Here is a 71,599-nt window from a genome sequence, read left to right as displayed (position 1 = left end):
AATTTAACGCGAGCAAAGCCGCGGGCAAAAGCTAGTTTAAGAATACTTTTCCAAAGAAAAGATTGACTCCACCTCTGAGAAAAAAAAAGACAAATATTTTTGGGTATTTTTTTTTATAAAATCTCTACGTAAATACCTAAGTCCTCAGTCTGTTTTTCAACGTTGCGAAACATTTGGGCGACGTGTTCAAGTGGGTGTGCGATATCGCTACGTGATTACATCCACGGCACGAGTCTACGGCTATTTGTGTGATAACACTGTTTAAGGACATTTTGACAGCAATTAGTAAACTGTTTGATGCAGATAGCGTATTAGTTTGGGAAATTTACTGGGACAACAGGAAAACACGCTTTGAGATTTGAGCAAGGACAGGCATTATCAAGCAAAATAGTAAGAAAGCTGCATCGGAAAGTACCAGTCATAGAAAATAATATATAAATATGTAATTATAATCATTCCCTGATAATATTTCTGCTATCGTGTTTAATTACCACGACACTTTTCATACTTTTTTAGGACAGCAGCAGTTATGCTACCACGCAATGCTGGAACAACATTCCTCCGCCAACAAGAAGCGTTGCTTCACTTTTTTAATTTGTTTTAATTTAATTTATTAGTCACAATTGTGTCGCTTAACTTCAAACTTAGGTAAATCCATTCTGCTTTAAGGTTGAATATATAAAAAATATAATATGATCTTAAAGATAATCAACCTTATAGCAGAATGGATTTACCCAATTTTGAAGTCAAGCGACACAATTATTACCACTTCTGTACATTTTCTCATAATTTGTTAGACCAAGTAGAAAGTGCTATAATATGTTAAGTATATATTTGTAAACTACTCGCAAAGCCCTTTCATTTCATATCACACACGGTATGATCGCGATTTCACTATTTTTCACATGAAAGCCCTCTTAATTATAGCCGTTGGTCAGTGTCACGTCTGTTTCCTATCTACTAGTAGAACATGATTTTCAAAAAATTCCAATTATTAAACTAATTTCGCCATTGCCTACAGGTAAATAAGAGAAAAGCCAAGTCCGTAACAGAAGTGCATCTATACGGAGCAATGACCATACATATCATAGACTTCACGCTTTTCAGCATAAACACTGTATGTCGTACTGTCCTGTCCCACTTTAAACTCTGACACTTAGGGCCACTTGCACCAACGAAAATGCAGGGTTAACCCGAGGGTTAACCCACCATTTTATATGGAATTTGACAGATGACAGCCCACTAACCCTGAGTTAAGTGGTTGGTGCAAGTGGGCCTTACATTATCTCGTAGGCAATTTGGTGTGCGTTGACGTCAAGTTATATTCCATGTTCAAAAGTAAACAAAGTAACGATAGTATCCGAACAAAGCGCAGGTCACGGTTTCATACATTTCATAACTAGCAAAGTATTAGAAAAACCTCTTCGTCTGCACGACTATTAGGGCCACTTGCACCAACCATATAAAAAGGTGGGTTAACCCGAGGGTATTTGACAGTTGACAGCCCACTAACCCTGAGTTAAGTGGTTGGTGGAAGTGGGTCTTATGAAATCTATTTGTAGGATATTTTGCGTTATGTTGCTATTAATAAGCATTGTGCCCCGTGTGGTGAAGTAATTTAAAAAAAACACAATAGGTACACGTATTGTCTTTATTGTTTTTGTTTTCATCGGAAAATCCCTCAATCTATCATCAATATCGTTATTCACGATCAAACTTCCTAGATATGTACCGACATTCGTCACATTTCACGTGTAGTTCATGCTTGAATACCTATCAGCTGTCTTAAATGTGTATACACATAAAGGTACTCCGTTTATTAAGATTGTAATGTTTCTAAACCCGTGGTTCTTATTATGTTAGTTAATATATGTCCAGCAGGTAGTTTTCAGTGTAGGAAGTTAAAAAAAGCAATTTTGGAACACTGAAACCAATAATAGTTTCTTCTAGACAATAATTTTGAACCAAACTGTCTCACACACTCAAAACTCCAAACTGTCTCATCACTGCAAGAGAGTTAATCCCTCTTGCAGGGACTGAGACAGTTTTGAGACAGATATTAAATATCTGTGATTGCCGCGATCTTCAATGGTAAATATACTAATATCTACAAATAAGTAACAGTCAAGGTTTTTCACCTCTGATAACAAGATATTGTTTATCGTCAATTTGACTCAGACGTAGACGTATGATAATTGATAAAATCATGATAAAATTAAGTCCCTTTTTGACTGAGTCAGTCTGATTAAAGTATATTTAAGTACCTATTTGTATAACGTAGTAAAAACACCGTAAAAACACTTATACTAAAACATACAAATAAAAAGATACCTAAATCCTCGCTGTTAGGTAAGGTGCCCAGAAGGCTGGATAACTAGCAATGCTGTGTGCATAGCCAAATGCACAAACGCTTCACGAAACGGTCACGATAATATTTATCTGTTTCGTAGCTATCAATCTCTGTCGCTCTCGTGTATTGGCCCGACAGAGCCAGACTAATTACGGAGTACGTTTCTGCGTTGATGCCATTCGGCTACGGGGCCCAGCCATTTCTCTATTCATGGTCTATTTCGTCTACACGATGGGAAACGCTACATATCAGCTACGAGCCTAGCTCTACGAAAACGGTGGCAGTGAATGTGTTAACAGTGTGCGTAGCCGAATGCCCAAACGGTTCACGATTCGCTCACGATTCGTTCACGATTCGTTCACGATTCGCTTAAGATTCGCTCACGATTCGTTCACGATTCGCTCACGATTCATTTACGATTCGTTTACGATTCGTTCACGATTCGTTCACGATTCGCTCACGATTCGTTCACGATTCGCTCACGATTCGCTCACGATTCGCTCACGATTCGTTCACGATTCGTTCACGATTCGCTCACGATTCGTGAGCGTTTCGTGAAGCGTTCGTGCATTCAGCTACGCACAAAGTCACAGTTTCGAGTCCCGATCCTAAATATATAGTACTTAGACTTAGGCACATTACGATGGTCCCGAAAAGGGGAAATCGAAACAAGTGACGATTACGAGATTTACGAGTTACTTCGCGAGTATCTTACAACGTTTTTCACTGCCTATTACATACTTCTGGCCCTTTAAAGTTTGGACCTGACAAGAAAATCTAGGTACTTACCACCTACTTTGCGAACTAGTTCGAGAAAAAATCACCATACCTTTTTGTTCTGAAAATGCAGTTTTAATGCAGGGTTAAGAATTTCACCACCCCCTCTCTTCCCGTGGGTGTCGTAGAAGTCGACTGTGGGATATGGGTTAAATTGTGGCGTAGGCGAGAGGCTGGTAACCCGTCACTGCAATGTCACAATTTTGATTCCTTTCAACCCCTTTTTGCCAAGAGTGGCACTGAAACTTGAGTAGTTTATGTGCTCTGCGTACCCCTATGGGATACAGGCGTGATTACATGTATGTATGTAAATCATCATCATCCTCCTTGCGTTATCCCGACATTTGCCACGGCTGATGGGAGCCTGGGGTCCGCTTTGACAACTAATCCCAAGATTTAGCGTAGGCACTAGTTTTTACGAAAGCGACTGCCATCTGACCTTCCAAACCGAAGGGTAAACCTCATTGGAATTAGTCCGGTTTCCTCACGATGTTTTCCTTCACCGAAAAGCGACTGGCAAATATCAAATCCAATACAAAAAGCGAAAGAAACAAGGGGCTAAATATATTCAAGTTTCCTAATTCGACTTAATTACGCTACTTGGTATTTGACGACAGTGTGTTTCACAATAAAACGTAGGAGCACATCAATTATCCATTGACCCCACAATGATGAAACAATTAGACATCCTTACAGCGCACGAGTTTACACACAATTGCGAGATAGCGCTTACCCTGATCGATGGAGAGGAGCTCCAGTTTTTGACCTGGATTTGTAGGATTGTTTTATATTTTATTTAATATAATGTGTAGAGATGCACCGAATATTCGGTTACTATTCGGTATCCGGCCTATTCGGCCCTTATTTTAATATTCGGCCGGATACCGTATAGTGACGTACTATCCGGCCGGATACCGGATGTGCTATTTTTGATTGAATGATTTTGGGGTAAACAAATTAAATGTAAAAAAAACAGTTATGGTTATAATACTTATAATCATAGCCCTTTATTATATATTAAAAAAAAAAAACAAAACCGGACTCCGCGCGAAGTTCACTACGAAACAAGTCAAATCAAAACCTGCACGACGCGCCCTCCCTGCTTAAATTGTAGGTATTGTAGGTAAAATTCTACTGTCCGGCCAAACAACTATGCGTTGCATCTCTAACAATGTGTGAAGCTAATACGGGCGAATTTTAAGGATGACATAAAAAAAAAATTTGATATTAACTTTTACTTTACAAACATATCCATGCATAATAATTCGGCCCGCAATGTACCTAATGCAAACACACTCCCGTAAACGCTCGTTGACAGTTGTCATTGAGTGTCATCGCAACGCAACCATGTTCAGAGTAGCTGCTGAGAAAATTTTCATAAATTAATTATGGGGTGAAAATTAAGAGTAATTCAAATACACCTCTTAATTAAAGATAACTGGTTTAATTTATCGCCCATATAAGGCCTATTTGGACGATAAATTAGACCACTCTGTATAAGTGTATATCGAAATATGTAATTACGAAAGTATTATATATTTCTATACTTTCGCGTTTATATAAGCTATTCTCAAAAATATCTCAAACTCGCTATAGTATACGTAGTACCTATAATACACAAACAAATCTATTTGACACATCGTGGTTTTCCTATTATAATTTAATTTTTCCTAGTAGGAATCCACTCCTCTGTGGCAGTGTGCCTACGTGCGCCGAATCATGCTCCAATCAGTTGTACCCAAAGCGTTATTCCTAAACATTTCACTGAACTCTGTCAATCCCTCGAAAATAGCTTGTTCTTAATATCAATTTCTTTCAGTTCATTTCGACATTTGTAGGTATTTGTTTTATCTTTCAAACACGGTTCAGCACAACTTGTGTTCTCACGCGCAAGACCATAAATCAAACGCGCCTTCAAGTATGGACTCGCGGCGTGAGCGCAAGTTGTGTTAGACCGTCTGATATATAATTTGCCAGAAACTTGCGAACTTTTTTTATTAAGGAGGAACACATGTATGCAATCTCTGAAATGGATGTCTTTGTTGTTGTTGTTTTTTTTTTTATGGGATAGGAGGTAAACGAGCAGACAGGTCGCCTGATGGAAAGCGATCACCGCCGCCCATGGACACCAGAAACACCAGAGGTGTTGGAGGTGCATTGCCAGCCTTGTTGATTAAACTACAATGAGTCTTATGAGTCACTGGTCAACTGAACATGCGACAAACGGCCCCTTTCTCCGTCCGTGGTACACAATTAAACTGACCCCGGTTGATTATTGTGAGAAAACAAACATTATCTGTTGACTAGTTATTTTTAACTCAACGACTTTGTTTTTTCCTTAACGTTGATGTACTAAAATGTCTTCATATTTAGTCTCCTTTTGTCTCTAACCTACAGCACAGTATAATAAAGAGTACTATCGTACAGTATGGCCACTCCCGCTCCCCTCTGAAAGTGCCGCCCACCCCCTCTCGGTTACCTCACAGTTACCGCCTGTCAAAAACGCGAAGAGTCGACCTGTCATATGTCACTCATACAAGCATAGTACGCGATTACCTACACGAGCTTAGACTGTGTGCTAGGAACGGTCCTCTTTCATATATTTGATCGCCAGTGTCCGAGGTGTGCCTACAGTCAGCATCAATAGTAGGTACCTACTGTGATACTGATAGCCATAACGCCAAATATAAGATGGCGTCTATCCAAGATGGCGCCTGCAATGTATGAGATATCGGTCCGACATCCGATATCGGATCGGATAATGTGAAAACGGACTTACGTAGAACATTATTTTATTACAGAGATTGACTAAGCTCCATGGTAAGCTTAAGAAGGCTTGTATTGGGTAATCAGACGATACATATAATACCTAGACAAATACTTAAATACATAGAAAACATCTGTCACGGCTGATCACGCAAATAGATAACCTTAAGTACCTTGACTCGAACCCAGGATCCACTAGGCCAGATCGGTCGTCAATCGTTTGGTTTGGTTACAATATATTTGTGAGCCTGTGTGGTGACGGGTTAAGAATTTCACCACCCCCTTTCTTCCCGTGGGTGTCGTAGAAGGCGACTATGGGATATGGGTTAAATTGTGGCGTAGGCGAGAGGCTGGCAACCTGTCACTGCAATGTCACAGTTTCGTTTTCTTTCAACCCCTTATTTGCCAAGAGTGGCATTGAAGCTTTAGTAGTTTCATGTGTTCTGCCTACCCCTTTATGGGATACAGGCGTGATTGTATGATTGATTGATTAAGAGTTTTGAATGATTCACGGTTATTTTCATTAGACTTATCCCGGCCTTTATATTATCGGCTTTTTATTATCGGTCTATATCCCGGTCAATATAAGTCTAATGATTGATTGATTGATATTTGTGAAATAAAATAAGCGTGTTACTACCAACCTATATACTTGGAGAGTTGGTTGTCACAAGAACAGAAAATAATACGGGCGCTAACGTCTACTTATGTAAGCCGTTTTGCATGTAGCAACTATTGAGTCACTTTTGGATGACAACAGTAAGCATTGCTATGATTCTATATGATAAGGTACAGCAGGGCAAATCTCGACTGGGGGGCAAATGTAACCAGTCCATTTTTTTCCATGTTTTACAATGTTTGCATTATTAAATACAGTGTCCATCGGCTACCATAAATGGTAGGCGTGTTCAGTGGATACATGTAGAACTCAACATCATAGTGTAATATTGGAGAAAAAGATCAGTTATAATTGCCCCCCAGTAGAGATTTACCCCGCTGTACCTTACAAAAAATAGTTCAATTTCTACCTACTCTTTTTGCTAAGCTGTATATTCGACGCTGAGTAGCTTCAATGAAGCTTTATTGAATTTAGTAGTCGTTCAGTTTCTGTTAAGGACGTCAATGAGATAAATCAGTCTGAATTGCTTGTTAACCCTTACTTTACTACTGAAACAACACAATTACAACAATCATTTAGATAGATTAGCAAGTAAACATTGAAGCAAAAAAAATGTTACAAAGTAATAAACATCAAACAGGAACCTATAAATGTATAAAATATATGAAATTCAAGAAATATACAGTAAAAGTAGATTCGAAAAAACAATACATACGCACAAGCAGGCACTTGTCTTCGAAGCGGTTATCCTCGAATATCATAATCCAGAGCTCCTCATCTTGAAATGATTCGAATGACACGTACTTAGGTAGGTGCCTACTAAGAAAATCTTACATAAGGTACTAGGACAGGTCTTTATAAGCTCATATCTTCAGTCCTATGTAGAGTTGTAGACGTAACAAGCCATTCTGGCAGGCAAGTATGGTCGCGCGATAAGTAAAGGATAAAACATCTGGATGTTTTATCATGTATCGCGCGACCATGCTTGCCTGGCTGAAGTTATTTAAACATAACGACAGCCAACATGTCAAGCTGATTACAAGCAAAACTTTTCCATTGCAATCAATTTCAATTACGATAAGTTATATCAGTGCGTTTGAACTGAGGTCAAAACGTTGATATTCACGAATTACATGTTTACAGTGTCTGTATCTTTAAACAGAAACTTGTCGGGATCAACAAGTTTACATAGAAACAACTACAAATGACAGAATAAATAATTTTAGAATCAACGTATAGAATATTCAAATAGGTACACATGAATACAACGAAGTTATCGTAGTTTGAATACAATGGGTTAATAGACTCCTGTTTAAAGTACTGAAAGAAATTAATGACTAATAAGTTAACAGCATTAAAAATAAGCACAGTAGGTACATGTATTTTTTAAATTACATAATTATGTAGTTTCAAAGTTAGAATCGGCCTCCGTGAAGGTTTGTATAGCTAAGAGTGAAAATCGTAATTCGAAAATTGCGGATATCTTTCTGTGGAGCCGTCATTCGAGTAAGTAAGTGCGTTTTCATATTATCCGAACCGATATCATACCTATCCGATATCTGACGTGGGAAAGATTCCTACATACGATATCGGATCGTATAATATGAAAAGTGTAAAAACGTATTAATGGAGACGGAGGATGAGGCGCGCTCAAATCCTTACATTACTTAGACGGTTTTCGATTTTCGCACGTGTGGGCATTTTCATAACTTGGGACCCCCCCTATTAGCGTAAGTTGTTAACAAGATTTAACTCACTGTCAGTTTTGTGACGATAATTAAGAATGAAATTTCAATGAAAATATTGTTTTTATGTTAATTACATAAACTTTAAGCGATAATCTATGTATTCAGAATGTGAAAAAAGTAAATTTTTTGACTTTAGATTTTATGTTTAATTTTTGTCACAAAACTGACAGCGAGTTCATTTTTGTTAACAAATTCTTCTAATTAAGGGAACCCCAATTCTGAAAATGCCCTTGTATGTCGGGCTTTGGAGGATAGGGAAGTAGATGTTAAAGAAGCCAAAGACACAAAGCTGAGCAAAAACAGATGAATGTGAAAAATATCCAGTTTGTGTGGATACTTTTTGTTCCAAAAAGCCGACACCAACTACTATATTTCTCTCTTACTCCTCAAGTACCTATAGGTATTATAATTACAGTAACAAAGGCGGATACCGTAATTAAATAAACAACACGAAATCGTCCCTGTCCTAGTAAAGTCCTACATAATATTCGTATCGATGTTTAGTCCTATTTTGGGATTATGAATGAGTGCTATTATTTCAAACTTAATCGCACTTTGTCATGTGACTTCAGTGAAGTATTAAAATAAACTTATCACTCTATATCTGTTCATGACTGGCGCTACACAGCGTTTCGTAATATCGGTGATGTCATGCTCTTCAGTACTCTAATAATAAGTTATTGATGCGTGGATTAAGCCTGAATGAATAGGTAGTGTGGTATTGAATGAGTCTATATTTAGTAGGTAGGTACCTAGTAATAAACTATGTAATTAATATTGTATCAATAGACTAGTGTCCTACTAGTCAAATCGGCTTCTTTTTAAGAACTGTCAAAACGATTTGCTAATATGAAATTACTATGAAATACTGAGGAGTGACGTCACGGTCAATTCATTTACTTTATATCTTTCTCTTTGACTTATTAAATATAAATTATGTTTAAACATAACTACTGTCCATATTTTTCTTCCAATTATATGGTGCTTTATTTCGAGCACTGCATAAAATATTTTATTTTAATTATAGGAAACTAGCCTATTATATTTAAGTACATAATATTATAGGAAACTAAGAGTATAAAAAATCAGAAATATTTATTGTTTAAACTGTGTAGATACAGGAAGTAACACTATAGGTAATCGTTAGTAACGAGCTAATATCTAAAATAGGCCCTTGAGGTATTGTACCAAGATACTGGCGACATTTCCTCGCTTGCTCGTGAATGTTTAGTATGAGATGCTACCTGCGTAGTAATCTGCGTAGTACACACTGCATGGCATCGACACCTCCAACAGGTAAAAGCGGGCACAGCGACGGAAAGTACCAAAATTATGAAACGTAGTACTTAAATATAACACCTCTGCAAGGACTAACCAAGGAGTACCATTTTGTACCATGTTGGCGTTGAAACTGTAGGTGCATGGGGCCTCAGCAGTCTCAGCACTCAGCGCACCGAGCAACATTTTAGACGTAACTGGCTGGTGACCGAAGACACAGTATAATGTGCCGAAGAGCTGGCGACGTATCAGCAATAACGCCTGTCCTTTTTATTTAGCAATGAGGCTAGTTTACTACTAGTCAAATCAGCTTGGTGCCACCGTCGCGCTTTTATCACCGCACCTCCCGCCAAAGAAACAAAGTTCATCCTCACTTTCTCGACACGTGGCAAACCAAGAACAAACGGGCCTCCCGCTCGTTTTTGCCCAGAACGTGTAAGTTGTGGAATGAGCTACCTTCTGAGGTGTTTCCCTTGCGCTATGACATGGGGTTCTTCAAGAAGCAGGTATTTAGGGTTCTCAAAGGTCGGCAACGCATAAGTGGCTCCCCTGTTGTTGCTTATGTCCATGGGCGGCGATGACTGCTTACCATCAGGCGGCTCGTCTGCTCGTTTGCTGCCTATTTCATAAAAAAAAAAAAGCTTCTTTTTATGAACTGTCAAAACGATTTGCTAATATGGAATTAGGTACTATGAAATACTGAGGAGTGACGTCACGGTCAATTCATTTACTTTATATGTTTCTCTTTGACTTATTAAATAGAAATTATGTTTAAAAATAACTACTGTCCATATTTTTCTTCTAATTATGTGGTGCTTTTTTTCGTGCACTGCCTAAAATATTTTATTTTAAGTATAGGAAACTAGCCTATTGTCCACATCAAGTTAGAAATTCAAACGTTACTTACATCCGTTTTACCACATCTACAACTTACGGTCGACTATCGCACTCAAAACAGCCGTAACTTTACGCCTTTTCGCGCTCAACTCTCCAACTTGTTTGTCGTGGAATCATCCCGCGGTGATAAGGATAACCCAGGGTTATCTGGTGGGCACGAGACCCTGTCCGTGTTATTTATAACCAACGTCTCGGCCTAGAACACGTGTCCTAAAAGCAACGCTTTACTAACCAAGAAGAGACTTTATTTCCAAACTATATGGTTTACGAAAGAACAGTGTAAGATATAGTTAGTACTTATGTGGACATTGGCACGGTCTTATCAGTGGAAATGTCCATGCAGGTATGCGGTAAGGGCGTGAGCACATTTATAAGGTGTGCGTGCAGAGCATTCGATCAGGGTCTAGTGCATGCTAAAGCTCTGATAGCGAGGTGAGGTGTGATTCTAAACCGGGAGTCGTGCTTTAGATTAGATGCAAAGTTAGCTTTTCATATAATAGTAGGTATTAGGTATACATTGTTAAGGCAATTACCTAGGTACAAAAGATACCTATGACTGCCAACAGATTCAAAGGTTGGTTGGTAGAATCATTAGGAAAATTGCAGGATACTTCTGAATGAGATTAACCCAGGGCCGGATTAAATGTCGTAATTACATGAAGAGATCCTCCTTAGTAAAGGCCAAAGACTTATATAACTCCGTATAGACCGATAAAGTCTAAGAAAAAAACGTACCTCAAAACCATACAGAAATTATAGATGGCGATACACCTTTGGGGTACGCTCGGCTAGATGGCGCTAATATTAATACTTGACATTTTAACACACATCAAGCTAAGAATATGGGCCAAATTGTCAAAACGGCGGTTTAAAAGTTTTAAGCCTGTGTCGAGAGATGGCAGTCTATGCACTGTGATTACACGTTTTACTTTGACAGTAATTCTCTATAATACTCGATCCTCTTTGGTAAAGGCTAAATTAGTGAGAGGAACCTCAAGCACGTTAGCAATAGGTAACTAACCGTTGGTGGAACGCCGTTTTCTTTTCTCTCACGAGGCTTAATTTTTGCAACGGAGGCGCCATGGGACGGTATGGTCTTAGCTTAGTTGAGTCCAATGAAATTACCGCTTTCACGATCAAGACTTCTCTAGGAGTAGGAAGTAGAGCTTTCAGATGATACTCCTTACAGTCCTACCACATAGGCATATCTGCAATGTTAACAAATTAACTGAGCCACAATTCAGTAGAAATAATATAGATCAAGCAAATTTTGTCAGGAAAAAAGGCGCTAATTTCAATTTTTCTATGGACAATAAACCTTCGCCTCTACATTTTCAATATTTTTATGGCTCGGCGATGATTTCTCCGACGTCAAGGTTTAGCAAGGCACGCGCTCTGTATAGATCACGGAGGTTGAAGTGAATGACACACAGCTAAATGAAGATTAGTACTGATTGCAAAAAAATGAATGAATGAAATGAGTGAGTGAATGTAAAAAAACTATCAATATATTTTTGAAAAACATTATTATTTATTGATAGACTTATCATTAATGGTATTAAAAGCAGTAATGGTATTATCCGGTGAACTTTATAGCTCATATGAAATTTCACTTCCAAATAATTATTCAGCTATCGATATATTTTGTATCGGAAGGATGTCCCTATGTTAATTGACGTTATTGCTACTGCGACTTCTATGTCTGCTAATAACTAATGAAAAAATAGGAGTAACACCATTTTAACAGCTACGATGATAATAAGGCAATCTAATAAAATATCTTTGATTTCTACGATTAATATTACAATCATAATCTGACAATTAATTAATCACACACGAGATATTTTATTTTGTTTTGTTTGAAAATTATTCTATAGACGTAATTCTTAACAAAATAGTTAATATAAACTTTTTGGTCTTTCTTGCAATTCACTGTTGAATCTGCAGTCGGTACACGGTAAGAACACTAATTTCAAAATCTCGTTGTCTTTACATGACAGTGTTATAGTGTGCGTGGCCTCAACTGAGTTGAAACTACCTATACATAAGTATTGCGTACCTAAGACAGCGTAGGCTATATGAACGTACCTAATAAGAGTAATAAGTTTTTGACTGTTAACATTCCTTGGCTGGACTGGGAACTCCTTGTTAAAGAAAATGTGTAACAGACACAGAATAGGTACCTAGTACAAAGCTAACAGTATAACATTTTTGTTTACACTTACCTTATACATTACCTGTACCAAGGATTTTTATATAGGATTTACAATCATCATACTAAGAATCGTATATACCTCGATTTCTAGCTCCACCTATGAAATACTATCATAAACTACACTGATGAGGCCTACAAATTGATTTTGACGTGATATAATGATATTAAAATAAAGAAATATATAATTTGTTCTTATAAAAAATAAAAACACGCAAAAATATTTAGGGAAAATATGATTTTGGCGAAACAGCGCCATCTAGTTTTAAGCCTAAAACTAAAAATTAAAAAATAATTAAATTAATAGTTAAATTAATTAATTTAAAAATTTAAATATTAGTTTAAATGTACTTTTTTTCACCTTTTGTGTGTCCCACACCACTACTGGGTTTACTCCTTTACCCTTTAGCGAAAAAAAGTACATTTTGCTATCAACTCTATCTGCATATTACACGTTTTGCGTATTGTACCTACGTAGTGCGCATTTTCAGATTTGTACAATGTGCTTTTGTACGTTCCGCTTATTGTACGTTTTATCTTCTGCACATTTTGCGTATTTAGCATTTTGCCTGTTGTTACATTTTGCGCGTTGTGTACATTTTGCGGCAGAGGGCTTCGGAGGCTTCGGAGTTTTAAAAGTTTATTAGTGAAAAATATGATTCAGTTTTAAGGCGTCATCCATATATTACGTCACAGTGTAAGGGGGGGGGGGGTCATACTAAATGTGACAATCCCTGTTAAAGGGATACAAAAAAGCGTGACATAGGGGGGGGGAGGGGTCCAAAAACCTGAAATTTGGTGTGACGTAATATGTGGATGATCCCTAATTCGTATTGTCCTTTACGTGGTAGACAGGAGTGTTATTTTATATCTACAGTTATACATTTATGTTGTAACAAATATGGGTATGGTTGGGTATGAAATAAAAAAACCAATTACAACCAATCTTATATTCCCTACAAAACTTTATATCTAGCCTTATTGACCATGTGATGGGCCGAAGTCTGCAGTTTAAGCAGTTCCTCCTTGATCAGGCGAGTGATCTCAGACTTCGCCTTGGCGACGGCCAGCTCTTGCGAGCTCTCGATGGCAAGGTACAGCTTGCGCTCGCCTTCGGGTGGATTCTTACCGGGAGGCACGTAGGTGCCTCGGACGGTGATGCCGGCTTCGGAGTACTCGCTGATGAGGGCCAGGGCTTCCTGTTGGGAAAAATGAAGTTTAGTTACGTGAATAAACAGTTTATTGTAGGACCAAAACAAAAACATACAACAGAAAGAACAAATTAAGCAGTAGGTACAAAGGCGTATCCAAAGATAACTTGAGGGATGATTGAGCGAGGGTCCAAGGTGGTCAACCGATGGTTAGGTATTTCTTAGCACACAAAACTTGGAAGTATTTGTGGAGTACCGAAAAGAGAGTTATGATGACGTGTCAAATTGACTAACCCGGGATAAACCGGCGGCTGTGCAGCACCTACACATTTTCAAACATTACTAAATGGAGGGCAACTAAAAAAAATTAAATTTCAAACCGTGTTTCACTGATAATGAGTATAGTTTTTTTTTTACTAACATTATAATGTCTCAGCTGCACAAATCATTATCACAAGAAAATTAAGTATTTTAAACTTATGTCAAAATACCCAACAAGAAAAGGGTTCATCGCAAAATTCGCAAGATTATTAGATTTCGTAGATTTAGAATGTTTAATTATGTTTAAGCCCTTATTCTACTTTGGTCAATATAAACAGAAAACTAACCTTTAATGACATTTAGCAACACAACAACGACTCCTGTTGTTCTTCAGTAACTTAATACAGAAGAACACCAAAGCACCGATGAGAGCCAGTTTCAGCAACATCTTGCACGATTGCTCAATACGAACTGAGATTGTATCAACGGAAGGGGCGTATAAGTACTAAGGCTTAGGTTATCTGAGCAGACGGGATGTAAACAGGTCTAGAAGTAATCGAACTTACGTCTAGGATGTTTACCGGTGTTTAATCATAAAAAGCGTATGTTAATAAGAAAATAAGCATCTTATGAAACGTTGTTGATTAACTTATAACGTTTTAAAAATACAACACATTTATGATCTTGTATATATTATATGCAAGATAAAATTGCTGCATGCCATGTATGAAATTATGTTGCAAGACTTCTAAAGAGACCTTATGGAGTCTGTCAGGTGACGTAATTTTTGTGTGCTTTTAATACACAATACCGACTTACTAATATGATCAATACGGTAATAATTCATTTGTAACAAAATATATCGCAGCGCGCCTCTATAAGCGTCTACACAACGAAGGAGCTAATGGAATGATTGAACGGGACATCAATTTTCAATACGAAGCAAGAGCGGCATCTTCTGGCGATGATGATGAAACTGGTAACTTAAAACTTGGCATTCACGAACTATCAATATAAGATTGCCTAGTGCCTACATACACTGGCCATATCCATACTATTATTATAAATGGGAAAGTGTGTGCGTCTGTTTGTTTGTCCGTCTTTCAAGGCAAAACGGAGCGACGAATCGACGTGATTTTTTTAGGTGGAGATAGTTGAAGGGATGGAGAGTGACATAGGCTACTTTTTGTCTCTTTCTAACGCGAGCGAAGCCGCGGGCAAAAGCTAGTATGTATATACGTATTGAAAATGATCAATAAACAATGTCTGACCTTGCTAGTGACCCGCCAGCGTGCCTGCTGCGGGAAATCATTGATCTCCAACTCCGTCTCATATTTCCTGAACACCTCTTCGGCGGGTTCGTTGGCGCTCTCATCCCGCGGCTGGTAGTTCAGCCGGGTGTTCAGTTTAGCCGCCAGCTGTTCAGCTACCGTCTTAGCCTGGAAGTAGAAGAGAATGCTTAATAGTAATATGGTTAATGTTATTGAGAAGGAGATGCAGTATTGGCGATGAGTAGGCATATTTTGAATAAAATATGCGTATAAAAGTTGATATCGGATATCTATTGTTTGCAATTAAGTGCGCGTACTTGGAAGTAAACAAGGTACTAGTAAGTGTAATGTAAGATTTTTCCAAGGAGGATGGAATGTACTCGTTAATTGATAAGTTCATATACAATAATAGGGTCACTATCAAGTTTACCTTATCGCTAAACGACTATTTCGGCTAGATGTCAGAAAATTTAAATATACAATCAGTATAAAGTCAATTCAGCTGGGATGACATGAAAGTATAATACTCAATCAGCAAAAAGTAAATTTAACTGGATGGCTAAGACAACTAGGAAACAAATCAAATTATTTTATTGAATTTTTTTTTGATTTGTTTCATTTTTCATGGATGGCTAAGACTTAGAATGAATGAGTAGCCAAATGTCTGGAAATATACATAGTCTGTATGATTAGCATATCTAAAAAGCCAAAAGTGTAGTTAGTTAATTGACGTCAACACAGAACTATTCAGTAGCAAAACGTCCGGAAATATAATGTGTCATCGCCATGGTTTATAAATATGTAACAGAACAGTTCTTATTAACAGTGCGAGAAGGTTTGAATTCTCAAGACACTTAAGCATTTTAAAACCAGACGTTTTGCTAACGGGTCGTTTGGCGTTTATTCTATTTAGCAATAAAAACATTAAACAATCCAGATTTTTTTGCTCCTTGACTGTTTAGCGTTCATGTCTGTTTTGTAATACAGACATTCGAAGATGAAGATGTTTTGCAGTTAGATCATTTTAAATTGTTACGTTTTAAGATCCAGACGTTTTGCTAAAGACACATTTAGCATTCATGTCTACGTAGCCACAAAGACATAACACGTGTCCAGACGTGTCAGCTATATAGTCTTTTAGCGATAAGATAAATTTGATAGTGACCCCAATAATAAGACCGCCTGTTGTCTGCCTCTATTTATAATCATTTGTTTTGTCTAAAGAGTATTCTATCTATCTATCTAATAATGTATAGTAGGTATGTATCTCGATCTTCAGAACATCAGCAACCCGGCGCTAGTGTAGTGTATGGTAAAATGAAAAGAGCGCCCAACGACCCGTCCCTTCTATTATTTACTGTGCTAAAAGGGACAGAAGACAGAAGACACTGCTTAGTGACTAGAGGAATCGGTACCGTAATAATCGTGTGCGAGTTGCCTTGGCCAAATTAATGCAAGACGCCAGTCTCCGAGCTAACTATAGCTTGTTCCTTCTATTCTATACAGTAGGTACAAGAGGGACGAAAGATGATTTTACCGTGATGAGTGTGTGTGCAGAAGGCGCGCCCTTTAGGATGGCCTCAGCAGCCTGTAGCGTGGCTCCCTTGTGCTCAGCCAGGGTTCGAGGATATATATCAATGGATATATATCAAGATATATATCCGATATATATCGGATATATATCCAGCGGCGTTCGACGATATATATCAATGGATATAAATATCCGATATTTTATCATTTCTTTATAAATATTGCAATACAAAAATGGTTTTAAAAAATGCAACATCATTAAAAATATAGTTTTTTCTGTGTTTGTTACTGTTTTTTTTACTAAATGTTATCATTTTTAGTAAAATTTTCCTTATCTAAAGTTGTATTCATAAATAGTGCAACAAAATGATAATATGCCTTCCATACAAAATGGATATATATCCGATATATATCATAAATATCCGATATTTTGATATTTATTATAAATATCGGATATTTTCGAACCCTCTGCTCAGCTCCCAATCCCTTAGCCAGGTTGATACGAGACGCCAGTCTTCTAGGTTGCTCCTTCTATTGTTTATTGTATAAGAGGGATGGAACATTGTCTTACCGTGATGAGTGTGTGTGCAGAAGGCGCGCCCTTGAGGATGGCCTCAGCAGCCTGGTGCGTGGCTCCCTTATGCTCAGCTCCCAATCCCTTGGCCAGGTTGATACGAGACGCCAATATTCTAGCTTGCTCCTTATTGTTTATTGTATAAGAGGGATGGAAGATAGTCTTACCGTGATGAGTGTGTGTGCAGAAGGCGCGCCCTTGAGGATGGCCTCAGCAGCCTGCTGCGTGGCTCCCTTATGCTCAGCTCCCAATCCCTTGGCCAGGTTGATACGAGACGCCAATATTCTAGCTTGCTCCTTATTGTTTATTGTATAAGAGGGATGGAAGATAGTCTTACCGTGATGAGTGTGTGTGCAGAAGGCGCGCCCTTGAGGATGGCCTCAGCAGCCTGCTGCGTGGCTCCCTTATGCTCAGCTCCCAATCCCTTGGCCAGGTTGATACGAGACGCCAATATTCTAGCTTGCTCCTTATTGTTTATTGTATAAGAGGGATGGAAGATAGTCTTACCGTGATGAGTGTGTGTGCAGAAGGCGCGCCCTTGAGGATGGCCTCAGCAGCCTGCTGCGTGGCTCCCTTATGCTCAGCTCCCAATCCCTTGGCCAGGTTGATACGAGACGCCAATATTCTAGCTTGCTCCTTATTGTTTATTGTATAAGAGGGATGGAAGATAGTCTTACCGTGATGAGTGTGTGTGCAGAAGGCGCGCCCTTGAGGATGGCCTCAGCAGCCTGCTGCGTGGCTCCCTTATGCTCAGCTCCCAATCCCTTGGCCAGGTTGATACGAGACGCCAATATTCTAGCTTGCTCCTTATTGTTTATTGTATAAGAGGGATGGAAGATAGTCTTACCGTGATGAGTGTGTGTGCAGAAGGCGCGCCCTTGAGGATGGCCTCAGCAGCCTGCTGCGTGGCTCCCTTATGCTCAGCTCCCAATCCCTTGGCCAGGTTGATACGAGACGCCAATATTCTAGCTTGCTCCTTATTGTTTATTGTATAAGAGGGATGGAAGATAGTCTTACCGTGATGAGTGTGTGTGCAGAAGGCGCGCCCTTGAGGATGGCCTCAGCAGCCTGCTGCGTGGCTCCCTTATGCTCAGCTCCCAATCCCTTGGCCAGGTTGATACGAGACGCCAGTCTTCGAGCTAACTCCAGCTTGCCGTCGGCCCCGGCCGCGGCCGCTGCGCCGGCAGGCACGCCGGGAGTCGCTACGCCCGGCTGTGAACAATACAAGACAATACATACATACATCATACATACATATAATCACGCCTGTATCCCATAAAGGGGTAGGCAGAGCACATGAACTACCAAGTTTCAGTGCCACTCTTGGAAAAAAGGGGTTGAAAGAAATCGAAATTGTGACATTGCAGTGACAGGTTGCCAGCCTCTCGCCTACGCCACAATTTAACCCATATCCCACAGTCGACTTCTACGACACCCACGGGAAGAAAGGGGGTGGTGAAATTCTTAACCTGTCACCAAACGGTACAAGACAATACGTATAAAAACCGTAGCCCCAAATGTATATCGTGCCTTAAAAAATTGAGTTCTCATAGTGAGGTGGACCGTGTTTTTCAATATTTAAATATATTTTTTTAATTAGCCTTTTTCAGTGTCCCACTGCAGGGCAAAGGCCTGCCCTCGTTTTTTCCACTTGACCCTGTTGTCGGCGTATTCCCAACATTTTAAGAAGAATGCGTCCAGGTCATCCCGCCATCTCCTTTTTGGTCTGCCCGAACCCGGGCCTGCTCCGTCTATAGCGTATTTAATAAATGCCTCACGAAATTTTAATGTTTTTTCTTTCGTACCTTGATCTCCTTGACAATCTTCTTAGCAGCCAGCATGGTTTCGATCTGCTGGTCCAGGTCTCCTTCCACATCCTCGTCATCAGAATCCTGAAGACCGAGCGCCGCTTTCTGGTACTTCTTCTTTTCTGTCGCCGCCATTGCTTCGGATTCGTCGAATTTGAACCCTAAAAATAACAAACCAGGTTTTGGTTAAAAAAACTTTTTTTTAAAGCGCAAATAAATCCAGTCAATCTTATAGTTTGGGAAAAAGGAGTAGAAATGAAACTTTTTTTTTATGATAGCAACACATACTGTTCTCATACAAAAGTGTCACAATAGTTGCCACGTGCAAAACGGTTTACATACTTAGACAGTGGTGTTGTCGGCGTATTATTTTCTACCCTTTTTTGCCAGGCTGTATCTGTAGAACTATAGAAGTATTTCATACATTTTAGCGCGCTTCGATGCGATAAAATATAAACCTTAATATAAAATAGTTAATATTATTAAATTATTCTAAGTAAAACAGTTTCATGTGGTATCGCTCACCCTTTCCACTGAATCCTCCTCCAGTATGCACCTTCTTGCCGTCCTTTTCTTGCGCTTCTTTGTACGTTTCCCACAATTGCCTTAGAGCTGGAGGTACGGGCGCCCCGCTAAGTTCTAACGCTCGTAGCACATCGCCCGCGTATCTCCCTTGTTCTGGTGTGAGGAATGTCCAGGCGAAACCTTTGTTGCCTGCCCGTCCGGTGCGTCCGCATCTGTACATTAAATTTGTATCATTATAAAACATATAATAGTATGGTAGTCCCCCATCTGGTGACGGGTTAAGTATTTAACCAGCGTCTTTCCTCTCGTGGATGTCGCAGAAGTCGGGATATGAGTTTCATTGCGATGTGGGCAACCTGTCACTTCAATATCACAATTTCGTTTTCTTTCAACACCTTAATGGCCAAGAGTGGCACTGAAACTTGAGCTCTGCCTACGCTGTTTGGGAATACAGGCGTAAGTTTATGTATGTATCATAGTAAATTATTAACAAAGGGTGGAAGTTGGACCATTCGAGACATTTTGGCACAGGAACAAATTATTGTGATATTGAATCAGTTTTCTTCAGCTATGTTGCGTCTTAATGATGGAACATTTTTCCGCCGCCTAGTTCACTGTAAGTCCCTGGCACTTTAGAAACAAGATTAAAAGTCACCTGTGCACGTAACCTCATAATGGTTCGGACAGCCATAATTAACCACAAGCACTACCTGTTTCATATCGAGCCCTCGAGCAGCCACGCTTATAGCGACAAGTAGCTTCACCTTCCCGTGATCAAAGATATTTTGGCACACAAAGTGAGAATTATAAAAATTGAGGCAGCGTTCACTATGTTGCGTCTAAATGCTGGAACAATTTGCCGCCGCTAGTACCTAGTTAACTAGCACTTTAGAAACAAGATAAAAATGTCACCTGTGCACGTAATCCTCATAATGGTTCGGACAGTCGTAATTAACTACAAGCACCAGCTGTTTCACATCGAGCCCTCGCGCAGCCACGCTGGTAGCCACAAGAAGCTTCACCTTCCCGTTCTTGAAGTCCACAATGGTGGAGTCCCTGTCGAATTGATCAATCCCTGTAACAGGCACGCGTTAATATATTCCATAGTCAATATTATTTGTGTAAAAAGATACTTTCACTATTGCGAAAGTATTTTTCTACAGACAAGTGTGAAAAAGGAGATGAAATTATGTCAACTGTAGTACGAGCTGCATTTTATTTAATAGTTCAAAATATCTATTTTGAAAACAGAAATCTTTAGCCATGTTTCTTTGTTAAGAAGGGTGAGAAGTTCGCGTTATTTAGTCAATCATCGGTCACGGTAAATGGAAAATTATGAGAAATCTCCAACGGATTACTGCTGTTTACTATAAAATAAACAACGTTGTTTTAGGAATAGCCAAAAACCAAGACGGGTAAGAAGAGAAACAATTTGGATCAAGTTGAAAGTAAAAGAGGCAACAAATAAATGACGAAGTCGCACAGCAACCTGTAAAGAAATATGAAAACCTGTAGTCTGTTCTGTGGTAAACTTAATACATATTAAGAAAAGCACGAGTCCGCTAACAAGTTAATAATATTTAATAAAAAAATAAATTTATTCGTATAAAAAACTATGAAACTACATATTCCATTCACATACATGTCGAAAATTATAATGGAATTTGCATTATAAATCAAAGTAATATTAAAGTACGGTCAAAGGACTTTAGCGTAAGTATTAAACACGAATTTTATATAGAAATAGCAATTAAAAAAAAAACGATTTTATGCCCAAGGGAGTTGAACAGTTTTGCTGATCATTCTTGGTACAAAAGATGCTGAACAGGGCTTTTATTTGCAAGAATTTACAAACATAAAGTTAATCACAAAAGATTATATATTCCTCAACATACCTCCATGTAAACTCATGCAGGAGTACGACGCCTTCATCAGGTCCTTGAGCAGACTGTCGGCATTCTCCTGCTTGTCCACGAAGACTATGATGCTGCCCATCTGACTGTACAGCCCGAGCAACTCCAGCAGTTTGAAGAACTTGGCATCGTCTTCTAGAACGGCCACGTGCTGTTCCACCTCTTTGCAGACGACACTGCGGCCGCCGACCTGGGAGAGAAAATTTGTTACATTCCTTATAGATTGTTTTTGATATTATACGCTGTTTTCAGTCACTGAGAATGTCTAGGTACCTAAGCAGGGCTAGCGAAACGAAACGCATCTTAGAACGTTATCGACAATCGTCTAAATTTACTCAAACAAATGAGACGAGCGTAAGTTTCGTGGCCCGTCAGATAAGGTAAAAAAAGTTGATTGCAAACAAAACTAAACTTTACAATCCTCATCAAATTATAGATGGTCAAGCAAATCCTGTCACTAAAAAAGGCAGCAAATTTAAAAAAATGTAGGGCTGAAGTGAAGGTTTATCATCCCATAGAAAATTTGAATCCCGCGTATTTTATTAGTGACAAGTTATGCTCGACTGTCCATGTTTCTCTGTGCTGAGAGATAAACTGTAAGTAACGATACGAACGCATACCCTATCAATACGGGATGAGAATTTTCCTACGAATATTAATGAAAGGGGCTAGAAATATACATTATTTAGATTGTTACCTGAATTTCAATAGGTTTTTGCAGGATGCGCCTGGCAAGCGCCTCCATCTGGCGCGGAAACGTTGCACTAAACATCACCGTCTGCCGGTCCGGACGGATGTTGTCGATTATCTTCATCACCTAGACAATATCAAACATTGTTAATAAGCAAAAAGTACCGTAAAACCCCATATCTTCGACTATAACCGCAATACAAAATTTAAATTTTGAAAAAACCCAGACATGTGTACCGATTTCCATTAAACATGGCTAAGAACACTCCCGACTAACTCAGCTTTCAAACAAAACAAGCTAAATCTAAATCAGTTCATCCGTTCGGGAGCTACGATGCAACAGACAAACTTATAACACCCCGTCGTGTTTGCGTCGAGGGTTAAAAATATATTTGATCGCCTGGCTTTATACAAGTAAAACGACCGCCTAGTTTTTGCAGGTTTGGCAAGAAACTACTTATTAGATTTGTTTAATTTATTAAATTCTAATTAATTTATTCAGTTTAATTTTGAATAGAGTCTACTAATCAACGACCTATAACAAACTAAACTGAATAATAATTTAGGTATAACTTTTTCTAACCTGCGGCTCAAAGCCCATGTCAAACATGCGGTCAGCTTCATCCAACACAATGTAGGAGACTCTTCGCAGATTAGTAACGCGGCCAGAGTTGGCAGCTAACATGTCAATCATTCGGCCCGGAGTGCAAACTATGATCTCTGCACCTCGCTTTAATTCGGCAATCTGAAATAAAAAAGATCAAGTGAGTGCTTCGGCTCAAGAAAATCTACTGTCTGCAGTGAGAGGCTTAGATTTCTTTATTTGCTTCTCTCTGCTACAATGAATGGTTATAATGCAAGTAATGCAACTACTCGCATTGAGCATATAGTTGTCGCTGTATTCGTGCGTGGATACGACTCGCTGGTCGTTCGCAAGTACACATACACTACGCAACTCTCTAGTTGGTGTCATGATGCGTGAAATAGATCCATCTGTTTCTAAAGACTTGGTCTAATACTTCAAAAAACTACCCTGTTCAGATATTCCAGTGCCTCCATAAACACACACGACTGTCAAACCCAGATTTAGCAAACTTCCTTATATCCTTCCCAATCTGCATACATAACTCTCTAGTAGGTGTCATGATAAGCGATATAGGTCCGTATGTGTCTTCTAAAGACACTTGGTCTAATATGTCAAATGATTTTCCAGAATATGGTAGCATATTTATATGTATCCTATCCTAAATATCCTGTATGAAGCGCTGGTGGCCTAGCGGTAAGAGCGTGCGACTTTCGATCCGGAGGTCGCGGGTTCGAACCCGGCTCGTACCAATGAGTTTTTCTGAACTTATATACGAAATGTCATTTGATATTTGCCAGTCGCTTTTCGGTGAAGGAAAACATCGTGAGGAAACCGGACTAATTCCAATAAGGCCTAGTTACCCTTCGGGTTGGAAGGTCAGATGGCAGTCGCTTTCGTAAAACTAGTGCCTACGCCAAATCTTGGGATTAGTTGTCAAAGCGGACCCAGGCTCCCATGAGCCGTGGCAAATGCCGGGACAACGCAAGGAGGATGATGATGATAAATATCCTGTATGTAACCCAAAAATTGGATAAAAAAACTAACCTGTTCCGATATTCCAGTGCCTCCATAAACACAGACAACCGTTAAACCCAAAGACTTGGCGAATTTCCTTATATCTTTCCCAATCTGCATACACAACTCCCTAGTAGGCGTCATGATAAGCGATATAGGTCCGTCTGTGTCTTCCAAAGAAGGCTGGTCTAAGACATGTCGAAACATGGGCAGGATGAAGGCAAGTGTCTTGCCGGAACCGGTCTTCGCTATGCCTATTAAGTCCCTGAAAATAAAAACATTATATCAGGCAGGTACAAAGAAACAAGAAGTTATTTTTTTTTGTAATAGAAGATAAATATTAGTTTTGAATATTTTTTTAGAGGACCAGAGAAATTTTTATTCAAAATATTCGGGTAACCGTGTGCGCCCACGGGCGATTTTTCGATGCGACTTTTTTGTCGCGACCATGGGCTAGTATGAAAGTGCGCTCACGAAGCGACGCAACTTTTCATACAAATACGTCCATGCGACAAAAAAGTTGCAGCGAAAAATCGCCTGTGTGCGCGCCTCTAAGGAATTAGATCGATTTTTTCCCCAGAAAAATAAGGTATATTACTTTACGAGTTGTTTCATTGCAATTAAGTAGTTTTATTTTTATTGCATGTTTTGTTTTTGCATGACAAGTGACAACTTTTAAAAGAATGTGTACTAAAAAATCTAATTAACCAATTCTCCTTCAATTTTAGTTTTAAAATATGTAACACACACGATGACCATTTTCTAGAATTCTCGTGATATACTCCGTCAAACTCACTGCGTCAGAAAAAAAACACCAAATCAAATTGTCTATGGGAAGAATCATTACGATTTGCATTTTAAAATTTTGCCTCCCTTTTCTACTTACAAAGCTGGTGTGACGGAGTATACCTATGTGTAATCATTTATAACTCACCTTCCCGACATGATAGCTGGAATAGCCTGGGCCTGTATAGGGGTAGGTTTCTCAAAGTTGAGCTTCTTCAGTATATCCATCTCTTTCTTGCTCACGCCACAGTGCGCCCAGGTTCTGATGGGTTTGGGGCAGCCTTTGCCCTTTACGCGGATACCTTCAAGTTCGGTGCGGTATGCTTCTACTTCTTCAGATGTCATTCGGGCTAACTCGCTGACCTGATGATAGATAAATAAATATTTCAGGACAGAAATAGTTTTAACCTTTTATCACATTTTAAGAAGCTTTATTTTTCGGTTATGATTTTCAACCCGCAAATTTAATGGCTCAATAAGGCGGCATTGTACTGTGTTATAATTTTATTTGACAGCCTTAATTACACAAAAGGCAATTCAACACTATAAACAGCACTTTATCTGACAAATATACACAAAAAATGCAAAACTTTCACTGTATGCCTAACCTGGTATTTTCAAAGTCAATTTGCCTGCCAGTTGAATTCGATTTCATTTTCTATAAACCCCTTAAATGCTAAGAGTGTGCTCTGCCTACCTCTTTATGGAATACAAGCGTGAGTTTATGTTTGTTGTTGAATGTCCTAAGGCACCCCATAGATGCATAGGGCCTCCACAAGATCCTTCCACGCATTTTGAGCCACCGCCTTGGCCTCGTTCCAGCTCAGTCCATATTCCCTCAGCTCGTTCTCAACGCTCCGCCTCCAGGTGTGTACGGGGCGTTTGCGGGCTCGCTTCCCTCCTTGAGGCCGCCACTCAAACGCGATACTGGCGCTGTTGGTAGCTCCTCTTCGAAGGGTATGGTGAGTTTATGTTTGCATGTATAAAAATGTATTTACCTCAGTATAGAAGGCTTTCCTAAACGGCATATAGTCCAAAGCGGCATGGTCCACTTTAGCCAACTCCTTCCTTTGCTTGGACGCGAGGTTCGCCGCTGTGTCCTTGATGTCCTCGTTTTCCTCTTCCGAGGAATATTCTAGACCGTCCTGGTTTTGTTCTATTAGCTCTCCTGCAAATATAAACAAGGGCTTGTAAAGGGTAATCTAAAAAGTGACTGTTGATGAGACCACTGTTAAAAATTACATTTCTTAGATGTCAGGGTAAAATTTATTCATAATATATACATACATACATACAATCACGCCTGTATCCCATGAAGGGGTAGGCAGAGCACATGAACTACTTAAGTTTCAGTGCCACTCTTGGTAAAGAAGGGGTTGAAAGAAAACGAAACTGTGACAGGTTGCCAGCCTCTCGCCGACGCCACAATTTAACCCATATCCCACAGTCGCCTTCTACGACACCCACGGGAAGAAAGGGAGTGGTGAAATTCTTAACCCGTCACCACACGACACACATTCATAATAGAGATCAGAAATACCCACATCGGCACTGTGTATTAGGTATTAATATCTGGGCAACCGAGCTTCGCTCGGTTCTGTTTCGTATCCTTGACATGTGTCGCCATCTAGTTCAAAAATGAATAGTACCTACATCGAGCGAAAGAATTCTCAGCCTTAACAACACAACTACTCCACACGAGATGGCGCGCATTTCGCCACAAAAACTCAAATAGTGTATTTTCTATTCGTTTTAGCCTTGACCTGTGTCGCCATCTAGTGTTTGCAATAAATAGTACTTACATCGACCGAAAGAATTCTGTCTTAACAGTACAACTACTGCACACGAGATGGCGCGCGAAGAAAAACGCATGAAAACTCGAAAATTCGCGTTTTCCGGGACCTAAGGATAAGTTAGACCGATTTTTCACCCCAAAAACCTCCACATAACAAATTTCTGCGAAATCGTTAGAGCGGTTTCCGAGATCGTCAGTGTAAATAAATATATATATAAATAAATAAATAAATAAATATACAAGAATTGCTCGTTTAAAAGTATAAGATTACCACAGGCTAGGGACATGGGATGTTCAATTCAACCAAGCCTCGCACTTAAAACCGACTTCGAAAACATTCGTCACACTAGGAATTAGGTTTGAATTCTGTAATAGAGCCAGCGTGCAAAAAACGATCTCTTCACTCTTCTACAATACTTTTTCCGCGCAGAAGACAGAGAAGAAGTTAAAGTTACCTTTATTTTTCTGTTCTGTGACCTTTTTCTTGGCAGTGCCCGTCAGAATAACAACGCCCGTGCCCCCGTTCGTTGGCACAGTCATTCCCCTCTGCTGGTCCATTTGGTTCACTTTACGCACCTCCTAAAACATAAATACACATATGAGATGACGAGCGCAAAAATGGAGGTGGGAGAGGTCATTGATATCAAATTGGTTGTACGAAAAATTACCTAAAACATGTTTTAGTTGACCAACAGTCACTTTTTTTTTTTAAATAGGCAGCAAACGAGCCGCCTGAGCCTGATGGAAAGCAGTCATCGCCGCCCATAGAAATAAGCAACACCAGGGAAGAACCAGCGTTGTCGACCTTTGAGAACCCTAAATACCTACATCTTGAAGAACCCCATGTCATAGCGCAAGGGAAAGACTTCAGAAGTTAGCTCATTCCACAACTTGATTATTTGTTGTATGTGGTATTTTGTGTACATTTTCCTATTCTTGTAAAGCCTTAGTTCGCAACAAAGCAACTTAGTTCGCAGCCGAGAATCTCGGTCGGACTTTACCCAATAGTCATATAAGTTGTAGTAGTAGAAGTAAACACTTTATTGTACAGAACAAATTACATGTACAGAGAATAATTATAACGGTTATGTACAAAGGCGAGTTTATTTATTTATTTATTTATTTAAACTTTATTGCACAGTAAAAAAAAATTACAAAAGGCGATGGAGTTTATCCCTTTAAGGGATCTCTTCCAGCTAACCTTAGAATAACCTTAGTATGAAGAATCAAGTTGTGGAATGAGCTAGCTTCTGAGGTGTTTCCCTTGCGCTATGACATGGGGTTCTTCAAGAAGTAGGTATTTAGAGTTGTATGAAATGAAGTCCGGGCCGACTAGTCTCAGCCGGCCGTAGTCTCGGTCGGACCTTATTGGGCGCTGTTATTCTAATAATGTATGAAGTGACGATAGGAAGACGTGGCGCGAGCTTGTGAAGGCCCTTTGCACCTCTGGGGTGCCTTAGGACTACAACAAATGAGGTGACAGTTCAGTATAGTATGAAAAAAATAGTTCTAATTATCGAAAATCCGCAACATGGCGCAAAGTCATATCTTACAGTGTTCCTCAAAGTTAAAACGTAGTAAGTCTATATGCATCCCATACATACTTACTACTTTTTTTCTTCATTGACAGAAGAAGATAAAAGTTTTTTTCAAAGTAGTAACGATATTTATTTTTCAAGTAGGCATGTTACAATGCGCATACGAACGTCAACATTTTTAGTATAGTATTGTGAATGTTTACCTGTTGGACCTCTTGCATGTAAGCATCTAGTGGGTCGATCTCATCCTCTGTCTCCATTTTCTCTTCAACTGCGGCTTTTTCTTTACTCTCGCTATCCTCACCTAAGGCATAACAAATCTTGTGTATACCTAATTATCATCATAAGGAACAAAATAGTAAATATACATAAAAAGTAAAATAACATAAGGTCAAATTGATTTCTTCTGTACAAATGTAAGGGAAAAAAGTTTGTATTTTAAGCCTGGCCAGAAATATAAATGACTAGCTCTTGCCCGCGGCTTCGCTCGCGTTAGAAAGAGACAAAAAGTAGCCTATGCCACTCTCCATCACTTCAAATATCTCCACTTTAAATATCACGTCAATTTATCGCTCCGTTTTGCCGTGAAAGACGGACAAACAAACAGACACACACACTTTCCCATTTATAATATTAGTATGGACTATTGTCAGGAGGGCGCTGTTATTCTGATGTATGGGGTGACAGTTCAGTTTAGTATGAAGAAATAGTTCTAATGAAATTCCGCAAGATGGCGCGTAGTCATATATTTCTGCTCAGGCTTTATGACAAATTATGATAAGAAAAATGAACCAAATTATTCACCACCAAAAATATGTAAGAAATAGTTTACGAAGATTAAATCATATTGACCAACAATTAAAACAAAAATACAAGGTTTAAAAAAATAAAAGCTAAGGTAGCTGTCCAAGAAGTGAAACATGAAAGGCAATCAATGTTTTCTAGATGAAGAAATATATACATATTGTGTATGTGTGATATAATATAAAACCCATTGCATAATGGCAATGCAAATTATTTGTCAATAAATGAAGTATTGACAAATAATTAGTTTGTAGACACAGAACTTAATTTAGATAGAAGAAACAAATTCATATATTTGTATAGGGGCCGAGCGTGTCAAATTTTGTACTGAAGTTGATTCTTGCCTGTAATTTTAAATATGTCTCAGGCTCTTGATTGTTCATAATTTTTGTGTTGTTGCAATTGAATATCACGTAACGAGGCATTTTTTATGTTTTGGTTGACTTCAACTTACAAAAATTGACGCCCGAAAGCTGCAAGCTGCGAGTAAAGACGGACAACTCAGTGGATTTCACTGAGTTCATTTGACACGCTAAGTAGATACGTTTGCTTGATCTATGGTATATATGACATCTGTGTTTGTAGAGTTATATTATAGTATATTAGTTTGTATTGTAGTAGTAAGCAATTTTGTATTGTTATTAGAAATAAATTTAAAAAAAAACCTAACTTTTTAATCATCACAAGTTAAACAGCTCCCTAAAGAAAAAAATAAAAATATGTAATAAATACCATTGCGAGCCATTTCACCTTCATCGCCAGAGTCATCCTCCAGAGACCACTTCTTGGCAGGTATCTGAATGTTGCTGACTATGCTGCCCTTCTGGACCTCCTTCTTGGCTGATTCAAGCTCTTTTCGCTTGCGTTCAGCCCGCCAACGCTCAATCCGGTCGCGCCGCTTTTGCATTTCTGCCTCTAAGCGCACTTGCTCTTCTTCCTGAACAACATTCAATACAAAACATTCATAAATAATTAATCATCATTGTTAGATGACAGATTGGGCATGTAAATAATAGGAAGGATAAAAGATTAGCCCACAAGGATAAATGGGACCACAAATAACTAAAAGACAAATTAAATGAAAAGTAAAGAAGAAAAATAAAAAATGTGGAAAGAAGGATAAATGTAAATGTAAAAAGATTGGCCGGGTCCACAATAGCTGCACGCCTCGCGAGGAAAATGTCCGTGCTCATGCGAACATGTTTGCCTCGCCCAAGCAAATTTGTACAGCAAGATACCCTCGGTCAGCTGTTCAAAACAGTTATATGTAAAAAGTGTGGAAGGAGCAGGTGAAGGGGGCAAGACCTTGGCGAACTTTACTAAATTTTAACTTCTGATTAGCAGAAACGTCTGCAATCGATGCCGTTAGGCTTAGAATAAATTTAAAAGTGGAAAATGTCTGCCTTGGGTGAGACTTGAACTCACGGCCTCTGGATCGATACTCCAGCGCTCTGCCAACTGAGCCACCAAGACTTCAACCAAGCCAGCGAAATTTTCCACTACTAAGGTCAATGGGACCCGTAGCGACATCTACCGTAAATTTATTCTGAACTTTACTAAATTGAGGAAATATTGCAGAAAGGCCAGGCCTCGTAGCCGAATGGCATTTCTGCGAAACGAAACGCCATCGAAACGCCGAAGAAATGTAGTCTGTATCTGTCGCGCCAATAGGCAAGAGCGATAGACATAGATAGCGTTTGTGCATTCGGCTATGAATACAAGTCAGAAGTTCATTCGGCTACAAATACAAGTCAGAATCTGTCGCGCCAATAGGCAAGAGCGATAGACATAGATAGCGTTTGTGAATTCGGCTACGAATACAAGTCAGAAGTTCATTCCGCTACAAATACAAGTCAGAATTTTCCAAAAGTGTATAGGCATAGTGGTGGCTGGTGAAAAATTCTGCTAGGCAACACTGAGCACAAAAGAAACCTACCTTGACATTAGGTACTTTACTGGTAATCAATTTTAGGCAAGCCGGTGGGAATTGGCTTGTATGAACCAGCCGCTGCTGATAGGCAATGTTATGAAAGTAGAGAAAGTGGTTAGTAAGGCTCATACCAAAGGGAAACCCGTGATCTCTTCATACCCCTCCAGGAAATAGCATAAATATACAAAATACATACAATACTTCTGTTTCCCAGGGGTAGGAAGAGATCAATAAAAATATGGACTGGTAAAAATGTGGGGAACTTCGAATTTTTTTCAAGTTCTTTTTTTATTGATTTATTAATCAGGTAGGCAGTTGTAGCAACTGATAGTTGCCTGTATCCAACTATTCTTTCTTAGGATGTGTTCTTTAAATTCGTTAAATAGTTATCTAGTCGGTTCTTAAACTTGCACAGCAAAGAGGAGGGCCTTGCTTTGGTTAAATTGGTATTAATTCAAGTTGGTTGTATTTACTTAAAACTCATTAGTGTGTACATAACCCATAACTCTTATCTATGCTATAACACATTACTTAACTACCATACCTTGTCCACAGAGCCAGGGTCATATTCTGTTGACTCCTGTTTGATAGATTTCTCTTTGGATTTTGATCTGTCTCTATCCTTATCAGGAGACTTTTTCCTTGATGACTTACTGCTTGCGCCATTGCGTTTGTCATCGCGTTTGTCACTGAAATGTAACAGGGTAAGATAAGTTGCCAGTTCCTGTACAAAACTGTACAGTCAACCAATTGGAACCCTAGGCCACTGTAGAACTATGTCACAGTGACGTTATAGATCAGATTGTATGAAATCTCTTACTGCTTGTCATTTTGACATGGTTGTAGAGTGGCCTAGGGTTCCAATTGGTCGACTGTACCTTGACTTACACCAAAACATACTCCGACTCGAGTGGTGTTTTAGAGATCAGTAGTCTGTAGTAAAGTTATAAATGACAAAGACATATGTAACTCCGTATAGACAGCTACAGTCTAAGAAACAAACCTCAGAACCATATAGAAAAAGGTATGGTGGCCTAGATGGTGTTACACCTTTGGGGGACGCTCGGCTAGATGGCGCTAATATTAATATTTGACATATTAACACATATCAAGCTAAGAATATGGGCCAAATTGACAAAACTGAGGTTTAAAAGTTTTAAGCTCGTGTCGAGAGATGGCAGTATATGCACTGTGATTACATATTTTACTTTGACAGTAACTCTCTATAATACTTGATACTCTTTGTAAATTAGGTACTAGGATGTGTTGTTATCCCGGGATTTATTTTCTACGTAGAACAGCCTCAGAATTAGAAATTAGCAGTTCTTATAATGAGAGCCACAAACCCACAGACAGGTCCAGAGTTCAAAAAGAGACTTATTTTTACATAATATTGTGAAATGGAGTCAATTCAAATCAATTTGTGGAGCTACTTCTCATAACTAATTATTCAAGGAGTTATATTGAAATTGTAAATAAACAACTGTTATTATTTGGGTCTTTACCTTTTCCTGTCCCTATCTCTTTCCCTGCTGCGATCTCTCTTAGAATCCCTTTCTCTGCTGCGGCTACGCTTCCTCTTCGAAGATTTGGATGCTCGGTCTCTACTCCTTGACCTGGAGCGCCGTCTTTTGCGGTCAGGCGAAGCTGACCGACTGTGAGAGCGGCGACGTTCACGATCGCGTTCTCTATCACGCCTGGAAACAACCATATTTAAGAAAGATCCTAAAACTTTACTAACTAAAAAATAACTTGTTGGTACTTACCCGCTTCTGACCATGTTGATTAATTATAATTTAATAGCTATCCTATTGCATATTCAAGAAAATATTCTAAATAAAACAATGCAATGAATGATGATGCACGCACGCAATCAATCCTAAATTTTTGACACTTTGTAGTAACAGATAAAGCAATACTACTCATTCAAAAAATCTATGCATGCTAGCGGTTAAAATTATATCTCAAACAGATTAAAAAAAATTTGACACCTTCATCGGCTAGCGGCAATCGCTTTGCTCCACCTCCAGAAACGAATTATAACCAAGAAATTATACATTTTTGGAGATTAATTACTTCTCGAGTGCCTGTAATTGATTTTAACTCTAACAGCTTTGTTTCTGTACTTACTAAATTTTACAGAATCATCTTTAAATCATGGCAGATGATGGTGAAAATGTGAGTTGATGATTTGAACATAATTGTTTATTTTCAACAAATACAGCTCTCATTGTTTATTTGTTAGCTATACATGTCTTTAAGACAATTTATCATATTAATATACGATTTCATACTTTGTATACACAGTATTTTACGGTTTACTTAAAATATGTACCTTGTTTTCAGGTATCGGTAATGACTGTGAAGGAGCCTTTAGATCTCATACGGCTAAGCTTAGATGAAAGAATATATGTCAAAATGCGTAATGAACGAGAACTTCGTGGCAAATTGCATGTAAGTCTTGAAACTCTGAACACCACAGAATTTTATGCATCCAAAGTAGCTATTAGAACATGGATTGGCGTTTTTACTAGTTTCTCTAATCTGCATACACTGCAAAATCTAACTGCATTATACATTTCATATTTCTTATAATGATTGACATCAAAATTCAGCTCAGGATATTAAAGCATTTTAGTTTTTTTTTCCTGACTAAAAATCAGTCAATTTATTTTCTTTTCAAATGGTATTTTTTTATGTCAATGAGAAAACAGGATATCTAAAAATACAATGAAATTATCATGTATGTATATTAAATATTTATTTAAAACATTGTTTAATTTATATATGTATATGTCACAGGCTTATGATCAACATCTAAACATGGTCCTTGGGGATGCAGAAGAGACAATAACAACTGTGGAGATTGATGAAGAAACATATGAGGAAGTCTACAGAACAACAAAGCGGACCATCCCCATGTTATTTGTAAGAGGCGACGGTGTCATATTAGTCTCGCCACCAATCCGAGTTGGAGTATAAGTAAGAACAAATAAAACATAAATTAAGTAGATTAGTTTTATTTTTGGCCTAATAATTTCATAACTTTCTCATTTCTGAAATTCCGGTTTCTCTTTTGAAGCAATTCATCTTCGTCCATTGCCTCAATGATAGCACCAGCCTTAGTTATTACACTTGGTTTGATTAACTTCTTGTGTGCTTTTTCAGTGACGAAAGTATTACCAATAGGAGCTCTGATTGATGCTTCATAATCCTTGACACTCTTGAATGGGAATGGTACATTAGTTACTTTATGAACAGCAAGTTTAGGATCCTTAAATTCCTTAATGATGATATCACCTTTATTTTCATCTCGTCTTGGAAATTTCGGAACAGGTTTAGAGATAAATCTGTTCCTTCTCTTTTTCGGGGCTTTCACACCTTTCCCTCCCCAGCTGCCCCAGCCAGGAAGACTCAAATCAATGTCTTCGATTTTATCTTTGTTTATTTCATCTTCTTTTTCTTGCCTAAAACTGTCAACTACATCATCTTCCTCAAAGACTTCTTCAATATTTACTTTTGGAACAACTTGTTCATCATCATCATCCAACAAATCATGACCAGCTTCTCCTTCTGGTACAACAGAATTCAAATATTTAGGCTTAGCTTGTATGAATCTAGTTGGATCAATATTTGCATCAACATTTTCTTGGACAGGTAGATCACTTTGTGCTGTTTTTACTATATCAGAGATAGGTTTGTTGCTGCCCTGTACATCTTCAGGAGCTTTGGAAGCTGTTTCTATTAACTCTTCATCTATGACTGCTTTTACTTTTTGTTTCTTTAATTTCAAGTATTCTAGGTTATCTCTTTCTTCTTGTTTATTTTCAACTTTCTTTGACTCTTTTGTTGCCCTTTCTAAATTTTTAATATCTTTCTTAAGTTTGTTAATTTTACTTGCAACTTTATTTGCAATATTTTTTTCCAGAACTTCAAATGCCTCAGATACATCTGCCTTTGCTTTCTTTGTCTTTTTCTCTGGAACAACATTAACTGGTTCTACAGACCAATTAGAAGTTGCCACAGCTGTCTTGGTTTTCTTCGATGAAATTACATTATTGACTTCATTTTTTCTTTTCACTGGTTTAGCTTTCTTAAAATTTTCCCTTTAGTTTCTACTTCATCATTCTGTGTTGTACTTTTAAGTTTATTGGGAAGTTGTGGCTTATTTTTACCAATGTTCTTAGCTGTAGGATTTTGGGTTTTCTTCATCTCTGTTTGTATTTGAGTTTCTTCATCTGGATCATCACCGTCTTCCTGACCAATTCTATTTATACTATTTCCCAAAAGCAACATATCTAGTGCTTTACTATCTTTATCACCTCCAGGATGCTGTGTTTCATCATCATCTGAATCACTATCATCTTTCTTGTTTGTCTTTCCTTGAACATATTTCTTGTAACCAAAATCAAATTCAGCATCAACTTCAGATTTATCTGACCTTTTCATCATCCAGGGATTCATGGGGTCTTGAGATAGAGTGATATCTGGTATGTTTTCAGAGTCATCATTTTCTTCATCACTGCTGTCATTGGCTTGTGTTTTTTGAGTTAGACCTCTGCTTACTGCTAATTGCTCAGCAAGTTCTTGTCTGGTCTGTAACAGGATTAAATTAAAATAAAATAAACAGGTGTAAAGATATTGCAGATGATGAAAAAGCTTTACTAACAGTACCATGATTATTTCTTATTCTGACGGGTCACTATCAAGTTTACCTTATCGCTAAACAACTATTTCGGCTAGATGTCAGAAAATTTAAATATACAGTCAGTATAAAGTCAATTCAGCTGGGATGACATGAAAGTAGAATACTGAATCAGCAAAAAGTAAATTTAACTGGATGGCTAAGACTTAGAATGAATGAGTAGCCAAACGTCTGGAAATATACATAGTCCGTATGATTAGCATATCTAAAAAGCCAAAAGTGTAGTTAGTTAATTGACGTCAACACAGAACTATTCAGTAGCAAAACGTCCGGAAATATAATGTGTCATCGCCATGGTTTATAAATATGTAACAGAACAGTTCTTATTAACAGTGCGAGAAGGTTTGAATTCTCAAGACACTTAAGCATTTTAAAACCAGACGTTTTGCTAACGGGTCGTTTGGCGTTTATTCTATTTAGCAATAAAAACATTAAACAATCCAGATTTTTTGCTCCTTGACCGTTTAGCGTTCATGTCTGTTTTGTAATACAGACATTCGAAGATGAAGATGTTTTGCAGTTAGATCATTTTAAATTGTTACGTTTTAAGATCCAGACGTTTTGCTAAAGACACATTTAGCATTCATGTCTACGTAGCCACAAAGACATAACACAATCCAGACGTGTCAGCTATATAGTCTTTTAGCGATAAGGTAAATTTGATAGTGACCCATTCTGACAACATTCCAAATACAATGAAGAATTATTAGTTACGAACATTTTATAATTTGAAGATCCTCACTTGGTTGTAGCAAGCAAGCCAACAATAGTTATTTGTTATACAAGGGGGCAAAGTTGTATTTTAATGCAGAGTGTGGAATTGAAAAACGAGCAAGTGAAAGGATTCTATAGTTGAACCACGAGCGAAGCGAGTGGTTCGAGAATAGAATCCTGAACTTGCGAGTTTTTTAACACACGAGAAGTAAAATACATTTGCACCCGAGTGCAACACAAAACTTTTCCCCTCACTATAGCGAGGAAACTACAATGCAAAAAATGCGTTTATCAGTGCTTCCAGTAGTTCCACAGGTGGTAAATCATCTTTATTTCTAGATTCACCTACTTTTATCAATTTTAAAGCAGTTAATTTGACTTTATTCAAGGTCAAATTACTTTACCCACTAGTGGATAAAATGCGTTTTTACCCGCTGGTATTAAAGGACAAAACGCGTGTTTCCGAGCTAGTGAGGGGAAAAAGATCATCTTTATATACTTTTTTCTTAAACAATCTTTGATTACCTTGGAGATTTAAACTCGCAACATTCTGAGCTAAAATAAGATAGGAATAAAATGTAAAGTGTACCTCTTTATCATATTTAGCTCGAACTAATTTGCTTTTAGCCCATTTTCCAGTATTCTTGTGTCTCAGTGTATGTCTCTCCAAAGCCCTAGCTTTCTCCAGAGCCTCTAACTTCTTCAAAGCTTCTTCTGGGTCCTTCTTTTGTAGCTCTTCAAATTCTTTAAGCTGCAACTTTAGTCTTTCCTTCTTGAGGATTCTGAAAAAAATGAATTTATCAGTTAGGCATGCACTTAATAAAACAACACATTTACTGACTTTAGCAATGCCCATACCCTATACCTGTCTATACAAGATTCTACAATACAATACAATACAATACTCTTTATTGCACACCTTGATAAAATACAACAATACAAAACAAGGAAGAAACACGAACAAAGGTAAACAACAGGCGGTCTTATCGCTAAAGAGCGATTTCTTCCAGACAACCTTAAGGTAGGATTCTATGAAGAAATTTACTTACACAAAGTCAATATACAAATGATATAGAACATCACTAAATTACAATATAATTATTTACAATAAAAATAAAATAAAAACAAACCTGTGATATTTCTTGCTCTTTATTTTACCCTGCCTCTTAGCTTTAGCAGCTTTGTAAGATTGTTGTGCTCTCAATTTAGCCGAGTGCTGCCTGTGTTCCAACATTTCCTCGTATGTCATCGGGTACACTTTCTCCTCTTCATCGTCTTCAACTTGTATATTCGGCGGATCAATTTCCTCCAACTCTTTCTCAAGGTTCGATTTAAGTTCAAACTTAGCTAAGAACTCATGTGTTGGCTGCATTTTGGTCGAGACACCCTTTAGAGGAAACGAAACGAAGTCTACGGTACGGGCTCTTGCTACGACAGGGTCCCATCTGCCCACTTTTTCCTTCGTCTGCTCGTACCCTGTCGCTCGCTTGATGCGTTCAGCTTGTGGCTTTTCAAGCGGCTTCGTGAGTACTTGTTTATTGTCCTGACTCTTTTTAAGCTTCTTGCTAATCTGTACATGGTGAGACGTGTCTTCTAACACTTTCACAACATTTGTAAGATCGAGTTTTGGTTTAGTTTTGATCAAGTTGAACTCTGAATTGAGGTTAGTTGGTTCACTTCGCGTTGGCTCGGTAATAAACTGAGTTTTGTCTAGTTTCGATATGGCATGGACTAGCTTATCGTGCTCGGAAGCCACAAAATCGGACTCTTCGATGTCCTCCATTCTATTTAATTTTAGTAAAATGTAACACAACACGACTCTGCCTTACATATAACCTACAAATTTGACAGTAAGAACCTAAGAACTAAGAAGATGACAGCAAAATAAAAAAATATGAAATTGTTTGAGTCATAAATAAAAACGCGACCGGCTCTTGCACGCGGTGCTCACATTGTTTGGCGGTTTACAAGTTCAAAATAAGATAAAGTAAAAAAATTAGATAGTAAAAAAGTGAGAATCGTCCCGTTTCCTCGCAACTATTGATTTGAAAGGGACGACACTACAATGTTGCCACTGTTTAATTTCTGTTTTTTTTTGTTGTTACGTATACTACACAATTCTTGATGTACATTCACAACTTAGTAAATTTAACAGCGTTCGTTGTCTCCGGGTACCCAGATAGAAATGTTGACTGCTTTGCTGCATGATTTTCTAATGTTGTTACACGATGCAACTTTAAGAGGATACGATACCGAAGCACGAATTCAAATTTGAGATTTTTAGGTCTTTATCGCCGTCGCGCTGACGGGGGTGGAACCCACATGGAGGCCCTGTGTGCGTGCGCGTGGCGCACGCACACACCCGCGTCCGCCGCCGGTGCAAGTACTTACTCGCGCTCAAGCGCTCTCTATATTTCTCTAGTTTCGGACTTCTGATGCATAATGTTTTGGACTCCGTGAAGATACTAAGTGTACTGATTTGACTAAAATGCAAAGAGCGTAGCCGTGTTTGCATAGAAAATCGGCCCTTTCGCCAAATGTTCACTGTAATTTTTTTTTAAAGAGCTCTCATGACAAATATTATTTACTGTAAGTTTGAGGTTTCTATCTTTTTTATTTTCTGAGATATGATTTTTTTATTAATTTACATAATATCCATTTTTTTCAACATTGGCTAATGCGATTCACTTGAACTTTTGGGACAATAATATACATGTAATGACTCACATGTTCTAGCAATAATATTTAATAGTGCCGAAAAAATCTTGGCTTAAAGTAGGAAACAAAACTTCAGTATTTTTTTCTCGCTTTTTAGAAAAGCGACACCTACAGTTCTTTGTCAAGTAATTGCTTATATAAAGGCCTGCAACATATATTTTTTTTCAAAATAATCCAGTAGGTACTTCATACTAGAAAATGGAATAATAAAGGATACTACCCATACCGCAAACGCGCTACACAGTAAATAGGTGAATTTTAGTCGTAATACCTTTATGAATGCAATCTTCCAGTACCAATATTGTTAATATAATAAAGAGGTTTGCGACTAAAATTCACCTATTTACTGTGTAGCTCGTTTGCGGTATGGGTAGTATCCTTTATTATTCCATTTTCTAGTATGAAGTACCTCCTGGATTATTTTGAAAAAAAATATATATTGCGGGCCTTTATATAAGCAATTACTTGACAAAGAACTATAGGTGTCGCTTTTCTAAAAAGCGAGAAAAAAAATACTGAAGATTTGTTTCTTACTTTAAGCCAAGATTTTTTTCGGCACTATTAAATATTATTGCTAGAACATGTGAGTCATTACATGTATATTATTGTCCCAAAAGTTCAAGTGAATCGCATTAGCCAATGTTGAAAAAAATGGATATTATGTGAATTAATAAAAAAATCATATCTCAGAAAATAAAAAAGATAGAAACCTCAAACTTACAGTAAATAATATTTGTCACGAGAGCTCTTTAAAAAAAATTACAGTGAACATTTGGCGAAAGGGCCGATTTTCTATGCAAACACGGCTACGCTCTTTGTAATGTTTTAAGGAATGGTAGAAACAATTCCTTATCTTATACATAATGTGATTATCTTAAAAGATGATTTCTTTTAAGATAGTCACATTGTTAGCGAAATAAAGTTATTCGGTATGTAAAAAGCTAAAACCTTTTCGATTTCAAAGAGAAGCCATATTATAGGAGTAGGTACGTACAATCAACCAATCTGAATCCTAGGTCATAGGCCACTCTAGACCCTTTCACAGTAAAAGTAAAACTGACTTCTATAGCAAATAAAGCACGGTGTCAATACGACAGGGTTCTAGAGTGGCCTAGGATTCTACATAATTGGTTGACAGTATCTACCTTTTGGGGAGCTATGACGGGAAACCTAGAGTGCCAGGGTCTTTCTCCTCCTCTCTGATGCGGTTAATCCGGGGGGAAGGGAAGGACCTCTGGACGGTGCGCCCCGGGGGCAACAGTAAATAACCTTCAGTTCATCTGTTCTTTGTTTACTGTTGCTGCCGATGTCCTGTCTGAGGGGGGGTAGGGGGTTCCGCACAGGGAGGACTCCCTAGGGAGAACTCCTGAGTGTTGGCAGGGGGGATAGGGGAAGCCAATCCAAGGTGTGATACGGACCGTGCCGATGGATGCGTGGCTGGTGGCGTGACCAGTCGTGAACGGTGTCCCTACGAAACCGGGACGAATCGTAGCAGGTGTATCTAGTCCTTCACCGGCATGCGGGGCTCTGCCGTTCTTGTGACCAATCTTTCCCTAGCTACTCGTGGGACTTTTATGGATCTTAAAATTACAATTTCAAATGAAAAAGCCGTGTCTTCAGCCTCGGCTCAAACCCAGGCTGACGTTAGTATCGGAGCGAAGGAGGACTCTAGTGTGGACTCCCGTACGCCCGAGGTATGCTCTGAGGTAGTGGAGATGGAAACTGAGGTCGACAGAGACGTAGCTATCGTCTCTGGTACGCCTGAGACCAACTCTTCTACCAAGGAGAAGAAATGCAAGCGCCTGTCGGGAGCCGGTCGCAAAAGATTCCGCAGACTTATGACCGAAGGGATGGCGAGGGACCTAGCCCTCTCGCTGGCCCGGCAGTCTAACGCGGACACCCCTGTGGAGAAGCCGCCCTCAGCAAAAGGCCCTGTAAAAAGGGTCCGTTCTGAGGACGAATCTCCGCAGGGGCAGGCGAAAAAGGCCCTGAAAATCACTCCAGGGACATCAGGGGGGCCTCGCCCTCCCAGTTTCCGGGAGGTAGCTGGCTCCTCGCGAGTAGGGATCCGTAACTCGGAACCTATGAGCGAGGAACAGATAAAGTCGGTGCACAAATACCTGACCCTCGCCATTATGACCCAATGGTCGAGCGCAAAGGGTGGTGCACCGCAATTTGTGGGCTTCGTTCACAAGACAGGCTGGATCCTGGTTACATGTTACAACCAGGCGAGCAAGAACTGGCTTATGAACGAGGTGCCAAAGGCGAAGCCGTGGCCGGAGGCGACACTCTCTGTTATCCCAGAGGGAGAGCTGCCCAAACCAGCTACGGCGGTCACCTTTATTCCGGAGTCCGAGACGTCCTCAATAGAGGATGCCTTGGTGCTGCTCAGAGCCCAGAACTTTGGCCTGAACACGGAGCTCTGGAAGGTGCTAGGGGAGAAGGCTGAGCAGGGTGGCAGGTTCGCCGTCGCCACCTTTGCCCTGGATGAGCCTTCTGCCGAAGCTCTTAAAGCCAATGGCGGTGAGGTGGTAATTGGCTTTAAGAAGGTGCTGTTCCGGATGAAGGGGGGGCCAAATGCTCCCCCCAAAGAAACGGTCCAGCAAACCCAGCCCCCCGCTGAACCTACTCCAGGCCCCAGTACTGCGGTACCTGGCAGTCGACCGCAAATCCCCCAGGGCTCTCGTGGCCTGGGTGGTGGGCGTTCGGCAGCCAGAGGGACGGGAGGCAGGAAAGGAGGCACGTTACCCGGTCGTGGCAGGCCCCAGAACTCGGTGGTAAGAGGGTCCCTAAGGGGAACTCCGATCCAACGAGGCAGGGGAATGCCCAATCGGGTACGAAAGAACAACGCCTAAATGGGGGGCCCGCCGGGGCCCAACACGTGCGCACCTGCGAGGGTCCTGCAAGCAAATATACACCATGCGGCAGCCGCCACGGCCATTGTCGAGAGCCAGCTTGCAGGACACGTCGACCTCGCACTACTACAAGAACCCTGGGTGCGGAACTCAGATATACTAGGACTAAAATCGGTTGGTAAAGTTTTGTACAATACTAATGGAATAAAGCCTAGGGCATGCATTGTTTTTAGCAAGAACATTGACTTTCTACCTGTTCCAGAGTTATGCACAGACGACCTGGTAGCAGCGTATGTAAATCTAAAGGGATGGAGTGGGCGGAGGGTCATACTCTGCTCGGCATACCTCCCTGGTGAAAAGCAAGACCCCTCTGCGGATCTAAATGCAGTGGCGGAATACGCCCGCAGACACAGCGTAGAACTGCTGGTGGGATGCGATGCAAATGCTCACCACACCAACTGGGGGAGCACGGACATTAATGATAGAGGTGAGTTATTACACGACTTCCTTCTATGCTATAACTTCCAAATTCTAAACTTAGGGTGTGAACCAACCTTTGTCAATAGGGTCAGGAAGGAGGTTTTGGATCTGACTTTTGCATCCGTAAATCTAGCCAGGTACATTCAGAACTGGAGGGTAAGTGATGTGGAATCTCTGTCAGATCACAAACATATATGTTTCAACATATCTTTTTCTCTTAGCGTACAGACTTGCACCTTCAGAGATCCTCGGCGGACGGACTGGGAGGGCTACAACACAACAACAGCCTGGAGCGGAACCTGGACTCAGTAATGAAGGTAATCAAAACGAAAGAGAGTTTGGAGCTTGCGGTAGAGGTAATCTCAAATGGCATTGTTAGGGCCTTTGAAGATAACTGTGCTCCCAAGTTCAAATCAACCAAACGTCATGTCCCTTGGTGGAATTCCAAGCTGAAGAAACTCAGGGGCAAGACGCGGAAGTTATTCAATAGGGCTAAAAGAACGAACGACTGGGAGACTTATAGGAAAGCCCTAAATGAATACAGCAAAGAGATTAGGAAAGCCAAGAGAGCATCATGGAGGAGGTTCTGTGAGGAAATTGAAAATACACCTCAGGGAGCGAGACTTCATAGGCTACTCTCGAAGGCTAGGACTAGTCAGGTTGGCCTACTGAAAAGGCAGGATGGCTCCTACACTACAAATGAATTGGAGACGTTGGAGCTTTTAGTCGAAACTCACTTCCCAGGGGCAGCCTTGTCAAACAGTTCAAGGGTTAGCGAGAGCCTGCATAGGCCTCGTCCTGAAGACTGGAGGCAGGCTGCCACTGTTATAAGGCCTGTTCAAGTCTGTGCATACGCACGGGGCGAGGAGCGCGGGGCGCAGCGACACCGGGCAGTTCACGGCCGCGGGAGCCCGCGGCCGATCAGTCAGCGAGTCACCTCGGAAGCGCGCACACGCCGCTCGGGGCAATATCTTGTACATTTTCATATTATCGTGTTTAACCTCAAACGTAATAAATCCTTATTGTTAAAAGGTTGGAGTTTTTATTGTTCGCATGAACAATAGTGGCGACCGTGACAGGACACGAACCTGCAATCTTCGGATATATTCAATTTGTGTGACTGCTTTCTTGCATCTTGAGCGTTAGGTTTATTCCTAATCTAGCTTGCCTAAAAGACAAGACTATTAGCTGCACGCAAATGTGCTTATATTCTTATGTTCTTCTATTTCTATAAGATTTCGAAGTTATTTCAAAGCGTTACTTAGCCTGGTTTGCCTATTATTCGCACGAAGTTTGCGCTTTCGATTAAATAAGCATTGCACAATCAGCACATACTTATTATTGCATTAAATTTAGGTATAATTAAGCAATTAAAACTGCTGGTTTCAAAGCTGAATTAATTAACGTACATAAAAAAAAAACCGTTAGGGTTTAAATTTTGAATGGTCATTGTCAGTGTTTCATTGTGGTTTGCCGACTATTTCAGCGTTCGCTCGGGTTCAACGCGAGTGAAGCGTTTGCTGTGCGTGTTGCGCGGCATTATCAACGTCGTGCCTGCTGGTTAGCTGTGTGCGCGACCAGGGCAACCATCTACTTCGAGCCGTCACTGCTGGGACTGGACTTACTGGTTAGACTTTTCGCTTATTTATTGTTCGGTGTTTTTTAAATTTGACTTTGCAATTATGTCACCAACGGATGGAGTAGTAAAACCTGAGGTCGAATTAGCTAAATTAATTAAACAACGCGGAAGTATTAAAGGTCGGCTGACTAAGTTTAATGATTATTTAAATAATTTGTTGAAGTGTAAACCTGCCATTTCGACTTCAGCAAAGTATAAAGAGTTGGAGTTAAAGATAAATAAGTTGCAATCTGTGTTGACTGAGTTTGATGACATTCAAGGTCAAATTGATTTGCTGCATAGCGATCCTTCAGAGCAAGCGCAGGAGCGCGATGATATTGAGAACCAGTTTATGTCGTGTTTAGCGGTCGGTCAAGACATATTAGATAATTCGTCTTTCAATAACAATGCGCAAGCGGTTCGTGATGATCAGTCTATGGCCAGCTGTCATTCGAATTCGTTCACGGGCATTAAGTTACCTACCATTAAATTACCGGTTTTCGGAGGGAGTTATTTGCAGTGGCTTGAGTTTAAAGACAGTTTTGAGTCCATGATACATAATAACAATAGCATTCCATTGATAAATAAGTTTCATTACCTACGCTCTTCTTTGGAAGGGAGCGCGAGTACAGTAATAAAGTCGATCGAGTTCAGTGCAAATAACTACAACCTGGCGTGGGACCTTTTGTGCGAACGGTTCAATAACAAAAACATTTTAATTAATAACCATTTGAAGGCATTATTTAGCTTTGAATGTATATCAAAGGAGTCTTTCAAGGCTCTGAGGTTTGTTGTTGACCATTTTTCTAAACATTTGCGGGCTCTTGAAACACTAGGGCAACCTACGGACAAATGGGATGCGCTTATTATTTTTATGGTTTCTACCAAATTGGACGTAACAACAAGCAAGAAATGGGAAGAATTAAAATGTAGTTTCAAAGATTTGCCAACTTTAAATGAATTTTATTCATTTTTGCGCAGCCGCGCTGATGTTTTAGAAACATCCTATAGTAATCATTCCGAGAAGACTGGTCACCCTAAATTTGAGTCTCGGGAACAAAAACCTAAAGGTCAAACAACTCAATATAAAAGTTTTGCCACCACGGTTGATACGAAGTCAAGCATCACGTGTGATTTGTGCAGTCAAGGTCATCGTCTATATGAATGTCCCAAATTAAAAGAAATGAGTATTGAAGACCGATTTGACGAGGTATCTAAGCTTCGAGTGTGTAAAAATTGTTTTCATAAAGGTCACAATGCATTTAAATGTAATTTGCAAGGTTGTTGTCAAATTTGTAAAAAGAAACATAATACGCTGTTGCATAGACATGGCGATGAATCCGAAAAAACGTCCCCTAGTACTTCTTCAGCGCCGGTTGTCCTCTCTGTGGTATCTGAGGAATCTGACGGTCCGGGGTTGTTATGTACCGCTCTGGTAAAGGTAGCTTACAATGGGAAATCATATACAGCACGTGCGTTTCTGGATCCCGGAAGTCAATCTTCATTTATTACAAAGGCGTTTAAAAAAGGTTAGGCATAGCTACAAATACCGAGTCCATAAATATTACTGGAATAAATAAAAATGTTACTCATATTTCAGAAGCATGCAGGCTTCAGGTAGGTTCTCGGGTTCGACCGTACGATATGAACGTTAGGTTTTTGGTGATCCCGGATATTACAAGTGTTTTGCCTGAGTGTCCGATAGACACAACTTCATTTGAGATACCAGGTGACATAGAGCTTGCAGACCCGAGATTTGATTCTCCTTCTGAGGTAGACATTTTGTTGGGATTAAAAGTATACTGGAAGCTGGTCATACCTGAAATTAGGGAGTTAGGTGAGAATAAACCGGTGTTGCAAAATACTCAGTTAGGATGGCTAGTGGCAGGATCGGTACCCAGTAATAATTCAACAATGTCAACGTCCAACTTGGTTTGCAACTTTAGTCAGGAAATTCGCGATTCACTTGAAAGATTTTGGTTAATTGACGATTTACCTTCTGAAAAAACTTACTCTCCAGAGGAGCAGCTCTGTGAGCAGCATTTCGTAGAAACTTTTTCTCGATTGCCCAGTGGCAGGTTTTCTGTTCAAATTCCTCTAAAGGAAAAGCCTGAGGAGTCATTAGGGCATAATTTCAACACGGCAAAAAAGTGTTTAGAGAATTTAGAGAAGAAATTCGTTAGGTATCCTAACCTAAAGCAAAAATATAAGGAGTTTTTGCAAGAGTATAGCAACTTAGGACATTTAACGCAAATTGAGCGTCCCAAATTTGGCATATATCTGCCGCATCATGCTGTAATTCGTGAAAATCGCGAAACTACCAAATTAAGAGTCGTGTTCAATGGATCTTGCAAAACGTCATCTGGAAAGTCACTGAATGACATTCAGCGGGTAGGACCTGTCGTACAGAGTGATTTGATGTCTCTGCTATTGCGTTTTAGACAGCACAAGTTTGTTCTAGTAGCCGATATAGAGAAAATGTATCGTCAAATTGAAGTAGATCCATCTCAGCGTTATTTGCAGCTGATTTTATGGCGGGATAATGAAAATGTACCCATACAAGTTTTTCAACTTAACACAGTAACATATGGGACTTCTTCAGCCCCATTTTTAAGTACGCGTTGTCTTGTACAGTTGGCAAAAGAGTGCCCAGACGTGATTGTATCAAATGTGATAAAAAATGACTTCTATGTAGACGATCTAAATACAGGGGCCGATTCTGTAGAAGAATTGAAGCATATTACTCACGGTGTAGTAACAGCTTTAGATTCTGCCTGTTTGCCGTTGCGAAAATTCCGTACGAATTGCGTGGATTTATTCGAAGGCAACGAAAACACGACATCGCCTCTTGATTTATCTAAAGAGTCTAGTGTTCTGGGTCTTAACTATTCGCCAGTGTCAGACACATTGCAATTTTCAAGGGACCAAGAGCCTGCACGGGAATGCACAAAAAGGTCAGTCATTTCCACTACAAGCAAGGTCTTTGATCCGCTGGGACTAGTGTGTCCATGCATTGTAACTGCTAAGATTCTGCTTCAGCGCCTATGGAGTGTCAAACTTGATTGGGATCAGCCTGTTCCTGACGAGTTTGCAAAGAGTTGGTCTAAGCTGGTGAAAGATTTTGCACTTCTGTCACAAATAACGGTACCTAGGCGTGTGTTAGGTGATGATTATAAATATATCGAATTGCATTGCTGTGTTGATGCTTCTCAAAACGCGTACGCCGCTTGTGTCTATTTGCGTTCAGTGGCTCATAATAATGAAGTCACCGTTAATTTATTATGTGCAAAAACCCGTTTAGCCCCAATAAAACCGATCACAATTCCTCGGCTGGAGTTATGTGGAATGCTCTTAGGAGCGAGGCTGTGTGATAAGGTTTGTAAGTCACTACGTTGTGACATACAACATAAAACCATTTGGACCGATAGTACTGTCGTGTTAGGATGGCTTAAAGCTCAGCCTCAAGATTTAAAGGCTTTCGTGTGTAACCGCGTAAATGAAATACACGAGTTAACGCAGGGTTATACTTTTAATCATATACCTACTGACAAGAACTCTGCAGATATCGCGTCTAGAGGTACGGACCCCAAATCCTTACTTTCTTCTTCACTTTGGTGGACCGGGCCACCATTTCTCAAGTCTGAGCCTTGTGACTGGCCTATTCAAAATCATGCACAAATACCTACTGTTGATTTGCCTGAAACAAAACCTTTAAAAATAATGTGCCACGCAGTAGTCACAGATGATAATGTCGTGCAGTTTGACAAGTTTTCTGACTTTAGCAGAATGAAGCGAGTTTTCGCCTATGTCTTACGCTTCATTAATAATTGTAAGAGAAACAATCCCAAGTTATCGGGACAACTAGATGTTACTGAGTTAGATCATTCGTTGCAATGTCTTGTAAAGGCCTGTCAGTCTGAATGCTTTGATGCTGACATTAAAGATATTTCACAAAATAAGCCTATTAGTCGTAGGTCAAAATTATTGTCATTAAACCCGTTCATTGACTCTGATGGAGTCCTTCGAGTAGGAGGTCGTCTTCAAAACTCAGAATTCGAATACAATAAAAAACATCCTATGATATTAAATGCTAAACATCAGCTGGCTAAACTTATAATGAGGCACGAGCACTTGCGTTTGTTTCATGGCGGTCCACAACTTCTTTTAGCTTCAGTCAGGGAGTTATTTTGGCCTGTAGGAGGCAGGAACTTGGCACGTAGTGTAGTGCAAAAGTGCGTAGTCTGCATTCGGTTTAGAGGGAAGTCGGTGCAGCCAATCATGGGTAATGTGCCCCATGAACGGGTAAGCTCCCCATACCCTTTTTATACATGTGGTGTCGATATGGCAGGTCCGTTTATGATTGCTAGCAAGAAAGGTAGAGGAAGTCGCACTTCCAAATGTTACTTATGTATATTTGTGTGCCTAGCGTCCAAAGCGGTGCACCTTGAACTGGTAAGCGACCTTAGTACAGAAGCGTTCATTCTGGCCCTGCGACGATTTGTATCTCGCAGAGGCAAACCATCTGCTATCTTTTGTGACAATGGGTCAAATTTTAAAGGTGCTAACAATGAACTAAGCAAGTTAGTTAAGTCCAGTCGCCAGTCAGTAACTAACTTTGCAAATGAGGAAGGGATTAGGTTCATGTTTAGTCCTGCTTATTCCCCAAATTTCGGTGGGATTTGGGAGGCTGGAGTTAAATCAGCCAAGCATCACCTTAAACGTATTGCTGGTAGGGCTTCCCTGACATTTGAGGAGCTAGGATCGTTGTTCTCACAGATTGAAGCAATTTTAAATTCACGACCTTTAACCCCACTCTCGTCGGATCCTACTGACCCATCCCCTCTCACTCCTGGGCACTTTCTAATCGGACGGCCTCTCACTTCGGTGCCGTCCCGAGCCATCACTACTAAGTACCCCAACAGATATGAACGCATCGAGCAACTGAGGCAGCACTTTTGGGACCGATGGCGGCGAGAGTACGTGGCAGAGCTTCAGCAACGCACAAAATGGAAGACCAAGCAGCAGGAGCTTCGAGTCGGGGACCTCGTCATACTAAAAGAAGATCAGCTACCTCCACTTCAATGGCGACTGGCGCGGATAAGTCGTCTGTATCCTGGCGTAGACGGAGTCAACCGCGTCGCTGATGTCATCACAAAACGTGGCACAATAAGAAGAGCCATCAACAAAATGTGTGTTATCCCAACTGCAGACGTTGTCGAAGGGAAGAATGGTTTACCTACCCATTAAAGGCAACAAACTCTGACATCTGTAGACGGGACTTCGTCACACTACAAAAAACGAATTAGCGAAGATACATTTCAGAGCTACTCAATATGCATTTTTTCATCGTCAAGCTCAAGTAGCATACTTGCACATGTTACCCTCTATGCATGGGATTGCAGGTTGTCGAAGGGTTGACTAGATCGCCATTCTAGACCCGCGAAAGGCAACATAAAGAATGTCTGCAACTCCATGTATCAAGCTGAAACCATTGCAGGTTGTCGAAGGGTTGACTAGATCGCCATTCTAGACCCGCGAAAGGCAACATAAAGAATGTCTGCAACTCCATGTATCAAGCTGAAACCATTGTAGGTTGTCGAAGGGTTGACTAGATCGCCATTCTAGACCCGCGAAAGGCAACATAAAGAATGTCTGCACCTCCATGTATGAAGCTGAAACCATTGCAGGTTGTCGAAGGGTTGACTAGATTTCGGTCTAGACCTGCTAAAGGCAACGTAAAGAATGGCAATGTTTAGTTGAAAGCTAGGCTTTCAACGCCGGGAGTATGTTCAAGTCTGTGCATACGCACGGGGCGAGGAGCGCGGGGCGCAGCGACACCGGGCAGTTCACGGCCGCGGGAGCCCGCGGCCGATCAGTCAGCGAGTCACCTCGGAAGCGCGCACACGCCGCTCGGGGCAATATCTTGTACATTTTCATATTATCGTGTTTAACCTCAAACGTAATAAATCCTTATTGTTAAAAGGTTGGAGTTTTTATTGTTCGCATGAACAGGCCGGGGATAGTGAGGTGGGCTATAAACTCTTTCAAAACATTCAAAACGAGCGGTCTGGACGGAGTAAGCCCTTTATTATTACAACGTGGTGCTGAAGTCTTGATTCCGCATCTGGTAAGAATCTTCAGAGTGAGCTACGCCTGGGGGTACCTACTTACCGGAACAGTGGAACAAGGTTAAGGTATTATTTATACCAAAGGCGGGAAGGAAGGACTACGAAATTGCCAAGTCCTTCAGACCCATAAGCCTTTCCTCGTTCCTTCTAAAAACCTTAGAAAAGATAGTTGATAAATACATCAGAGATACCTATCTTGTAAGGAAGCCTATCCACGACAGTCAACATGCATACCGGAGGGGAAGATCTACGGAGACGGCCCTTCTGGAGCTGGTGGATAGAGTGGAAAAGGCCTTAGAAGATAAGGAAATAGCTCTGTCGGCCTTTCTCGACATTGAGGGCGCTTTTGATAATACTCCAATTCGGACACTGGTGGAGGGGCTAAGAATCAAAGAAGTGGACTCCACCACGGTCCGCTGGGTGCAAAGCATGCTCTTAAATAGGAAAGTTAGGCTAGACCTGCTGGATACCACACTAGAAGTGGCCACTGTGAGAGGTTGCCCGCAGGGGGGTGTCCTATCCCCACTGCTCTGGACTCTTGCAGTGGACGGACTTCTGCGTAAGTTGGCGGATCTCCAAATCGACACTCAGGGGTACGCAGATGACCTTGTGGTGACGGTGAGGGGGAACTGCCAAAGTACTATATCGTACCTTATGCAGAGGGCTCTCAACACCATAAACGCCTGGTGTGGTGAAAACGAATTGTCCATCAATGCAAACAAGACAATTATAGTTCCATTCACGAACAAACAAAGGCTGGATAAATTAAAACCTTTGGTCATGAATGGTAAAACGATTCCGTTTTCTTCAGAAGTCAAGTATCTGGGGGTAACACTGGACCAGAAACTGACCTGGAACCAGCACCTGAACGGAACTCTACTGAAGGCCAAATCGGCCCTGGCAATATGCTGCCGTCTCGCAGGCAACAGATGGGGCCTTAAACCCAAAATTGCCTTATGGTTGTATACTGCTATAGTGAGACCAATAGTGTCCTACGCCTCTGTAGCATGGTACAAGAAGACGTTGCAGAAAGTGGCAGTGACGAAGCTCAGCAGACTGCAAAGAGCTGCTTGTAGCATCGTTACTGGAGCAATGTCATCCTCTCCAACAGCGGCACTAGAGGCCCTGCTGAACCTGTCGCCACTCCACCTCTATCTGGAACTAGAAGCAAGATCCAGCATACTGAGAATAGTGGCTACAAAGAGAGGAGGGTGGATATCACAAACACTGAGACTATTTACTGAATCAGTGCTTGATATCCCTGTACTGGGGATGCCGACAGACACCATGCACCCCCAGTTCTGCCCACAGAAACTCTACTCTGTGGAAATCCCGGAAAGGGAGGACTGGTCAAACAGTCAAATATTATGGAAAGAAGGAAGCCTAAGGTGGTACACTGACGGCTCCAAATCCGGATCTGAAGTAGGCTGCGGAGTATACGGCGAAACGCCTAGAAGGGCTAAAAGCCTAAATCTAGGACGGTATTGCTCTATATTCCAGGCAGAGGTATACACCATCTTAGAATGCGCGTCAATCAACCTGCAATGCAACTACGTCAACCATACTATTTACATCCACTCGGATAGCCAGGCGGCACTCTTAGCCCTAACTTCGGACGTCATAACGTCCAAGCTGGTTGAGAACTGCAGGCAACTATTAAACAACCTTGGATCCAAAAACAAGGTTGTCTTAAGATGGGTCCCGGGGCACGCAGGCATCGAAGGCAACGAGAAAGCCGACGAGCTTGCACGTACGGGGGCAAAGGGTAAGCACCATGGCCCAGAGCCTTTCTGTGGTATCCCGAAAAGCCTTACGAAACTAACCCTAAAGACCTACTGTCAATACAAAACTATTCAGCTCTGGAGGAACACGCCAGGCATGAACCATTCCAAGGCTCTCATCAGAGCCTACAGCAAAAAGGCATCCTCAAATGCCTTGGCGCTGTCAAGGAACCAACTTCGCAACCTAGTGAGGGTGCTGACAGGGCATTGCCACCTGAACAAGCACATGCACACTATCGGGAAACGTGCAAACGGGCGGTGCAGATTCTGTCTAGAGTCTGATGAAACGCCCCTGCACATCCTGGCAGAGTGCCCCTCTCTAATGCGCACACGCATGATTCTGGGCAGCTACCAATTTCACCCAGAGGATGTGAGGTATCTCGATCTCAAAAAGATACTACAAGTCTTTGAATTTGTAGGACTTGATCGAGAGTTGTAGTAGATGGCGATCACAATAGATCAGAAATGGTCGCAGTGATACATAAGACGCCCTGAAGCCTTACAAAGCCCCTAACCTAGAAGAAGAAGAAGAATCTACCTACCAAAAATTTATGTGAATCTTATTCTTTTTTTTTTGCACATGTTTGACAGAAGTGACAGCGTAGGAAAATTTAACTAGGGCAATTTGGTACCTATTATACTTACCAGACACCGGATTATGTTCCAAGAGTAATTAAATTAAAAAAATCTGCCAAACAAAATCTTATTGCATATGAAGCATAAGGACCTTTTTCAGATGGAAAGCTACATATGCATCTTATATTTCTAATTTTCTAGGGTTGTGTATACATATTACCTACCTAGCATTAGAAATAAAAGGCTTAGCACAGAACAAGACCAAAAGAACAAAAATTAAGGTATTTCTTACATACCGAATTAAGCGTAATTGTGTCGCTTAACTTCAAACCTGGATAAATCCATTCTGCTACAAGGTTAATACATATTTTTTATATATTCAATCTTAAAGTAGAATGGATTTAAGTACCCAAGTTTGAAACTAAGCGACACAATTGATAGTATGTATCTAGGAGATATTTTCTTTACAAAATCGTATTATTCAAGAGCGCTGTGATAAACGCACGTCGAAATAAAGTAAAATTGTCAATTTTTACCGATGAGATTGTGCTCTGTGTGTAATGGTAAACATTAATAATATGAAAAGTAATTGTTTCAGTCAGAGCATCTTCACTCGTCAATTTCGTCTTACTCTTTAGTTGTGAAACATGGATGACAAAGGAACTGACACACAAGCTGAAAGTGTTTGTCAATACGTCCTTCCGTTCGCCGGAAGGAAAAGAATAAAAATATATGGATACCTATATATATTATAATATTTATCCCGTAGGACAGCAGGTTACTTCAAACTACTTTAATTAACTACCTAATTTTAATGTTGTCTTCGGTTCCCGTCGTCGTTCGTCGAATCCCGGTAAGGGTATTTATTTGTGTGATGAGCACAGATATTTGTTCCTGAGTCATGGATGTTTTCTATGTATATAAGTATGTATTTATCTATTTAAGTATGTATTATTTATTTATTTATTAGTAAAAACATGTTTACATGACATTACAGTAAAACCAATGCGTCACGAAACATAGATAACAAAAAAGAAAAAAAAAAACAGTAAGTAAGAACATGAAAAAAAAACAAACAATAAAGTTTAAAACTAAACAATTGATTTGGGCGATGACGTAACAGTGTGGCTCCGTTGCGTCGTTTGCCCCGGTGTAGGATTCGGCAAGTTGCCCCGGAATCGCCGAAAACCCACACCTTTCGGCCAGAAGTCTGCGCTCGCGATGGTGTCCTGCGCTATATCGTCGCCTAGCACCCATAGTACAAGCTTTGCTTAGTTTGGGGCTAAGTTGATCTGTGTAAGGTGTCCCCAATATTTATTTAATTACTTACCATAATCATAATGTAATAAAATGTGCATTTTTTCGTGGTTACCAACATGCATACCAACCATAAAAATGCTTAACTAATTTGCCAGCGAAATTTAAACCTAGGCTATTTAAACGTATAGATACTTTATATACTTTTATTATTTTAGATCTTATTTATACTTTTCGGCAAAGCATTTTTGTTACCGTAGAATTAAAACGTTGGTAATACTCATTTCATCTACCTACTAAGGGCATATGTAATGTCCATGCAAACAAGGCCCGGCTATTAAGTTTCGAAATGTTATGTACATTTTATAACTTATTGATAAGTGTAAATGGTTCAAAAATTTCGTGCAGTAAGTAAAAAAGTAAAAAGTAAGTATTATTAAACAGAAAAACTATGGGCCTTATTTGATGCAGGTATGAAATAAGGCCCATGCCGCCCATGTGTCCACATGTCCACAACCTTCAATACCCAAGAAGTAGCGCTGCAGAAATAGAGATGGATCGGATATAATCTTCAAAGATGAGCTATCAACAGCGCCAGTATTTGAGTGGTGGCCTCAGAGTGGAAGGCGACCCCGCAAACGCCCAGTACTTATGATACACAATACACATAAACACAATACATTATAATATTTATTGCCCCGTAGGACAGCAGGCTACCCCACACTACTTTAATTAAGTACCTAATTTTGTCCCTTTAAACTTAATATGAAATAAAGTCTGCCTATCTTGACCACATTGACCTTGACGCACTGCTTGTTAAGACTTGAACCCCTCTAATTTAGAGTACCTACCTTATCCTAAATGCATAGTCCTGAATAAATGTGTTTTAGACGACAGACCGTAGTATAAATACTTAAAAAAAAAATGATGGGCCTTATTTAGAGAAGTAACTATATGTCTGCGAAGAAAATGTACAAAACGGCATGATTGATAAAACTTAGAAGAAATATAAGCACTGGGCCTTATTAAGGGCAGGTACTGGTACCAACCTGAACAAACTATGTATTACTAAATAAGAACCATCGTTTTTTAAAATATTTTAAAACATGACTTAAATTATTAATATTATGTCTGTTTTTATTGTGTGTAAATAAGTACATATAACTACTTACCTAATTGGTGTTCGGCAGAATAGTAATAAATAAACAATGATAACCGAATACCAAATTTTCGGCAAAATAGCTGAAAAGACCGAATACCAAATAGTTGCCTAATATTCGTGGAATCTATCGTAAAATACAGCATAACTTTATAATTGTTACCAATGACGAGAAAAGTTATGCATGTATAAAATAAACGTGTGTGTGTGGATTGAGTGAGCACCTTCCGAAAATAAAAAAAAATATGCTGATCATTTAGTAAAAGTTCTAAAACAATTGTAAAACGAATCTCTGAATTTGTAAAAAGATAAATCAAAAGATACAGCCATTAACATGTGCTCACTCAGTTCTCACAAACTACCAACGAAAACAGTGAATATATTCATTTAACATATAATATTTATATACTAACATTTAGTAAAAAATAGGCCGACCTACCTCTATAAATATTAGATCACCTAGTGACGTATTAAATTTTTTACAAATAGTTTCTTATGCTCACTCAATCCACACACTTTTGAAAAGCCGAATTTTGATGAAAAACATAAGATTTAGACCGCTATTATATGTGTATAGTTTAGTAAAAGTGAATTGGGAATTTGTAAAATACAAAACGAACCACTAAAGTGGTTTTTTTATAATAAATTTTTGTAAGTGCTCACTCAGTCCACACGTTTTGAGAAAGTTAAAAATGTAAATATCTTACGATTTGTAGCACCTAAGACACTCGAAAGTACTTCAACATTTAGTAAAAATTTTTACTAAATATCCACCATCTAATATTTTATATTCGTTGTCTGGTTTTAAAGATATTCAGACATAACTTTTCTCATACAAATGTATCAAGTAGGGTGACCACACTATGTCGGCTCCTGATTTTCCCCACCCCTTCCCATTGTCATATTGAGATTGGGGAGTTTCGTTCAATTTTGATAATAGTTTACCGGATTTGTAAGTGGGAGCGAGAAAAGAATAACTATTTCTCGCTCCCACTTACAAATCCGGTACGCTCATCTGTTAGCGCGATTAGATTACCAGGTTCTGGTTTCTTACTAGTGAAGTATTATATTCTTTGTTTCTTACCAATTATTATTCATCTCCTTTTTAATGCATGCATGTCGATATGGTTATTATCCTGACGTCGATAAAAATTACACAATACACATCATCACTAGGCCAAGAACATAACCTAAAAACAGTTTGCAGATGGAGAATTAATATGGTATTAGTTTAATATTATCAAAATTGAACGAAGGAAACTCCCCAATCTCAATATGACAATGGGAAGGTGGGGCAAATCAGGAGCCGACATAGTGTGGTCACCCTACTTGATACATTTGTATGAGAAAAGTTATGTCTGAATATCTTTAAAACCAGACAACGAATATAAAATATTAGATGGTGGATATTTAGTAAAAATTTTTACTAAATGTTGAAGTACTTTCGAGTGTCTTAGGTGCTACAAATCGTAAGATATTTACATTTTTAACTTTCTCAAAACGTGTGGACTTAGTGAGCACTTACAAAAATTTATTATAAAAAAACCTGACACGTTAGTGGTTCGTTTTGTATTTTACAAATTCCCATTTCACTTTTACTAAACTATACACATATAATAGCGGTCTAAATCTTATGTTTTTCATCAAAATTCGGCTTTTCAAAAGTGTGTGGATTGAGTGAGCATAAGAAACTATTTGTAAAAAATTTAATACGTCACTAGGTGATCTAATATTTATAGAGGTAGGTTGGCCTATTTTTTACTAAATGTTAGTATATAAATATTATATGTTAAATGAATATATTCACTGTTTTCGTTGGTAGTTTGTGAGAACTGAGTGAGCACATGTTAATGGCTGTATCTTTTGATTTATCTTTTTACAAATTCAGAGATTCGTTTTACAATTGTTTTAGAACTTTTACTAAATGATCAGCATATTTTTTTTTATTTTCGGAAGGTGCTCACTCAATCCACACACACACAAAATAAACCTATAACTGTATGCAATTGTTACGTACATATACTTATAAAAATATGGACTTAGTATTTCCACAGAATATATAATACTGATTCAAACTTTCACGATTTTTACACATATTTAAAATTGCAAACGGGACTTAATCGCGTATTTACTATGTTTTAAACACTAACCTCCGACGTTTCAAGGACGGCATTGTCCCCGTGGTCTCGGAGCAGACTGGTCTTTTTTGGACCACCAATTTTAAATATGAATATATAATAGTACGTATTATTTCTAACTAAAAAGTTCGTCAAACACGGTATGTCGATATTTCGACGTAGTATATCGATAACTTTTCACATCACTAGATTATCGACATTAGATGTCGAGTATTACCCATCACTTTATTTCAGTGTACGTATATAAAAACTTAGCCCCGCCCCTAAATTTGGTGCGATAGGGACAACTGCAGCTCAGGCGCGAAATCCCGCGTAAAAACCGCAAAAATCGAGGTTTCGCTCTCGACTGTTTCCTCCTCCAAAACTTAAAACGTAACGATTTACGAAATTTGGAAATCAGAATGACAAGGAAATTATCTGTGTCGGACCGTTTCGTTTTTTTGGATAATTGATCTCAGTTTTGAATACCACGCCTTTCTTTCTGGCAAATTAAATTAAGCCGTTTTGGCCAACTTTGAGAGGCTCTAATTCCTTTTAAAACCAAAATATCAAAAAAAGCAAAACGGTCGGACACAGATATTGATAACAAAAGTCTGTGTTGAAAAAACCATTGATCTAGCTTCAAAAACCAGAGAGGAAACAGGCGAGAGCGTTTGTATGGAGAAATGAGGGGTATCGTATCGTCTTAATTAAATGAAAAACAAGTGTCATTTAATATTTATTTATTCATTGTATGGCGTTATTTCCAAGTTAATTTCATTGTACATTATACCAGGGGTTCCCAATCTTTTCCTGTCTGCGACGCATTTGCAACTTAAAATTGTTACTACAGCGTACTGTAGCTAGTTTATTCAAATTATGTAGGTAGGTAAAATGCATAGCTAGGCATTAACTTATTAATATTAATCCGCTAATTAACATTTCGATAAACGGATTAACTTTTAAGTTAATTTAAAAAATGTTAACGGATTCGTTAACTTCCGTTAAATTTATCCGGCAGGCGTCAGCTGCGCAGCGAAAAACATGTTCTGAAAGCTACTGAATGAAAACACCCGAAATACCTACTGCAAATTGATCGATTTACCGGTAAATCCTAGGTTTCACCGTTGCCGATCGTTAAAAGTACGAAATATGCATAAACTAGTATTGTGATCTTCGCTTCGCTATTAGCAACGTTGATACAGTGGCTCCTAGGTTTTACCATGGCGACTGAAGGTACTTATTAGTGTCAGGGCCGCTAATTGGAGGACAATTTATGACCACATTCATTCACTTAAAACGATATTTGGTAACATTTCGAGCTTTAACCGATTGGCATCAGGGATATTTTGAGAGTTTTTGCTGTACCGACTTCGGGCTTTTACAGTAATATAATACAACAATTTTATTATCATGGATTATTGATGCAAGTAAAATTCAATTTTTATCACGTGTTAACGGATTATCGCAGCAATTCCCGTTTAGTTTGTACATTTGGATCACGTCTCCGATTTGGATAAAAATTGGTAGGCTGATAGAGTCCATGATACTGAGCAAGATCCACTAGGTTTCCCAAAATGTCCTGGGTTGATTGTATGAAACTTTCCTTTTTTGTTACCGAAAATGTATAGAAATCTGGTAACAAAAAAGGAAGGTTTCATACAAACTACATAGGACATTTTGGGAAACCTAGTGGATCTTGCTCAGCATCATGGACTCGATCAGCCTACCAATTTTTATCCAAATCGGAGACGTGATCCAAATGTACAAACTTAACGGGAATTGCACATCGATTAACTTTAACTCCCGTTAAATCTGTCAAAATGTATCGTTTTAACGATTAACGAAGTTAACTTTTTTAGTAACGGATTAGCGATTATCGAATTTAACTATTTGATTAACGGTGCCCGGTTATTGTAAAACGGTGAAGATTGCCTCACGGCGCATTTTGAGTGTCTGCGGCGCACATTGGAAACCCCTGCATTAGTCATACTCATACTCATTATAAACTAGGCAGCGCCATGTCAGCGAAATTATTCGGTGACGGTAGAAGATTCGTCTGAGGACGGCCCGGGTGGGACGTTTTCTTGGTTCGGGAGCTGGCGGGACTGTCGGTAGTGCAGCCGATTACGGTAGAGCTTCGCCTCGTCAGTGCACTTTATTGTAATGCTGCCTCTGTAATAAAATAGATCAATAACTTACAACACAGTATGCTCACGTTCGAAGTGTAAGTATTATGGATGGCAGACGCACACATATTATACTGTAGGTATTTAATTACTTTCATGTACCTACATCGGTTTTGTCTAAATTGTAGTCGCACCCGATTATAGACTGCTGATCTTTTGTTATAATAGGATTTATCTAAATTCGGTTCAGTCGCTTTTTATTTACCATCATTCTTTGTGGAATATATAATGTGTCGAAACTTCCTGCCGTATCTTTTACTATCTGCCTTCATTACGTAGGTAATAGGTACCGGCAATGTGTGTCCTCTCCCATGATTGCTAGTCACATTTAAAAAGATGATTAAATCAATAGCTTTACCTGACCAGCCGTTTAGAAACGCCGCAGCGTTCAGCGACGGTGTCCACGATATCATTCACGATTTTAGGGTCGAGCCGCTTCTTGGGCGGGATGTTCATGAAGGCTGGCGATTGCTTGCCAGTCAGTGAATGAGTAGCAAGTACCCTGAAAACAGAATATAATAATATATGTTTTACGTAAAACATCATAATGCACGTAGGTGTGTGAAGTCTTCACAAATTCTACCGTACCGTACCTGCGAGGAAAAACTGCTTGGAGAAGTTGCCTAGTGGCAGCGCTGTAGGATATCCAGTCTATATCGTTCAACAGTCTCCTAGGCACAACAGCGTTACCAGCTCCAATCGGTACCTAAAATTGTAGTTGTTTAATCACGAAGTCTTTGTCATAAAATATTGTGTGCATCAGAATGACTGACCAAAGTGGCAGATCGATTTTGGAGTACCATCAGCATTTACTACCTATTTGCTACTATTTACTACCTATATTGACATATTTGCTACCTAAGTTAGAAAAAAGATTTTCCAAAAATAATGTGGGCAGTCATTCTGACGTCAGGATGACTGCCCAAACTGAGTATGTCGAGGTTGGACCCCCTAATTTGCACCAATGTATGTACTATGATTTACTACCTATTTGCTACCTGCACATATATTTTTTTCAGATTTTTTAGGCCAAGATTAACGGTTTTATAAGCAAAATAGTTTTTTTGTAGAAATATGTTTCATAAAGTGGGCAGTCGTTCATACTTCAAGTTGGACCCCCTAATTTGCAACATTCTATGTCCTATGATTTTACTACCTTTGCTACCTACATATAATATCTATATATTTTTTTTATAAATAAAATCTGAAAACATACATAATATTATGTAAGTAGGCAAATGGATAGTAAATCATAGGACATAGAATGTTGCAAATTAGGGGGTCCCACTTGAAGTATGAATGACTGCCCACTTTATGAAACACATTTCTACAAAAAAACTATTTTGCTTATAAAACCGTTAATCTTGGCCTAAAAAATCCGAAAAAAATATATGTGCAGGTAGCAAATAGGTAGTAAATCATAGTACATACATTGTTGCAAATTAGGGGGTCCAACCTGGACATACTCAGTTTGGGCAGTCATCCTGACGTCAGAATGACTGCCCACTTTATGGAAGAAATCTGTAAAAATAATACTTTGCTCATAAAATCGTTATTTTTTACCTAAAAAATCTGAAAAAAAAAAATATGTGTAGGTAGCAAATAGGTAGTAAATCATAGTATATACATTGTTGCAAATTAGGGGGTCCAACCCCGACATACTCAGTTTGGGCAGTCATACTGACGTCAGAATGACTGCCCACATTATTTTTGGAAAATCTTTTTTTTAACTTAGGTAGCAAATATGTCAATGTAGGTAGTAAATAGTAGCAAATAGGTAGTAAATGCTGATGGTACTCCAACATCGATCTGCCACTTTGGTCAGTCATTCTGATGCACACAAAATATTTCATGTAACATAAAAAAATATACCTATCGATATGTAGGTACCTACCATATCGTAATCGATGCCATTATAGCTCGGTTCGCCAGTATTGGTAGTGTGCGCAGAAACTCGACGAACTTCCAGAGTTTTAGGATTCGAAACTCCTTCGCCATTAACATGGCCGTTCATCGTCAAATCCTCCTCCACTGCTTGCTCCATAGGTGACCTTGACCCGTTCTGACGTTCAGCCACACCATTCTGTTCGAAAGGCTCAGAAATACCCTCTGGTAACGGGGTATTCTCACGATGACATCTATTCACTATTTCTAAGTAGCGGGCGTAGAGACCTGTCACGATATCCTCCATCTCTTCCACCTTTTCTTTTCGGTCTTTCGAGTCGAAGTCTACTTGGGTGCTCTGGTCGAAGGTCAAGACGGGTCGTGCTTGTGCTGACACTGGAGTGCTGCAGATCATGGAGCGGCTCCTGGGGTTTGAAGACTTTGAAGCTTCGACTCGAAAGGACTGTCCGCTTCGGCTGCTCGAAGCGTCGCGATGGTAGTGAGCGTTTTGGACCTTTTTGTGACGTCGGTTGACTTCATAAGGCATCTGTAATAATGAAGTAATGGTATAGGTATTTTGATACTAACAACAACGGTAATTCCAATTACCTACATATTTATAAAGTACACAAATTATAGAATATACCCAGAAAGCGCAAACCATGCCGCCCTAAATCGACCTGGCGTCGCTCGGTTCAGCAGGAGCTCAGGGTGCTAGGCATGGGGAGGAGGTTACCCAAACTGCCCAAGACCGGAGTAAAAGAAGAAATATGATTGGAGCCCTACACCCCATCAGAGAGTAACAGGATGCAAAGAAGAAAGAAAGAAGACACAAGTTATGATGATGATGATGAAATTATGCCATGTGATTTTAAATAAGTAACTGCCAAAGGTTGCCAGCTAACAACGAACATTTTCAAATCGCACGCGATTAATGAGTAAGGTACTTTGTAGAAGCCATTTGCGGGGTCGGTCAAAGATCACGTTAAATATAAATAAAATATACTGTACTGTAAATACCAACCTCCTGTTCACTTTCGCTGGTGGTGTTGTCAGTATCCATCACCACTTGAGGCAATGACACCGGCCCAGTGGAAGCTCCTTGAAACGGTTGACCGGAACCCCTCGACCCGGAAAACTGTAATAAACATTTTCTTGTAATTATTTATCAGAGAATGTATCGCTGAGAGTTAGCCGAGCTAAAAAAAGTTATATTCCACTAGGTACACATTTTATTAAAAAATATTTACTAAATAAAATACTATATATTTCATCTTATATTTATTTTTAAATAGGATTAAGTATTACTGACTTTAAAATAAAACACTGATTTTTTTTCTATTGTACATTAACAGGAAGTGCATACAACAAACTCGTTGTAAAAATACTAATTTTGACGACCGGTCTGGCGCAGTCGGTAGTGACCCTGCCTGCTACGCCGCGGTCCCGGGTTCGAATCCCGGTAAGGGCATTTATTTGTGTGATGAGCACAGATATTTGTTCCTGAGTCATGGATGTTTCGTATGTATATAAGTATGTATATATTATATATATCGTTGTCTGAGTACCCACAACACAAGCCTTCTTGAGCTTACCGTGGGCCTCAGTCAATCTGTGTAAGAATGTCCTATAATATTTATTTATTTATTTATTTATTTTATTTATTTATTTAATATTTCGAGTGTTACCAAGGAACTTGAATGTAGTTAAAATAATAGTTATTTGTTATACAAGAGGGCAAAGTTGTATTTTGAATTGAATTGAATCATTTATTTCGGGTATTGTACCCATATTTGTATTAGTAACATTTTTTTTCTTAAAGACTAGTGTTAGTGTAGGAACATATTAAATTAATTTAAAATTAAATAATAACAAATAAATTAAAATCTCTGATAAAAGAATAGAATCCTGAAGTTGCGAGTTTTTAACACACGAGAAGTAAAATACATTTGCACCCGAGTGTAACACAAAACTTTTCCCCTCACTATAGCGAGGAAACTACAACGCAAAAATGCGTTTATCACTGCTTCCAGTAGTTCCACAGGTGGTAATCATTTATTTATTACTGGATTCACCTACTTTTATCAATTTTAAAGCAGTTAATATTACTTTATTCAAGGTCAAATTACTTTACCCACTAGTGGATAAAATGCGTTTTTACCCGCTGGTATTAAAGGACAAAACACGTATTTCCGAGCTAGTGAGGGGGAAACTACTTATACATATACATTATCTACCTATTGTGTTTTGACAACCGGTCTGGCTAGCGGATAGGGCTCCTGCCTACTAAGCTGCGGTCCTGGGTTCGAATCCCGGTCAGGGCATTTATTTGTGTGATGAGCACAGATATCTGTTCACGAGTCCTGAATGTTTTATATGTATATAAGTATTTGTATACATATCATATTTATATCGTTGTCTGTGTACCCACAACACATCAAGCCCTCTTAATTAAGCTTATCGCGGGACTCAGTCAATCTGTGTAAGACTGTCCAAACTTAGTTATTTTCACCACACCAACTGATAAAGGCTTTCTTTGCTATTCGAAAACAGATAGCAAAATTGCATTTTATCCATAAGGGTGCAAAGTAATTTCATACACATTTTAACTCGATGTCTTAAACTGGCTGGTAGACTTTACCTTGAAATGACGATTTTGAATCATAAATACCGAATAAATTGATGGATTTGATTTAATTTGATGTTTTATAGTCAATATTTTGTTCGTGTTGGCATGGCAAAGTTTGTTTAACCTTCGTGCCTTGAATGAAACCCTCGCAGCGCTCAAGATTCCACTTTTTGAACCACTTGCTACGCTTGCGGTTCAATATTGGAATGTTTCGCCTGCTTGGATATCAATATGGGCATGTGCGGTTAAACAACAACTTTGCCCCCTTGTAAAACAAATAAATATTATTTATTGTGTACTAGCTTTTGCCCGCGGCTTCGCTCGCATTAGAAAGAGACAAAAAATAGCCTATGTCACTCTCCATCCCGTCAACAATCTCCACTTAAAAAATCACGTCAATTCGTCGCTCCGTTTTGCCGTGAGAGACGGACAAACAAACAGACACACACACTTTTCCATTTATAATATTAGTATGGATAATATGGATATTAATATTTACCATTGGGCCGGACTTCATTTCTCGAATAGTGCGCATACACAGGGACAACACATTCTTCACTTGGCGATCCTCTCGCTCCGCCAACTCCTTTTGTTCTTTCACATAGTGCTTGTTATCTGAAAACAAAGTAGGTAAGGTTACAGCGGGGCAAATGGAGGGGCCAATGTAACTGGTCTCCATGGTTTACAATGTTTCTATTATTAAATACCTAGAGTGTCCACCGGTTATACATATATGGAAGGCGTGTTCAGTGGATAGATGTAGAACTCAACATACTGTAGGTAATAATGGAAAAACCGGCCAAGAGCGTGTCGGGCCACGCTCAGTGTAGGGTTCCGTAGTTTTCCGTATTTTTCTCAAAAACTACTAAACCTATCAAGTTCAAAACAATTTTCCTAGAAAGTCTTTATAAAGTTCTACTTTTGTGATTTTTTCCATATTTTTTAAACATATGGTTCCAAAGTTAGAGGGGGGACGCACTTTTTTTTCCTTTAGGAGCGATTATTTCCGAAAATATTAATATTATCAAAAAACGATCTTACTAAACCCGTATTCATTTTTAAATACCTATCCAACAATATATCACATGTTGGGGTTGGAATGAAAAAAAATATCAGCCCCCACTTTACATGTAGGGGGGGTACCCTAATAAAACATTTTTTTCCATTTTTTATTTTTGCACTTTGTTGGCGTGATTGATATACATATTGGTACCAAATTTCAGCTTTCTAGTGCTAACGGTTACTGAGATTATCCGCGGACGGACGGACGGACGGACGGACGGACGGACAGACAGACATGGCGAAACTATAAGGGTTCCTAGTTGACTACGGAACCCTAAAAATGGATCAGCTACAGGTGCGGGCCCCAGTCGAGATTTGCCCCGCTGTACCTTATTTATTTTACAAGAAAGAGCACGAGCTGTTTTATAAAAGTTACTATGATAGTAACACTCGAGTAACTATTTAACAATGCAATTTTTTCGAGTTTACGAGAGAGAATACATTGTATAAGTCATAAGTTATGTATAGCTTTAAGAATATTGTGTGCCCTTACAGGGCGTCATGTACCTACCTATATATACTTGTAACACCTACTGTATCATGCACATGACTACAATGAAATAAAGAATAAAGAATAAAAAAGAATAAAGTATCTATTGTGATCATTAAAACGTAAAATTACTTTCCTCAAAAAACAGCTCAAAATAATTAAAAGAGAATAAATCGTCATCTTAACGTCATATGTAGTTATTTGGTTAGGCATGTAGAAACCCGTGGTAGAAACTGACGAGTTAAAATTAATGACCCACGGTACCCACACCACTACACATCTGTGCATCACAAGTTATAATATTCACCTCCAGTTTGTTTTAGCCTTTAATAAAGATGTTAAACCAAAGCTTAAATGAATAAAATTATAAATGTGGTTTTGTATAGAGTAGGTACCTAATACCAAAACTTAGATGAAATTACCTACCTACCTAATGAAAATTCCGGAGATCACAAATCAAAAATACACAAAAAAAATCTGACTAGAACTACTCTTAATATCTTTATCTTCTCTATTATTTTCATAATTATATTTTCTAATTTTCTATCATTTGTATAAAATTATACCCACAAATGAAAAAAACCAGTGAGTTAAAGATAACGGTTCATTTAAAACTTACCGGATATTCTCACGACTTGCGCCCGCCGACTATTAATCCTGTGTTTATCTCGAACAAATATAAATTTCCCAACATGCAGATCAGTTTCATTACCAACTAAAGATCCAACATTAACCACCCCATAACTGGGAAAAAGGTGACGTTCATCCAACCATTCTACGAGCAACCATAGTCTTTCCGACATTTTAAAATGACTAAAACGCGAGTGAGAACGCGAAACAATTGCTACTGACTAAACAGTAGACACTGGGGACCGTTCGACGAAATAACTCAGGTAAAGATATTGAATGCTATACCCCAAGTGCGATATGCACCTTTGTCGTCCCACCCTCCTTCAGTTGCGAAGATCAAATGAACGAGCGACTTCGTTGCTAGCTACGAATCCGTTGTTGTGTTACTGTGATGAAAAAATGTTTTGTCTAGAGGAATACATGATTGAAAATTTACATTTTATTTCTGTCTTACGTATAGAAATAATAATATAACTTGACGTACGAATTGATACTAAAATATAAAATTTACATTTAATATTACTACTTTTTTTTTCAAAACATTATAATAGGATTAATAGGTACTTATCAAAAATATTCAAACGAAAGCCCATTTTGGTAGATTGATTAGGTGTCAAGTAGTAGGTGTGTCGTTTTTATTTAAGCTACCCTCGTTATCGTTTTCACTTTGGTTATAAGTGGTTCTGTTCTGATTTGTGATAGTTCCTAAATATGTATATATTAAAATAATAAAAATTATTAACTAAGAATTAAAATTAACAATTAACAAGATGCACTGCATTTAAAAACTATCGTCAAAGTAATAGGCGTATTTTTGTATTCGTGGTAAGTAATATTGTGACATTGCACATTTTTAGTACAACGACGTTTTTAGGTTTGTCTCAAACATAAGTTTTTGCGCATGGCAAGGACTTTAATTGATCTAGCAACTGAATCGATATGGATGACAGTTCTGTAATCCAATCAGAATCATCTGTCAACAAGGGTTGTTGCCAGTATACAAATATCCATGATTTTCATGATGTTAATTATTTTAGAATTTAAAATAAATATTTGATTTATAAATTAGGAAGTTGCTAGAATATGGTTAGAAGATCAGGTGTAATTTTACACACTAGATATTTCAGTCATTTGAAATTTATTACAGCAAATTGTGCTGAAGCTGTCGTTCGATTTGGTATCCCCAAGTCTCCCAAAGTTGTTTTGAGTTCTGAGATCATTTCCTCCTCACTGGCTGGCTGGCTCCGGTACAGGTCGTAGGCCTCCAGTGGCTATTTCGCGGTATCATGGATTATCTCTGATGTGGAACAGGAATCCAAATTATGGAGCAGCAGGAGTCCTTTTCTGTGTGGCCTTATGGCTTCCAGAATTGTATTTTCAACCATGAATTGTGAGTAGAGTTTTGTTGAAGTAATATTGAGTTTAATTTCCTTGTGTGATCTTGGCTTTGTAAAGTTTTGACCATGTGTCTCTATTTCCAGTCTCCTGATGGTTTATGTGGCGGGAAGGGTTTGTCAGAGCTGCGAAGGATGAGTCTTTTCAATTTCCAGCTGGTAAGAAATCCAGACTATTAAATATACACATGAAAAGGTTAGGCCACATGCCATTATCTAATGAAGTTTTTTTCTTCTATTTCAGCTGACTGGGATTTTACATTTAAGATTTTAAATTTTAAATTTATTTGTGGTTAAATTTGATTGTTTCACCCGAAGGGGGTTTCGGTGAAGAGGATGCTTGCCGTAGGCTGAAGCTTTGGTTGCGGTGGTGCTCTTTTGAATTACTGCGCCTGGGGCAACCGCTTTGGCTCACTGAAGGATGGCTTGCATGTGCAGCGGTAACTTCTGGCTTGAAGGTTGGTGGCATTTCTCTTTCCTGGAAGCAAGTGTTAAATTTAGTTAAATTTAGTTTCTATCATCTATGTTGGCACTGATACTTAGGGACTAACCAGTTTTAGGCAATGCTTGTAAATCACTCAGAACCATATTTGCACGGCCCAGCTCTATCGTCTGGCAATGTTAATTTAGGATAAGGTGCTAAGCTTAAGCTTTTATTGCTGATTTACAAGCTGTACTTTGCATTGTGTCCATTTAGAGAAATAAAACTGTGTGTCACAACTAACCGTTTTATTCCAATTCCATTTAGAACATGAATCCTTGAGGAGAATAGCCTGCTAGCACCTTGTTTCGCTTCTTCATTAAGTTTTTTGGCAGAATGAGTCTGCATGGAATTAAGTTTTAGATTTATTTTGATGATCGAGGCTTTCCCACCAGTTTTCCCGAGCCGGGTGTGGGAAGGCCCCGTTTCAATATTGGGTATGGAATGTACCTAGTTACCTACGTTAGTTTTAGTACCTATATGTAGTAATAGTTCTTTGTATCCAGTGAATCCCTCTAATATTATTTCTTAGGCAAGTAGGCCTTGATGTTACAAACATAACAAAATTATTTTTACCTGCACTGGGCTTTTCATTCCACAGTTACAACGTGTAGGTACTACATTTTTTATTGGTAATGTAAATATTTTCGAGATACTTTTACTTCAGTCTAAAGAAAGCATAATGCCATGCATTGTTTCCTAAAATGCCTAAAAATGACGAGAATATCATCAGGCTCAGTTCATCACATGGAGTGGAATAAATCAAGTATGATAATTTTAGTACCCACAAATTTATTTATAATTATGTATTAATGCATTTATTATTTAATTAAACATACATGGTACACAACAAAAAATCCTATTGATCTAAATTAATAATAAAGTACAGTGAAAAGACAAAATAAAGTTGTAAAAATTACCTTAATTAACATATAGCAAAAATAAAATCAAACTTTAATTTTAGAAATAATTTATAAAAACTACAGTACCGGTCAAAAATTTAAGTTCACTCCTTGTTTTCAGTACAATTGACTGCTTTAGAGAGATAGTTTTTTGTAGTTCAGACGTCAAAATTTGTTTCGTAAACAATTTATATTTTTTTTAACATCTGTTTCCCTCAAATCTTATAGGCTAAATAATTATTTGGCCTAAGGTAAACGCAGCTATTAACGCCCCTCTTAAGGCAATTTTTCAATCAACCGTTATTTTTAAGTATACAGATTGCCCTAAAATATTGTTTTTTAATTTTATATGCTAATTGAATGTTTATGAAAGATAAATATTAAGTTACCTGTGCTTAAATCGTAAATTTAGGTGTAAAAAACATAATATAAAGTTGAAAAGTCGAATGTTACTGTTACCGCTCCATAATAATGGACGTGAGGCTATTAACGATTTTTAAGCAGCTATTTCCGACCCTATGTGAGAGAAGGTATTTGTAGCTGTAGCTGTGTAACCTTTATAGCTGTAGGTGGCATAGTAACTCAATTTTATCCCTGTTATACCTACCTATGGATAAATAGCTTATTTTTCACGTTTAAAACATACTGTAAGGGTGGGTAAGTGAAACAACGGGGCAACTAAAACACTTAAATATATCTCCCATGCAATCATTTCAATAAGCTGTACAAAAAATCTATTATAATGAAATTGTCGGTGATGATGATACGATCATCATCAAAACAAATTAATATAAATTAAAATATTTGCTTGCATATAAATTATTATATTCAATTCTTAAGAATTCTTTTTTTTGTTTTTGGTTCGTAACATTGTACTTCGCATCAACTTATTTAATTCCATATTTTCAGGAAAAAGTGATTGATTGTATATTTTTTAATAAAATTGAATATTAAATATACAATCATACATCAATACAATATTAAAAAATATACAATCTGCAATACATTCATATGGCTGTTGTTAGCGATTCCTATGAGACGGTAATAAAATTTCTAAGTACGGACGGAAAATCTATTACCGACTTATAAAAAAAATATGTTTTATTTATTTTATTGGCCTTCCATTTATAAAACCGTTTGTTATTTTCCTACATTTTAGATAAGAAGCACATATACGTGGTTTTAAATAATAAAAACTTATCATAAACTTTGGTGTTTTCAACATAGTTGCTTCGAAAATATTAGAACTTGCGTCAAATTTACGACACCAGAAAAAGAAAATTAGATGACAAATGAAAAGGTCGTTAGTCGTTTTTTCATAAGATTAGCCTGTTTGGATTTGTACAAGTCCATAAAAACTCTTCTCCTGATATGATATAATAATATAAAAGAAAGAAAAACTAAACATGACGTTGATGGCATTGCCGACTCACGGGTCGTTGATAGCTGCTACAACTAGAAACGGTGAAGCTATCACCGCCTTGTTTTAATTTCATGTTTTACGGCTGTAAATAACTTTTTTATTATACATTCTCATATAAAATTAAAAGTTTATAAATAAGTAAATACATTTTGTATTAAAAGGTAAATGACAGTACTCAATTTTTTAAATAAATGTCTTAACAAGATATGTCACATGCTTACTTGAAACTTATGCTTTCGGTACTATGAGATGATCTGCGTTCTCACCACTTAAGCCTTTACTAGAGTAAATTACACTTTTATCGAAGTACCCCTCAAAGTAATGTAAATGTCCTCGATACTCAAGAAACTGTGCTCGCAGAAGATCACCTACCCGCTACTGTAATATTTCTGGCAACCGCAATATATCGAATTAATAAAATAGATCGGTAATACCTTCCGATTTTCGATGGAGCGTTAATAGCTGCGTTTACCTTACTGATTATATAGAATTTAGGACATAACAATAGGACGCTTGTTGAACTACTTTCTCATTGTTACAGATGCAACATTCTACAATCCGTGAAAATGGCATTGATCTACCTATCAATTATTGTTGATGAGATTCAACCTGCTGGACGGACAGCGCAGCGAAAACGTTTTTGTACAGAATCAATTCTGCGTGATACAAACCGAGTAGGTACGGAACCTCAACTGGTCTAATGCATGCATTATGCATAATGGGGAGAATGGGCGCTTTAATGAGTTTCATGTAGGTACCTACTATGACTATGACGATTGGTGATGAGCACAGATATTAGTTCCTGAGTCATGGATGTTTTCTATGTATATAACTAATGTATGTATCTATATAAGTTAGTATATCGTCGCCTAGCACCCATAGTACAAGCTTAGCTTAGTTTGGGGCTAATAGGTTGATCTGTGTAAGGTGTCCCCCAATATTTATTTATTATTTATATATACTATAAAACCTATGTTATAGTTTGATTCGTAGTATATAATGAAACGTTAATATGAGACTTACCTAACGTAAGAACTTATAGTTCTTGTGTACTACTCCATTTTTCACGTTCTATCGAGATAGTTTACCACGGCACTGATATCGTCGAGTACCTCTAATTAAATTCAAAACGTCCGTCACAGTTAAAAAAAATAGGTAACAAATTGAATTCACGTTTGCCTCGGTCGGTACATTATAAATAGGTATTCTTTAACATAAATAAACCCAATGAATTTTATAATTATAATATTTATAATTGATTATATACACATGTTTTATCGAAAATTTAATACATACATATATAATAGAAAATGTCAACAGAAAAAAATTATGGAGAAAAAATTCTTTAGTTTTAAATTCAAACGAGCAATTTTGGTCTGTTTATAGGGCACCAAACCAAGTATAAGTTATGTTAGATCAGCACTTGATGTTCATTTCAAAGTGCGTTTAAATACTTTTAAGTATCAAAAATATATTTTATTATCATATCTCTGATATAAAGCTTTCTACAGAAATATGGAATTTTCAATGACGATCATATACAGCTATTGTTGATATATTATGTAATAACTAAAGTCTGGCAAA

At 38.8% G+C, this 71,599-nt stretch overlaps 7 protein-coding genes and 1 long non-coding RNA gene across 8 annotated transcripts; 5 read left to right on the top strand and 3 right to left on the bottom strand.

Moving 5' to 3' along the window:
• Positions 1–13,582: 13,582 nt before the first annotated feature.
• On the bottom strand, positions 13,583–32,711 carry LOC125230954 (probable ATP-dependent RNA helicase DDX46). The gene is made up of 18 exons (XM_048136263.1): positions 32,590–32,711; positions 32,329–32,520; positions 31,368–31,512; positions 29,626–29,830; positions 28,293–28,393; positions 27,007–27,130; positions 25,755–25,924; positions 24,905–25,119; positions 24,001–24,235; positions 22,954–23,115; positions 22,378–22,497; positions 21,663–21,870; positions 20,680–20,842; positions 19,768–19,979; positions 19,240–19,403; positions 18,452–18,646; positions 15,331–15,498; positions 13,583–13,846 (listed from the first exon to the last, which is right to left on the bottom strand). The coding sequence occupies exons 1-18, from the start codon at positions 32,601–32,603 to the stop codon at positions 13,604–13,606; spliced, it is 3,036 nt and encodes a 1,011-aa protein (XP_047992220.1). The 5' UTR covers positions 32,604–32,711; the 3' UTR covers positions 13,583–13,603.
• Positions 32,712–32,833: 122 nt separating this feature from the next.
• Positions 32,834–33,832, top strand: LOC125230956 (U6 snRNA-associated Sm-like protein LSm3). Its single transcript, XM_048136265.1, has 3 exons — positions 32,834–33,001; positions 33,170–33,277; positions 33,626–33,832. The coding sequence occupies exons 1-3, from the start codon at positions 32,981–32,983 to the stop codon at positions 33,803–33,805; spliced, it is 309 nt and encodes a 102-aa protein (XP_047992222.1). The 5' UTR covers positions 32,834–32,980; the 3' UTR covers positions 33,806–33,832.
• Positions 33,828–38,062, bottom strand: LOC125230955 (U3 small nucleolar RNA-associated protein 14 homolog B). The gene is given in 4 exon segments (XM_048136264.1): positions 33,828–34,922; positions 34,925–35,419; positions 36,832–37,024; positions 37,373–38,062. Coding segments are annotated over 4 exon segments (2,421 nt in total). The 5' UTR covers positions 38,026–38,062; the 3' UTR covers positions 33,828–33,842.
• A 4,538-nt stretch (positions 38,063–42,600) lies between these two features.
• Positions 42,601–50,188, top strand: LOC125231165. The gene is made up of 2 exons (XM_048136526.1): positions 42,601–43,127; positions 49,926–50,188. Exons 1-2 carry the CDS (start codon positions 42,607–42,609, stop codon positions 50,104–50,106), a joined length of 702 nt encoding a protein of 233 aa, XP_047992483.1. The 5' UTR covers positions 42,601–42,606; the 3' UTR covers positions 50,107–50,188.
• LOC125231164 lies at positions 45,222–49,889 on the top strand. The gene is made up of 2 exons (XM_048136525.1): positions 45,222–49,315; positions 49,411–49,889. Exon 1 carries the CDS (start codon positions 45,558–45,560, stop codon positions 49,158–49,160), a length of 3,603 nt encoding a protein of 1,200 aa, XP_047992482.1. The 5' UTR covers positions 45,222–45,557; the 3' UTR covers positions 49,161–49,315; positions 49,411–49,889.
• A 282-nt stretch (positions 50,189–50,470) lies between the features above and the next one.
• Positions 50,471–52,261, top strand: LOC125231367. Its single transcript, XM_048136813.1, has one exon. The coding sequence runs from the start codon at positions 50,471–50,473 to the stop codon at positions 52,259–52,261; it is 1,791 nt and encodes a 596-aa protein (XP_047992770.1).
• A 6,454-nt stretch (positions 52,262–58,715) lies between these two features.
• On the bottom strand, positions 58,716–66,123 carry LOC125231380 (protein insensitive-like). Its single transcript, XM_048136824.1, has 7 exons — positions 65,805–66,123; positions 64,133–64,248; positions 62,029–62,142; positions 61,015–61,551; positions 59,714–59,826; positions 59,479–59,622; positions 58,716–59,106 (listed from the first exon to the last, which is right to left on the bottom strand). The coding sequence occupies exons 1-7, from the start codon at positions 65,986–65,988 to the stop codon at positions 58,965–58,967; spliced, it is 1,350 nt and encodes a 449-aa protein (XP_047992781.1). The 5' UTR covers positions 65,989–66,123; the 3' UTR covers positions 58,716–58,964.
• Positions 66,124–67,123: 1,000 nt separating this feature from the next.
• On the top strand, positions 67,124–67,929 carry LOC125231431. The gene is made up of 2 exons (XR_007177613.1): positions 67,124–67,205; positions 67,297–67,929. It is a non-coding gene; the product is annotated as an uncharacterized LOC125231431 (long non-coding RNA).
• Positions 67,930–71,599: the final 3,670 nt, after the last annotated feature.

Source organism: Leguminivora glycinivorella, chromosome 11 (assembly GCF_023078275.1).
Source record: "Leguminivora glycinivorella isolate SPB_JAAS2020 chromosome 11, LegGlyc_1.1, whole genome shotgun sequence".
NCBI classification, from domain to species: domain Eukaryota; kingdom Metazoa; phylum Arthropoda; class Insecta; order Lepidoptera; family Tortricidae; genus Leguminivora; species Leguminivora glycinivorella.
This window is presented reverse-complemented; position numbering and strand designations above follow the sequence as displayed.

Excerpts from the sequence above, each read along its gene's own strand:
- LOC125230954 (XM_048136263.1), bottom strand. Across the intron at positions 19,980-20,679 it reads TATGAGGATTACGTGCACAG|ATGCGGACGCACCGGACGGG; the intron begins GTGACATTTTTA and ends TTTAATGTACAG. Across the intron at positions 13,847-15,330 it reads GCTGGCGGGTCACTAGCAAG|GAAGCCCTGGCCCTCATCAG; the intron begins GTCAGACATTGT and ends TTTTCCCAACAG.
- LOC125230956 (XM_048136265.1), top strand. The coding sequence starts at position 32,981 with ATGGCAGATGATGGTGAAAAT. Across the intron at positions 33,002-33,169 it reads TGGCAGATGATGGTGAAAAT|GTATCGGTAATGACTGTGAA; the intron begins GTGAGTTGATGA and ends CCTTGTTTTCAG. Across the intron at positions 33,278-33,625 it reads AACTTCGTGGCAAATTGCAT|GCTTATGATCAACATCTAAA; the intron begins GTAAGTCTTGAA and ends TATATGTCACAG.
- LOC125231165 (XM_048136526.1), top strand. The coding sequence starts at position 42,607 with ATGAAGGTAATCAAAACGAAAGAGAGTTTGGAGCTTGCGGTAGAGGTA. Across the intron at positions 43,128-49,925 it reads CAGGCTGCCACTGTTATAAG|GCCGGGGATAGTGAGGTGGG; the intron begins GCCTGTTCAAGT and ends TCGCATGAACAG.
- LOC125231164 (XM_048136525.1), top strand. The coding sequence starts at position 45,558 with ATGAACGTTAGGTTTTTGGTGATCCCGGATATTACAAGTGTTTTGCCT.
- LOC125231367 (XM_048136813.1), top strand. The coding sequence starts at position 50,471 with ATGCTCTTAAATAGGAAAGTTAGGCTAGACCTGCTGGATACCACACTA.
- LOC125231380 (XM_048136824.1), bottom strand. The coding sequence starts at position 65,988 with ATGTCGGAAAGACTATGGTTGCTCGTAGAATGGTTGGATGAACGTCAC. Across the intron at positions 61,552-62,028 it reads CCAGCGAAAGTGAACAGGAG|ATGCCTTATGAAGTCAACCG; the intron begins GTTGGTATTTAC and ends TCATTATTACAG. Across the intron at positions 59,107-59,478 it reads GTTTCTAAACGGCTGGTCAG|AGGCAGCATTACAATAAAGT; the intron begins GTAAAGCTATTG and ends ATTTTATTACAG.